The 70,957-nt window shown below is 35.2% G+C and overlaps 2 protein-coding genes and 1 long non-coding RNA gene across 3 annotated transcripts; 1 reads left to right on the top strand and 2 right to left on the bottom strand.

The window, feature by feature from the left end:
* Positions 1-3,513: 3,513 nt before the first annotated feature.
* Positions 3,514-6,284, top strand: LOC128553870 (uncharacterized). The gene is made up of 4 exons (XR_008369452.1): positions 3,514-3,831; positions 4,381-4,555; positions 4,911-5,007; positions 5,461-6,284. It is a non-coding gene; the product is annotated as an uncharacterized LOC128553870 (long non-coding RNA).
* A 1,244-nt stretch (positions 6,285-7,528) lies between these two features.
* LOC128553871 (calponin homology domain-containing protein DDB_G0272472-like) lies at positions 7,529-45,436 on the bottom strand. The gene is made up of 5 exons (XM_053535062.1): positions 45,340-45,436; positions 29,544-29,853; positions 12,274-13,631; positions 8,404-8,444; positions 7,529-7,712 (listed from the first exon to the last, which is right to left on the bottom strand). Exons 2-5 carry the CDS (start codon positions 29,842-29,844, stop codon positions 7,544-7,546), a joined length of 1,869 nt encoding a protein of 622 aa, XP_053391037.1. The 5' UTR covers positions 29,845-29,853; positions 45,340-45,436; the 3' UTR covers positions 7,529-7,543.
* Positions 45,437-46,841: 1,405 nt separating this feature from the next.
* LOC128553869 (uncharacterized) lies at positions 46,842-47,336 on the bottom strand. Its single transcript, XM_053535061.1, has one exon. The coding sequence runs from the start codon at positions 47,334-47,336 to the stop codon at positions 46,842-46,844; it is 495 nt and encodes a 164-aa protein (XP_053391036.1).
* Positions 47,337-70,957: the final 23,621 nt, after the last annotated feature.

Here is a 70,957-nt window from a genome sequence, read left to right on the forward strand (position 1 = left end):
GATCGGAAATGGTTTTCAATGTTCAGGCCCCTGTGACCTTGACCTTTGACGGAGTGACCCCAAATTCAATAGGGGTCATCTACTCTTCATGAGCAATCATCCTATGAAGTTTCAACATTCTGGGTCAAGTGGTTCTCTAGTTATTGATCGGAAATGGTTTTCAATGTTCAGGCCCCTGTGACCTTGACCTTTGATGGAGTGACCCCAAAAACAATAGGGGTCGTCTACTCCAGCAGCCCTACAACCCTATGAAGTTTGAAGGTTCTAGGTCAAATGGTTCTCCAGTTATTGCTCGGAAATGAAGTGTGACGTACGGACGGACGGACGGACGGACAGGGCAAAAACAATATGTCTCCTGGGGGAGACATAATTATCGTAAAACTGTTACTCATTACTCATTGCATAATTCTGTCAGTTCATAATCAGTGTCATCAAAATAGCTGACTGAAACTTAATCAGGGTCATCAAAAGATCGCGGTGTGCGTTCAGTATGAGTGTTGATCGAAGCTGGCTTAATCAACATGTGTACCACTTGAGGGCATGAACCTGATATTAGGAATAAACAATGTGACACCGGGGACTGTTTATTGTGTTTTATTAACATAAAATTCAACAATTTATAGACCAAAAAAGCTAGCTTTTTGGGGGGTTTATTTTTGTTTTCTGTATTTTTATTTTTCCAGGACATTTCAACACTGTATGGGACATTGGGACGAGTATGTCATTTCCAGGACAATCCCATACAATCCGGGACATATCACATGTATGATACTTGTAACTAGTATTTGGAATCGGTCAAAACTTCCAAGCTGTTTACTCTGTACAAGAAGCCTGATGGCTGATAATTCACACATATATAGCTTTAATGGCCAAAACAAGAGCTCACCATGAGACAGTGTGCTTGACTATTCAAGAGAAACAGTAGCGGTGATAACGATAAAGTAGTTGCAATAATTCGATTATTAACTTTGGTATATTGGAGTACATTTGAAGACCGGGAGAATTTCATGAAGTTTCAATTCAATATAATTATGTAAATGTTACTGAAATAGAGCTTACTTTTAACCCTATTTTCTATGTTGTAAGAGGCCATAACTGACATGAAATTCTGTCAAGAGTTATCTAACTTAGTTATGTAAGTATACTTGATGATAATGAAACCTTGTGTGAAGATATCATATAGTTGTCTGACATCAGCACCTGGGTGAACAGAATAGCTCTAAATACGAGGGTTGTCCCAGAAAACGCACTTTTTTTATTATTTCGAAAATAAGTGACGCATGAAATAATTGTTTTAACTGGTGTTATTTCAATGTATGCGCGACAGGACTATATAGCTTAAAATTTAATACCTCTCATATTATTTTAGAATTATTTAAATAATGGAGGGCAGTCAGTGCTATGGTGCACGCTCCGTTTTCCTCCTACAAAAAGAAGTGGCTTCCATTTAAACTCATGTAACTTACTCGATATACATCTCATAGGATTAGAATTTATATCATCTTTAATGGCAACGTGTGACACAAAATTATGTTGCATTTCAAGTCTTTGACATCACTTGCTTTAAAATGGTGATGTAGTTTTGAAAGTAATGGTCGCACGCACTTTCTGAAATTGGAAGGTCAGATAAGTTCGTGGCGCAGAAAGTATTAATAAAATGTTGTGTAGGTCGCACTATGACACCTTCACAAACAAAACGGGACCTGGCGGATTTATTGACTGTTATGGTAAGTGTTTATCTTCATTATAAATTTATTCGTAATTTAAGTAAACAAGAGGACCATGATGTTCCTGAATCGCTCACCTGTCCCAACATGACCCAGTTTTGAACTGAGTATGACGTCGTTTTTTTTTCTATTATTTGACATAGTGACCTAGTTCTTGAGCTCATGTGACCCAGTTTTGAATCTGACCTAGATATCATCAAGATGAACATTTAGACCAACTTTCATACAGATCCCATGAAAAATATGGCCTCTAGAGAGGTCACAAGGCTTTTTCATTATTTGACCTACTGACCTAGTTATTGATGGCACGTGACCCAGTTTCAAACTTGATCTAGATATCATCAAGGTGAACACTCTGACCAAATTTCATGAAGATCCATTCAAAAGTATGGCCTCTAGAGAGATGACAAGTTTTTCTATTTTTAGACCTAATGACCTAGTTTTTGAACGCAGCTGACCCAGTTTCGAAACTGACCTAGATATCATCAAGACGAACATTCTGACCAACTTTCATACAGATCCCATGAAAAATATGGCCTCTAGAGAGGTCACAAGGTTTTTCTATTATTTGACCTACTGACCTAGTTTTTGACGGCACATGACCCAGTTTCGAAATTGACCTAGATATCATCAAGGTGAACATTCTGACAAATTTTCATGAAGATCTTGTGAAAAATATGACCTCTAGAGAGGTCACAAGGTTTTTCTATTTTTAGACCTACTGACCTAGTTTTTAAACACAGTTGACCCAGTTTCGAACTTGGCCTAGATATCATCAAGATGAACATTCAGATCAACCTTCATACAGATCCCATGAAAAATATGGCCTCTAGAGAGGTCACAAGGTTTTTCTATTTTTAGACCTAATGACCTAGTTTTTGACCGCTGCTGACCGAGTTTCAAACTTGACCTAGATATCATCAAGATGAACATTCAGACCAACTTTCATACAGATCCCATGAAAAATATGGCCTCTAGAGAGGTCACAAGGTTTTTCTATTATTTGACCTACTGACCTAGTTTTTGACGGCACGTGACCCAGTTTCAAACTTGACCTAGATATCATCAAGGTGAACATTCTGACCAATTTTCATGAAGATCTTGTGAAAAATATGGCCTCTAGAGAGGTCACAAGGTTTTTCTATTTTTAGACCTACTGACCTAGTTTTTGACCGCACATGACCCAGTTTCGAACTTGACCTAGATATCATCAAGATGAACATTCTGACCAACTTTCATAAAGATCCCATGAAAAATGTGACCTCTAGAGAGGTCACAAGCAAAAGTTTACGCACGGACGACGGACGCTGCGCGATCACAAAAGCTCACACTGTCACTTTGTGACATGTGAGCTAAAAAAGAATGGACAGACCGCTTCGTTTGTTGATGTTTCGAAGATAAACTTGGCAGCGAAAAATGGCCGTGTTGTCATTTCGATTCGACTGTCTGCTGTCAAAATTTCAAATACTTTTAATATTTGTTAATTTCCCTGATGGCAGAATATACTTGTACAGGCACGCAGCTGCACATAATACTCGCAGAGAGGAGCGCTGCAGTATAAATAGATAGATAGATAGATAGATAGATAGATAGATAGCCAAGACAGTCGGGCATCTATATTATATTAAGTACATTCTGTATGAAATTTTCTGTCTAGAAATTGTAAATGAACAGGAAGATTGTAAGATATGTTTTAACTGTCAGAGATGTACACTGAACTGGTGAATAATTAAATGGTCATTGTGCACATACAGTAGAATCTATGACAATTGGAAAAGAAAAGTAGAATAACACAGGAACAGTGGTGTCTTAAATTGTCACTTTTTGTTGTAATAGAAACTAAAATAGACATCCTGAAAATTTATTTTAAAAAATCTACATGCAATTTACAATAAAAACTACTTTTTTCATTCTCACTACTGCCAGTACTGATAGACAGCATGCTGGTAACCTTCTAAATAAATGAAAAATTCTTTGTTTATATTTTTCAGGACAACCTCCAGCAGTAAGAGATATAAAGGTTCACTGCAGTTTTGACTACAGTATGCTCAGCAAGTATTGTACACATAATAAGCAAGTGGAGTTGCTGTGAATTCTCATGCAGGTATTCTATAAGATTTTAAAGTAAGTGTTTATATTCATATCACTGTCAGTATCCTCAAATGCATTTTTTCATTTATCAATTTTAACTAGATCTATGAAATTCCAAATATCACTAAATTAAATTCCACAGTCTTCAAAAAAAAAAATCATGACTCTATTAATAAAAGCTACAGGCCTACAGTGCACATTTTACATTGGAATTTACAGTGACACCTTAAAACAGAAAGTTGGTTAAGTGAAACTATCTAAAGGAAGTTGTGTTTTGTTAAGACTTGATTTTACTAATTTCTTTGGGGTTTTTTTTCTCTGAAGTTTTTGTAAATCCCTGAAATGGGAATGAAAATACTACATTGCTTTATAATAAAGATCTATGCAATATAATAAGCACTGTAAATTGCAATTCAATTTAATTTTGATAAATGCAAGTTGTTGTCAAGCATTATCTATAAGAAATGATGGACTGTTTTGGTCAGTCACAGTGTTGATTCATTCCATTTTTGATGAGAACTTTAATACATTTCTTATAAAGAAAACTGTTCTTGTTTTTAAGGCTCTCAGATTTTCTACCTAGTGTATGAAAAGTACAGTACTGCTTTTGGAAGAGGAGCAAACAGTGTGGTATCTATGGTCCACCGTCACTTCAAGCATCATGGCTATGGAGAAAAGAATGTTTCATTACATATGGACAATTATAGTGGACAAAATAAGAAAAGTGTTGTAATAAGGTAAGAATTCCCAATAAATAAAAAAATATATATTAAGCACACAGAATTTTATGTTGAAATATTTGATTTCACAGTTTGGAAAGTCACTGGTTTCAAGTTTATTTATATAATATGCATACTTTTATGTAAATGAAACATCATTATCTTCACTGATAAACATTGATTTATAATTTGAATAATGCATACTTGCACAACCTATTGTATTAAAAATTCAACTGTGTAGCTGGCATTTAATTGTTTTAATAATTTATTAATAATAAAGTGATGCTATGTTATATTCTAAGGACTACACTATTTCTACATAAAAGTTTTTGTCTAAAATTTCATTGTTTAAATATATGTACCCTTATTTTAGCTATGGAATGTGGCTTGTTATGATGGGTCTACATGATGACATGGAGTACAACCTGATGGAGGCCAGGCATACAGAATTCAGTCCTGAACATGTTTAGGTATATTTGGCTTAACCCTCTTTAAGCAAATATGTTCTTAAGTAATAATCAAGTATTGATAAAACTTGCTGCAGAGGTCATGTCTGTAAAGAGGCCACTTATATTAAAATACCACATTTTCTGTTGCTTTTTGTGTTGTTAAAGAGTGTCTAGCTCACTGCAAGCCAGTTCATTAGAAATAACATAATTGTAATACAGTAACTGTTTTTTTCTTTAGCAGGTTAAAGAACTATTTGTTAAAATGAGATCAAAATCAGGATCCTTACTTGATGTAGAATATGTGCGATGGTTGAAATTTTTCATGAAAAGAGGTTGTCATTACTGAAATAAAATTCTAAAATGTTATTTAATGTAATTATGTGTGGGTTGTCTTAGGGACAGTTGTTTTTCAGGATTGAAAGAAAGGATATTAGTGTTCTTTGTCTTAAATATTTAATACATTTATCATTACAGAATGTCTTCTGCATGACCTGGTATATTATTGTTGAAGGATTACAACTTCAGCCCAGAGATGGAGATTAATATTTTAGGCAGGGGTTGTCATGACAACCGTATTACCATTCCTGAGCTGGATGCCTTTCGACAGTGGTAGCGCCCCTTCGCAGCAACAGCAGCGTATGCTCAAAACCAGCAATGCCAAAGCCATTAAAACTGAGAGCTCAGTCATTTAAAACAAAGAATGAATGGAAAAAAGTGTTTAACATTTAAAGTAATACAGAAAAAGAGCTCAGCTCATTTGGTATTTTCTGAAATTTTAATTAATTTGAAAGTGTTTTTGATTTTTAAATGATGTACTAGACCCAAATTCCATACATTTGAATATGAACAAATGCTACATATAGTTTATGTTAACATTGAATTAACAAGTTTATGGTGTCAGCAGTACAATGTATTGGTTAAATATAGACACACTGTATGTATGTAAGGCTGAACACAGTATAAATGTGAAAATCCTTTAAAACACTGGAAGATTTTTCAACAATCTACTGTTTAGTACTGCATGACATAAAATCATGAGTGTAGCTCTACATACACAGTTGATTTATAATAAGCAAAGTTTAATGTATTTATTGATGATTTTCTACATTTGAAGTAATTACCTTAATATTAAATATTTTAGTGAAGATATATTTTATGCAACTATGTAAGTTGAAAAAAGCTACCCTCCAGGAAGAATATTTTGAAATGATACTTTTACTTGAAAATTTATGTAAAATATGAAGGAAATAAAATGAATTCTCTATTTTATAAAAAATGTTGTTGCCATGGAAACAGAACTTAAGTATTAGGTATATCTGCTTTCATAGCAGAGTAATATGACCTTTGAATATAATTAATATGTAAACAATTTAATGTTATATATTCATCACTGATACTTTTAATATTCAATTGACACTGTCATTGAGCAATGCATCTTACATTTGAAACTGAATGACACATTACAAATTTATATTAGATATTTATGGAATTGCTTTTAGATATTTTTGAGATGAATATAAATCAGAAAAAAACACAAATTCTTGTTCTTCAGGAGAACTAATATATATTTTATAAATTTACATTTTTTTTGCTCCAAATGTAGGCTAAAATGTTTGTTGAATTGACATTTAAAGTAATAGTTGTATTTTGTTGCTATGGAAACTTGAATTATGACATTTTTTGAATATGAAATAGCATATTTACAGCAAGAAGGCATTATCAACTGTGCTAATCATGTTAAATACTTTTAATATTGATGGCAAAATATGATATTGAAATAAATGATAAAAGTACATGATTTTAGTATTTGTCATTATTATTTAACAAAACGTGCAAGTTTGCGGTGGGAAGTTATTGTACAAAAAATGCTGTAATTTTGTTATTTTAAAACATGCAGGTCTAAAATTTTGAATTTATGTTAAGGACACATCTACAGTTCAGAATATATGAAAAACTCAGTTTCCATAAAAATGTCATTTGGGACCATTTTGTCATGGCTTGTCACAAATACTCAAATAATAAGACAGATACTTAATTTTAAACTCTATAGTCTGGTCGAGTATTCATTGAAGTAACACCAGTTGAAATAATTATTTGATGCATTGCTTACTTTCGAAATAACAAAAAGAGTTCGCAATTTTCTTGGACAACCCTCGTATTTGAAATAGTCAAGCTAAAAATCATACAGATATACTAAGATTATGTACCATGATTATACAAGCAGTTTCAGCAGTTCACATATTTTATCCAAAAAGCCAATGTTTGAAATGTTTAGCATGGCTTTTCAGCAGTATTTTAGTTATGTAACTGCAGACAACTGGATCAACCAGTGATTTCTGTGCAAGTACTAATTGTCAAATGGTCAAGGAGAACATACACTTCAACCGGGATCAAACTCATGATCCTGTCATCAGTTGATCTGTGATCTCCCTGCCAGCTGTCTGAAAAAGTAAAGATGGACAGATGCCGGATGGGTGACACATACAGCACAATCACAATAACTCACCTGTGAGCCTGCGGCTCAAATGAGCTCAGGCTACAGTATAATCAAATTAACTTACTTCTTGATTTTGCAAACTCTTGACATGTTCTCCCATTTCTCATGCTGATCTTCCATAGCCAAGATAAGCCTATGCTTCTCAGAGTTGAATTTAAAATCCTCATTTATGAGTACATGAAAAAATACATGTGTATATTTTTCTGATCGACCTCCACTTCCATTGGTTCTTAAAATAGAAAAATGTATCAAAAGTAATAAAACTAAAGCTATCTTTTTATTTTCTGATGACTAGTTTAACCCTTACCATGCTAAATTTCTACAATGAACTTGTAAATCTTCCAATTTGAATAATACCATTAACTTACCAAAGAGATACTGACTGCCTAGCAAACAGTGCAGATCATGATCAGACTGCACAGATGTGCAGGCTTATCAAGATCTACACTGGACACAAAGGCAAACTCAATTTAATGGTTTATGCCTTTATTAGCTATATAATATTATTACAGCAACTTAAGTATATATATGCAATAGTTACAAACCCAAGTTAATACAAGGTTTGCCTTGGTATTTAAATAAATTCTTTTGAATCTGCAAAGTGCTTGACAAGAAATATCTAACAGTATACCCTTTACGCAGTGAACACTGTGGAAATTCTATGAAAGAACAACCAAGAAATTTATATTAGAAGAATTTTCTATGCATCTTTATTTTTGTTTAAGCTCTTTTAATGAAGAAAACATAATATATGAGGCATGTGGCAGAGCAAATATATGAACCAGAGCCAATCTAATACTCAGTCTGGAATTTCTGACAGTTTAAAAAGCTTTTACTTTAAAATAAATGTCACCACGCATGCTTGAATAAAAAAAAAATTATGAAAATCTATTCCAACCATTTGACTTCAGTGAGCTTACCCTGGTGTAGATCCTGATTGTTTTGTCTTCTTACTTCTTTCCTGTAGCAAAAAATAGCATAATATAATATTCACTACCTGTTTCCCTGAAGTAAGAGGCAAAAAGCGCATTTCAATAAGTTTGTTGTACTTCATAACATCATTTAAATATTAAAAAGTCTCTGCCACCTTAAGGTAGTTTTGTACATTCAAATGGAAATTTTTCTACAATGAACAAAAACTTTTTCCAAACTTCAGAATATACATAGATTCGGCAAATGAAAATGATAGGGACATGTACTCCATTTTTGGCTTGACCGATCTGAAAAATTTAGACCTTGAAAAAGGTTTTATACTGGGAGTCTATGGGAAAATTCCAACCTTGATAACAGTTAATAGATTTTTTACAACAATGTAGATTTCAATGAAACTTCTCAAAGTCATAAATAATATCGTGTAATAAAATGAATAGGCGTGTGTGCTTGATTTTGAGATGTTTGATTAAAGAAATTACACATTTCAAGCTGATTTTAAGACATAATCTGAAACTATTAACAGTCAAATGTTTTAATATAACATTTTAAGTTTTGAAAGATAGTTATGTTATCGTTTTAATAAATTTAAGCACAGGTAGCGCTACCACTAATTCATAAAATAGATATTTCATGCATATTCATCAAAGTTGATGTCATGTATTAACACAACATGCAAATGATTAAGTTAAATAAATATCATTGTATAACTTAAAAATTCTGTAAATGTTGTATAATTATTACAATAAATACTGTGCAGAATATATCACTGAATGCTTAAATAAAGGTTTTACTTGTTCTTCTTGTCTCATTCTAAACATTTTAAATGTTAACAATTATATATATATATATATGTATGTTTTATGCTTTGCTTACTCAGAACCCCAAACTAGCTATAAAACATTGTGGAAGTGTAGAGAGTAAAGCACCTTTGATTTTTACAGTGTGGCCAACCTATAGGACTTTTGGATATCGTACACACAGAGAAAACATCTGAATTCAGGTAACGTTTTGCCAATAATTTATTTATTACTTGTTGGATTTTCATAAAATGAAGTGTGTTGAAGACGGCAAATGAGTGCTTTCCTCCACACAGAGCATCTGCCATCAGTTCTCATAATTTTTCTCAAACACTTCGCCCAACTGCTTTTCATGGACTGTGTAGATAAAGTACACACTTCCGCAATTGGGCGAAGTATTTGAGAAAAATACTAAGAAATAATTGCAGATGTTTTGTGTGGAAGAAAGCACTCATTTTGCTGTCTTTGACACTCCTTGTTTTATGAAAATCTGTCAAGTAATAAGGAAAATATAAGCAAAATGTTACTTAAATCGGGGCATTTTCTCCATGTGTATGATATCCAAGTCAAGTGTGTTGGCCACCCTGTTTAACTGTGGGCCAATCAGAACTCATGAATCATGAAAATATGATACAGTATGTACAAACAGGGGTGTTTTAAATTTAATACTATCCTCAGCTAATTCTAATATATTTATAATGATACAACTGCTATACAACTTTTTTAACTTTCAAGAATTCTGCTTGGTGCAAATTTTTTTTTTAAATCCATCCAAAATCAAGTAAGTTACAGACTGGACATGAAATTGGAATGGACATTCAATAAAGGGAGATAATTAAAACAAGAGGACCATGATGGTCCTGAATCGCTCACCTATCTCCACATGACCCAGTGTTCAACTGAGTATGACATCGTTATTTCTATTATTTGACATAGTGACCTAGTTTTTGAGCACATGTGACCTAGATATCATCAAGATAAAAAATTCTGACCAATTTTCATGAAGATCCATTGAAAAATATGGCCTCTAGAGAGGTCAAAAGGTTTTTCTATTAATTGACCTAATGACCTAGTTTTTGAAGGCACGTGACCCACTTTTAAACTTGACCTAGATATCATCAAGGTGAACATTCTCAACAATTTTCATGAAGATCTCGTGAAAAATATGGCCTCTAGAGAGGTCACAAGGTTTTTCTATTTTTCGACCTACTGACCTAGTTTTTGACCGCACATGACCCAGTTACGAACCTGACCTAGATATCATCAAGCTGAACATTCTCACCAATTTTCATGAAGATCCATTGAGAAATATGGCCTCTAGAGAGGTCACAAGGTTTTTTCTATTTTTAGACCTATTGACCTAGTTTTTGACCCCACGTGACCAAGTTTCCAACCTGACTTAGATATCATCAAGATGAACATTCTGACCAATATTCATGAAGATCTCATGAAAAATATGGCCTCTAGAGAGGTTACAAGGTTTTTCTATTTTTAGATCTACTGACCTAGTTTTTAACCCCACATGACCCAGTTTCGAACTTGACCTAGATATCTTCAAGGTAAACATTCTGACCAATATTCATGAAGATCCATTGAAAAATATCGCCTCCAGAGAGGTCACAAGGTTTTTCTATTTTTAGACCTACTGACCTAGTTTTTGACCGCACATGACCCAGTTTCGAACTTGACCTAGATATCATCAAGGTGAACATTCTGACCAATTTTCATGAAGATCCATTGAGAAATATGGCCACTAGAGAGGTCACAAGGTTTTTCTATTTTTAGATCTACTGACCTAGTTTTTGACCCCACATGACCCAGTTTCGAACTTGACCTAGATATCATCAAGGTGAACATTCTGACCAATATTCATGAAGATCTCATGAAAAATATGGCCTCTAGAGAGGTCACAAGGTTTTTCTATTTTTATATCTACTGACCTAGTTTTTAACCCCACGTGACCCAGTTTCGAACTTGACCTAGATATCATCAAGATGAACATTCTGACCAATTTTCATGAAGATGCATTGAGAAATATGGCCTCTAGAGAGGTCACAAGGTTTTTCTATTTTTAGACCTAATGACCTAGTTTTTGACCCTACGTGACCCAGTTTCGAACTTGACCTAGATATCATCAAGATAAACATTCTGACCAATATTCATGAAGATCTCATGAAAAATATGGCCTCTAGAGAGGTCACAAGGTTTTTCTATTTTTAGACCTACTGACCTAGTTTTTGACCCCACGTGACCCAGTTTCGAACTTGACCTAGATATCATCAAGGTGAACATTCTGACCATTTTTCATAAAGATCTTGTGAAATATATGGCCTCTAGAGAGGTCACAAGGTTTTTCTATTTTTAGACCTACTGACCTAGTTTTTGATGGCACGTGACCCAGTTTCGAACTTGACCTAGATATCATCAAGATGAACATTCTGACCAACTTTCATAAAGATCCCATGAAAAATGTGACCTCTAGAGTGGTCACAAGCAAAAGTTTACGGACGCACGGACGCACGGACGCACTGACGGACGACGGACGACGGACACCGCGCGATCACAAAAGCTCACCTTGTCACTTTGTGACAGGTGAGCTAAAAACAAAGTGTGTTTCAGTATGCCAAGTCTAGGCTTCATTCTACATAATCCGTATAAATTGAGTTATGCAATTATCAGTAAGGTAGTTCTGCATGATTGATAAATCAGAAGTGATGGCCTAACCTCAGTTTCCAGAAACATAGAATAAACTCTGGATTCTCTGTAAGCAATGAAACTCATTCAATGAACTAATAGCAACAGATGAGTAATTATTACAACAGCAACATTACTATCTTTCTAAAGTAAATTGTCTGACACATTAAATAATACAAAAAGCTGATTTAAAATCTACTCAGAATGCACGGATCCCTTTAATCGTTGGTAAATATCTCAAAAAGAAGCACATGGACCTAAACATTTTATTTCATTTTATAAATTAATGGCAAATGTATGACAAAATGAGAACAACAGAATCCCTGAAACTATCATTTTAAAAAAGTATTAAAGTGTTCAACATACTGCATTATCATTGTCTTTCTTGCTCTTCTCATTTGCTTCCTTTTCTTTTTCTTCTTTCTTTTTCAGGTTTTTCTTTTGTCTCCGTGTAAGCACTCCTTCTCTTTTGTTTAAATTACTTTCTTCATCATTGCTGTTCTTGTCTTCTTCCATTTCAACATCATCATCTTCTGCAAGTTCTTTCTCATCTTTAACATCTGCATTGTTCTTCCCACTGTCTTTAATGTTTTTCTCATTTTCAGTTTCTGGCCTATTCTGATCTTTACTGTCAGACTGGCTCTGTTCTTTTCTTCCTGAGGGAGAGGCAGTTCTATCTCTTTTATCTAATTTGAATAAACTATCTCCAACAGCAGCAGGATTTTCTACAGCATCTGACTTTTCATTGATGCCCCATCGTGAGCCTCCTCCAAACACAAACTGACTTTCTAGAGATCCTGACCCAGAACTTTTAGTATCTGTTTTACTTACAATATGACCTTTTTCTGATGTAACCTTTTCTTCATCAACAATTTTTTCAATGTTATTTTTCTCTTTACTGGCGGTACTAGCAGTGTTTTCAGTTTCTGTCTCTGTTTGCTCATGCTTTGTTTCTCTCTCCTTCCTCATTTTCTTCTTGTTCTTTTTCTGTTTCTTGATACGTTTTGTTTGACCACTGCCCATTTCTTGTGTGTCACTAGTACTCAAAGAACTCAATAAATCTTCTTCATTTTGAGACTGAGAGTCACCTTCAGATTCTGACGTGCCTGATCCTTCACTCTCAACAGCTTTCTTTGCAGAGTCATCAATTATATTTATATTTCCTTTCTGAGTACTTTCAAGTTTAACTTGTTCAAACTTTGCTGAGAGCTCCTTGTTAGGATTCGAAGGTATTATTATTAAGTTGCCACCCTGATTTTTCACACTTTTATCATCATCTACTTTAGCTTCTTCATCAATAGAGACATCAATCATTTCTATATCACTGTCTGAACTGATGTAAATAGTTTCACTTTCTGTAGTCTGTGTTTCGATTGATTCCTTCATTTTCTCTTCAGATATGGTACTTGTATTATCTTGATTAACTGGCTTATCACCTCCTTCAGTTTGAACAAGTGGCCTTTTATCTGATGCATTAGTCTGAATTGATTTCTGGTCCAAATTAAAAGGTTCCCCTTGATTCTGTTCAGATGATGTCATTGCTTCACAAGCAGATCCAGTTCCACAAGTAACTTTATTAATTGTCGCAGAGTCAGTCCCTTCGACCTCCTCAGACTTTTTGTCTATGATTACATCTGTTTCCATGCTGCTTGATTCTCCAGCAGTAGGTTCCCTTCTACTTCTTTCTATAACATCTAACTCTTTCTCTACAACCGAGGCCTGACCTGGAAATATCAATAATGAACATGTATCAACAAAGCTGACAATATGGTAAGGCTTGTAATCTGGCACAAATGTACTGCCACTGAAATACATGCAAATCTATGCATAACTGTGACAGTTCCTATTTGTAAAACGATGATGTGTAAGACTGTTTGGCAAGAAAAAAGAATCAAAGAACATGTGCAAGAAATTTCATCCAAATATTTAGTATATTACTGACTACAAGGTGGTTGGTATCTGACACAAGTAGTGTCTGTTTCTACCAAACATTCCTGTATCAGCTGTTACATATTAAACTAAATTGTATTTCTAAACTGGAATAAGGGACTGGGATATTTCTTACTCGGTTGGTCTATCGTTGTGAAATACACACTGAACTAGCTTTATGTTTTCAAATATATTCTTATATGTTAAGGATCGTGTAAAGCATTTCAGACCACTCCTTGGGCAAATTTTTAATTTGGAAGACTTGTAATATCAATAACATATTATATATTAATTGTTCCGCACTTTCTATAAACGTCACCTTGTTTGGTAACACAGCCATGTACTTAGAGTGTCCACATTGTATTTTTAAGAAAATATCAAATTTCCTTTTCAAACATATTTTTCACTAAATTTGTTTTTGTTGTGTATCAAACATACTTATCTTGGTACGCAGGGAAATGAGAAAATAGATACCTTTTATAGGTTTTAGCTCACCTGAGCACAAAGTGCTTAAAGATGAACTTTTGTGATCGCCCTGTGTCCGTCGTCCATCCATCCGTCGTCAACAATTTGACTGTTAACACTAGAGGCCACAATTTTGGCCCAATCTTAATGAAACTTGGTCAGAATGTTACCCTTAATAAAATCCTGGATGAGTTCGATATTGGGTCATCTGGGGTCAAAAACTAGGTCACCAGGTCAAATCAAAGGAAAAGCTTGTTACACTCTAGAGGTCACATTTTTGGCCCAATCTTCATGAAACTTTGTCAGAATGTTACCCTCAATAAAATCTTGGAAGATTTCGATATCGGGTCATCTGGGGTCAAAAACTAGGTCACCAGGTTAAATCAAAGGAAAAGCTTGTTAACACTCTAGAGGTCACATATTTGGCCCAATCTTAATGAAACTTGGTCAGAATGTTACCCTTAATAAACTCTTGGAAGAGTTTGATAATGGGTCATCTGGGGTCAAAAACTAGGTCACTAGATCAAATCAAAGGAAAAGCTTGTTAACACTGTAGAGGCCATATTTATGAATGTATCTTCATGAAACTTAGTCAATCTTGATGATCTCAAGGTCCAGTTTGAATCTGGGTCATGTAGGATCAAAAACTAGGTCACCAGGTCAAATAAAAGGAAAAGCTAGTTTACACTGTAGAGGCCTCATTAATGACCATATCTTAATGAAACTTGGTCAAAATGTTGATCTTGATGATCTATAGGTCAAGTTCAAATCTGGGTCAGATGGAGTTAAAAACTAGGTCACTGGGTCAAATCAAATGAAAAGCTTGTTAACACTAGAGGCTATATTTATGACTGTATCTTCATGAAACTTAGTCAGAATGTTAAACTTAATGATCTTTAGGTCAAGTTCGAATCTGGGTCATGTCAGGTCAAAAATTAGGTCACAGGGTCAATCAAAGGAAAAGCTTGTTAACACTTTAGAGGCAACATTTATGGCAATATCTTAATGAAACTTGGTCAGAATGTTAATCTTGATGATCTTTAGGTCAGTAGGTCAGGTGCGATACAGGGCCTTCATGGCCCTCCTGTTTCATTTTGACAGCTCTACTTTCACTTTCATTTTGCAATTTTTGCACTTTTTTGTTATGTTTAATAATGATTTGTAATACTTTAAAATCCTGTGGTACCTGGAGAAATATATGTTAGACACACAATAATCGTAAAAGTAATGACAAAATACTTTTCATTATAAGCTGATACTTTCTATGAAATAGAAAACAGACAGTGAAAGTATTTATGGTACAGAACAAAATGTATTCATCAATCGTGACAGTATCTTCTACTTATTATGAACAGTTTGGTGTATTCTTTATGAAAACCCAAGGCTTATGTGGCATAAAAAAAAAAAAATCATCCAAGGGAAAGTTTCAAAAGACTTTACAAGTACCTTAAAAAAATTATTCCTCGACAGAAAACAAGAAAGCTTGTAGGTAAGGCATACAATTAACGCACTTGCAATAGGTCTGCTCAGTATTTAAAGACCTGGATCACTAACCTATTTAAACCTGCATCATGTCATGCAGAACTATTCTTTCAACAGGAAATATTACTTTACTATGACAAATTATTGCTGATTCAATTAAATAAAAAAATATATACTCCATACAGAAAAATTCACACTTAATTGTAAGTATGTCTTACTTTTCAATAAACTTCTCTAAATATTGAACATCATGGACTTCTTCCCACATCTATAACTACAGTTTGACTAATTTAACTTCTTATATTCTGATCTGTTTAAAACAGCTGCACATTTACACAGATAGATAATTAGTATGTTTTGATATGCTGATATGGATAATGATAATGCACTTTGCAGGCCTATTTAATTTTCTAAAAATAAGAAACAGGATAATGAAAGTAAAAACACTCATCCTTGTAGATCTACATTCATTTTCGAAAAAAAAAAAAATTTAAAGGAAGGTTTTCAGAAAATTTGTTACTTACAACTGTTATCACTCACATGAGGGGAAAAGTCACCTGACTGTTTTTTATCAATTATCTAACATCAGGATCCATTCAGAAAGTGTTTATTGCATGAATTAGATATTAATTTCTTTAAGTTCTTTGTTCTATTTTTTTTTTACTTTAGCTCAGCAAAGTCACACACTATGGGCCAGTCATCTAATATATAAGGAGTAATGTAATAACACAATTCATTTTGTAACAAAGCCTTAAGGTATTAGATCACTAATAGTAATGTTTACAAAATGGCCTTTGCTTGGTATATTCTGAAAGGTAACCGTGTTTTGCACTATTTTGCAATTTTTAAACACCTTTTACCGTGCCGTTTTTTATAAATTTTGTATAACTTATGGTATCTCCTCAAGCTCAAGTAGAGACAAATTTCAAAGTGATAGCCACTATCCAAAACGTTTGCAGAGAACTCATTTTACCATTAATTTTAATAAAAGAAACATCAAACTATTGGTAAACAATTATAAAACACGAAACAAGAGGGCCATGATGGCCCTATATCGCTCACCTGTTATCATTGCACTTGAGGACAAGAAGGTCCTCAGAAAAAATATCCAAGTCCAAAGGACATGAACAACAAAGGAAAGAAATTTAACCAAAAAGAAAAACAAAATTCTTACAAGGTACAGATATGTCAAAATACACCTAAAAATAGGAGGTACCATCCATGTTGTATAAAAGAAAAGTGGTCTTGGTTTTTCCCTACGGCCAATCATAAAAAAGTTACTAAAAATAGGTTATTTATAGTAATGTAAAAGGGAAGTAATTCAAAAGAAAATTATTGAATTTAACAAAAGAAGGATCTGCCAAATAAATCTGTTAACATAAATGAAATTTCAGATCAGTATCTTCATTAGTTACGGAGATATACCCATTTTAATTTCAAAAATAAAGGGAGGTAATTTGACATAAAATCAGTCCATAGTTATCTACCCTGATTGCCTCGGTCCAACTAATGACAATAATGAAATTTCAAATAAGTCCTGTAAGTACTTACTGATATAAATCCATTTTGATTCCAATCAGGGGAGGTAATCAGATATAAAATAACTCTGGAAACTACGAATGGATCTGATTTGTCATGGAATCCAAGATTTATTGTTGTTGAAGATATTTTGGAAGTTTGTAATCAAATAAAACCATAAATGAAGTCTCTATATGGCTGCAAAAGCCAAAATAGCCAATTTTGGACATTTAAGGGGCCATAACTCTGGAACCAATGACGGAGTCTGTCCAGTTTAAGAAAGGAACCAAGATCTTGTGGTGATACAGGTTGTGTGCAAGTTTGGTTAAAATCAATCATAAATGAAGTTGCTATTGTGCAGACAAGGTCAAAATAGCTAATTTTGGCCCTTTCAGGGGCCATAACTCTGGAACCCATTAGGGGATCTGGCCGGTTCAACAAAGGAACTGAAATCTTATGGCAACACAAGTTTTGTGCAAGTTTGATTCAATTCAAATCATAAATGAAGCTGCTATTGTGCAGACAAGGGCAAAATAGCTAATTCTGGTCCTTTCAGGGGCCATAACTCTGGAACCCATAATGGAATCTGGCCAGTTCAAGAAAGGAACCAAGATCTTATGGTGATATAAGTTGTGTGCCAGTTTGGTAAAAATCAAATCATAAATAAAGCTGCTATTGTGCAGACAAGGTCAAAATAGCTGATTTTGGCCCTTTCAGGGGCCATAACTCTGGAACCCATAACGGGATCTGGCAAGTTCAAGAAAGGAACCGAGATCTTATGGTAATACAAGTTGTGTGTAAGTTTGGTTAAAATAAAATCATAAATGAAACCACTATCGTGCAGACAAGAAATTGTTGACGCACGGACGCACACACGACGGACGAAGGGTGATCACAAAAGCTCACCTTGTCACTATGTGACAGGTGAGCTAATAAAAATGTCAATATCATTTTTTCTATGGTGCCTCAAGTAAACGGATTTAATGAGACAGAATTCATACTTCAACATTGAAAAAACAAGAGGACCATGATGGTCCTGAATCGCTCACCTGTTCCCACATGACCCAGTTTTGAGTATGACATCGCTTTTTCTATTATTTGACACAGTGACCTAGTTTTTGAGCTCATATGACCCAGTTTTGAACTTGACCTAGATATCATCAAGATAAAAATTCTGACCAATTTTCATGAAGATCTATTGAAAAATATGGCCCCTAGAGAGGTCAAAAGATTTTTCTAATTTTAGACCTAGTTTTTGACCGCAGTTGACCCAGTTTCAAACTTGAACTAGATATCATCAAGATGAACATTCAGACCAATTTTCATACAGATCCCATGAAAAGTATGGCCTCTAGAGAGGTCACAAGGTTCTTTATTATTTGACCTACTGACCTAGTTTTTGACGGCACGTGACCTAGTTTCAAACTTGACCTAGATATCATCAAGGTGAACATTCTGACCAATTTTCATGAAGATCCATTCAAGGGTATAGCCTCTTGAGAGGTCACAAGGTTTTTCTATTTTAAGACCTACTGACCTAGTTTTTTAGCCAGTTGACCCAGTTTCAAACTTGACCTATATATCATCAAGATAAACATTCAAATCAACTTTCATACAGATCCCATGAGAAATATGACCTCTACAGAGGTCACAAGGTTTTTTCATTATTTGACCTACTGACCTACTTTTTGACGACACGTGACCCACTTTCAAACTTGACCTAGATAGTGAACAAGGTGAACATTCTCACTAATTTTCATGAAGATCTCATGAAAAATATGGCCTCTGGAGAGGTCACAAGGTTTTTCTATTTTTATACCTACTGGCCTAGTTTATGACGGCACGTGACCCAGTTTCGAAACTGACCTAGATATCAAGGTGAACATTCAGACCAATTTTCATGAAGATCTATTGAAAAATATAGCCTCTAGAGAGGTCAAAAGATTTTTCTAATTTTAGACCTACTGACCTAGTTTTTGACCACAGTTGACCCAGTTTCATATTTGACCTATATATCACCAAAATAAACATTCAGACCAACTTTTATACAGATCCCATGAAAAATATGGCCTCTCGAGAGGTCACAAGGTTTTTCTATTATTTGATCTACTTACCTAGCTTTTGAAGACACATGACCCAGTTTCGAACTTGACCTAGATATCATCAAGGTGAAGGTTCTGACCAATTTTCATGAAGATCTTGTGCATTATATGGCCTCTAGAGAGGTCACAAGGTTTTTATATTTTTAGACCTACTGACTAGTTTTTGAAGGCACGTGACCCAGTTTCGAACTTGACCTAGATATCATCAAGGTGAACATTCTGACCAACTTTCATGAAGATCTAGTGAAATATATGGCCTCTAGAGAGGTCACAAGGTTTTTCTATTTTTAGACCTACAGACCTAGTTTTTGGCGGCACGTGTCCCAGTTTCGAACTTGACCTAGATATCATCAAGAAGAACATTCTGACCAACTTTCATAAAGATCCCACAAAAAATGTGACCTCTAGAGTGGTCACAAGCAAAAGTTTATGCACGCACGGACGACAGACGACGGACGATCCCTATGTGACAGGTTAGCTAATAAGGTCAAATGCTTTCTGTTTTGAATTTTGCTTACTCCATTTAAAAATAACCTTAGTGCAGACATAAAACCTACCTAAATTTCTTCCACAGTATATAATCTAAGAGTGAAATCAAAATAGAGAACTTTCACCGCGTGTAACTCAATATTTTTAAAGATGTGTAACTCTACCCCTTCTGTTTAAATAGTAAATTCACTTTGAACACCAAGAAATCACTTACAAGATTCATCTTTTTCCATTTTTGTACAAGAAATCAATAATAAGTCTTGAAAGAAGTAAAACCTTACTAGAATCAAAGCGCTCAAAGCGCTGATGGTGGCTGCTAATCAATGTTTAAAATATTACAAAGAAAGCGACAACTGAGGAATTGTTAATATAAACCATAAGAACTTTTTTTGCATTTTTTTAATATTCAGCTTTGGTTTCAAAATTAATCCTTTTTCACTGCCAGTCATTGTTTACATATACACTGATTCAGTCTTTAACGAACAGTTTTTATCCTTTTTGATTATTTGTGACGAAAACTACAACATAAATTGCATCGAAGATGTTTTATTATGAATAAATAATAGAAGCTTTTTCTACAAATCATTCAGCTTTTAAGATTTCTTTTTAAAGCTTTTGGGCAGTGTCTGTCATGACTTATTATACACACACGTGTATCTATGCATACATATAGTATCTTATATTGTACATTTGCTGAAGGAAGATTATCCGTGAGCTGGATTATTATTTAGAAAACATGCATGATTCTCACGACATTTCACATTGCAAACAATATCGAATGAATCTTAACTGAATGTTCTTTTATTTTTGTTCACTCTCGTATTGCTAAGCATGTTTTAGTATATTTTGTTCTTGATATAACGATGAACTGTACATGTTCAAGTTATATCCATAAATTACTGTCCTGTTCATAAATCATCTCACTAAATTTGCGCTAATTAGTATTAATTGGCAGTATCAACGCCAGAGGAAATCCATATTTTATTTATCGATTTTCTATAAATACCCTAATTAACATGTAGTCATATTTTTGCATGCTTGAAACGAAAACGAGACAATGCAGTCAAAAATTCAGTAACATTCTTAGATCACTAGGGTTGCATTAATATAATATCTTACAATTTGATAGCTATGACGAACATTTAAGTTTGTTCTGACATATTTGGAAAGTGTTACAACTTGCTGGAAAAGCTATCAGAGGTACAAACTGGTATTGTCTATGGACCGGAAATGTTTGGAAACTTTTCCGTTGAAATTCCGTTTCTATTTTTAGCCGCGGATTATTGCTAGCAGAAGTCATTGTTCTTTATCAAATAAAGCCTTAAATTTCGGGAGTTATACATGTGACACTACGGTTAGGAAACATTTTTGAATTGTCAGTCTGGATTCCCAGGCTAAGTTTCTATATATATAAGCTACTTTTTCTACGTTATAAGCTACGTGACCTCTGGGGCAGTACTATGCAATAGCTAATCAATATCATCGCTCCAGTTCAGGTGATATGAGGTCATCGTTTATTCACGTGACCATAAATTTGCATATTTGTATTCATACACGTGGTTGTTTTAATTAAAACGTTGACTTCAGTTTGTATTGATTTTAGTCGCCGAATTTACATTAAAAATGGTATAAAGGCATATATTGTAGCTTTGCATATTCAGCACGTTGTGTTGATAATCGTTTACCTGGAAAGCTTGGAACTATTTTTGGTTGTGTTGTTAGGATGGTCTTAAGAACTGACAAGATTTCTCAAACTGAGTATTCTTTTCAACACCGGTGCCACCAAAAAGGAAAATAAGGAGGGGGGGGGGGGGGGGGGGGGGGGGGGAATTGGTCCCAGTAGGGCTTGAACCTACGCCTCCCTAAGAATTGCAGCAAAAGTAGGTTTCTGGTAGGAATTGAATATTCTTCAAAAAGGAGGTTCTCTATTAGTGATCTAATACCTTAAAAGTTTTTGATTATTAGCCAAGATAGGGTAACCTCAAAACAATTTATTTCCTTCGTTTTAAATCTTATTTAGGTTATTTAATATTTATACAAGGCTTAAAATAAAATATTATTTGTTTCCCCTTCAGGGTTTTTTTTTTTCTTTATAATAGGGGCCGTTTATAGGTCCCTTCCCCTCAGAAAATTCTTTAAAATCATGCAGTTTTCCCCAAAAATTGACTTTACATCAGATTTTTTATTCCCCTTTGCCCAAATACCGAGTTGTTTTTTTCCCCAAATCAGAGGCCTGGGCCCCTTCCCCTCCTGGTAAAAAAAACCCCTGCCCTCCCACGACTGATCCGAAGAAATGCACTGCAACTTAAAATATTTCATTGCAAGTTCCAGTATTTTTTTTCTTTTTTCTAAGTTCAACATTTCTAGGCTCTAATTGTTTTAAGACAAAAACAGATGTAAGTACAATAATATACTACTATAAATCATTATTGTCAAATTTTGCCCATAATTTGGGTTTACAATGTTTTACACCAAATACTGAAAAAAGTCAGGGAAAATCGGTACACTGTATGCCTGCAAACTAAAAACAACATTTGGTAGCCTTTAAACTCAAATTGTGACCTTAACCTTAAACCTACAGACCAGATTCATTTTCTCTGATCATCATTACCTACCTACAGGCCAAGTTTGAAGTCAATACTGTGAATGGTTAATAAAATATACTCCTGACACTGAAATATGATGGACAAATTTGAACTTTCGAGTTCAGTTTGTGACCTAGAGTTTTAACTTACAGCCCAGTGCTCTGCACGTCTCATTGCCAGCCACCTACGTGCCAAGTTTCAATTAGGTCAATAATGTGCATGGATATTTAGTTAAATGATCCGGACAAAAAACATGATGGACAGTTATGACCTTCAAGCTCAATTTGTGACCCTGACCTTTGACCTACAGAGGCAGTTCCATCGCTCTGCACATTGCCTCATCACCATCTACCTATATGCCAAAGTTAAAGTCAATACCTTTTAAATTAATGGTTATTAAGTAATGTTACCAACACAAATAATGACAGATGGATGGATGCATGCGCAATTACATAATACATCTGCTTTTTTCAAAATTAGCATATAAGAAGTTCAAAGTCTGTTTGATAACAATGTTTTGTGTGATTTTCAGTTTTATTTACAGACAGAAGTATATACCCAAAGCTAAAGGTCTTCAATTCATGTAGTAGGATCATTTTTCATTTTATTTAATAATTACAATTTTGTGTTAAAATGCATTTCCCTTTGTTGAATTGGAATCATTAGCTAGGGGCCTGTGAAAATATTTGAAAAAAAAAAACTTTTACAGGGAGATGTTGCTTTTATGATATAAACTAAAAAATATTATGTTTTATAGTGGTCAATCTATTAGGCTATAACTAAAATTTAAAACTTTCTGGTGAGAACTATCTGTAAAATAAGTTTAAGCAAGATATTTTAAAACATAAAGGGCCTTTTACCACCACTGGAGTTTATAGAAAGATGACTAACATGAATGGCATTGTCATATTTTACTAGACAAAATATAACCAATCATTATATTTGTCAAAATATACCGTCATTTGTTCAGTTATATTACTTTATAACTAATTTTAAATAAAAAATATTTTCCCTACTTACCTACTGGTACCAACCCTAACAAGAATGGGTTGTAGCAGTGGAAACAAAGATATTTTTAAGACTGGCCAAACTAAATACTTCCTTGTACAATAAACAAGCAGATTGTATCAGGTATCTGGTATCATAATCTGAACATCCTTTTTATGATGTATTAAGGTACAGTGCAAGCCATTGCATGTGAAACTTTTTAAGGCAGCTATGTTTTTAGCATATTGCATATTTATCATATCTATCAATAATTTCAGAAAAGAAAAGATTTTTGTATAAACTAGATGAGTGTCCCTCTTCCTGTCACATGCTTTCAAGACTGTAGGAGGAATAATTATTACGATAAATGCCAAATAAAATAAAATCCATAGTTGTCGTAAAATGGGCATAACTTTGTAAAATAAGTGAATGAAGTATTGCCATGCAATACAAAGTCCCCTACTGGAAGGCACCTAATTTTCTCTACTGCAGTATAACATAATGAACTGATATCTGTCAATGATGTATAAACAATATTGTACTACATATACAATATGTTATAACAACACACTCTGATAAAAATGTGCATATATAAAAACCCACAGTTGTCTTCATATTGAATTTTATTATAAAAATGTTATCATGTAAGTTATTTATAGTAAAAGCAAAGGGAAATTAATCTTTAAAAAAAAACAAGAGTGCCAGAATGTCACAATATACGCCCGTCACAGCAAATTTCTTTACTCTAGCTGCTGTATTGCAAATGAATTTTAATTTTGTGGTTGTTTAGTAATCATTGTAAGACTTTTGTTTTCCTAAGTCCACAAAAAAAATTCCTTACCAGGTAGAGAGACCTTAAAATACACCTAAAATTTGAAAGTAACATCTATGTTGTACCACAGAAAAGTGGTCTTGGTTTTTCCCTATGGTCAATTATAAACAAGAGCACCGCCTTGCGGGTGCTGACGCTCATCTGATTTTTTTTAGTGTAATAGAAATATTGTCCTACCCATGATTTTCTAAGTCTAAAAAGGGCCATCATTCTTGCAAAAAGCAGGATAGAGTTATGTTTCTTGATGTACAGTGTCCACTTATGATGGTGAAAAACTGTTGCAAGTTTTAAAGCAATAGCTTTGATAGTTTATGAGAAAAGTTGACTTAAACATAATACTCAACCAAGAAAATGATTTTCTAAGTCCAAAAGGGGCAATAATTATTGCAAAAAGCAGGATGGAGTTATGTTGCTTGCTGTACAGGGTCAGCTTATGATGGTGAACAAGTGTTGCAAGTTTCAAAGCAATAGCTTTGATAGTTTAAGAGAAAAAGTTGACCTAAACATAAAACTTAACCAACAAATCTGATATTTTCTAAGTCCAAAAGGGGCCATAAATCTTGCAAAAAGCAGGACGGAGTTATGTTTCTTGCTGTACAGGGTCAACTTATGATGGTGAACAAGTGTTGCAAGTTTTAAAGCAATAGCTTTGATAGTTTAGGATTAAAGCTGACCTAAACATAAAACTTAACCAAGAAAACTGATTTTCTAAGTCCAAAAGGGGCAATAAATCTTGCAAAAAGCAAGATGGAGTTATGTTTCTTGATGTACAGGGTCAGCTTATGATGGTGAACAAGTATTCCAAGTTTCAAAGCAATAGCTTTGATAGTTTAGGAGAAAAGTTGACCTAAACATAAAACTTAACCAAGAAATCTGATATTTTCTAAGTACAAAAGGGGCCATAAATCTTGCAAAAAGCAAGATGGAGTTATGTTTCTTGCTATACAGGGTCAGCTTATGATGGTGAACAAGTATTTCAAGTTTCAAAGCAATAGCTTTGATAGTTTAGGAGAAAAGCTGACCTAAACATAAAACTTAACAAGGCAACGCCGACGCCGACGCCGACACCGACGCCGACAACCGCTCAAGTGATGACAATAACTCATCATTTTTTTTTTCAAAAAATCAGATGAGCTAAAAAGCTACAATATAAGTTATTTATAGTAACAACTAAGGGAAGTTAATCTTAAAAAAAAAAAAAAAAAAAAAAAAAAAAAAAAAAAAAAAAAAAAATGCAAGTCCACACAAAAATCTTCACCAGGTAGAGATTGGTCAAAATACACCTAATAATTGGATGTAGCATGCATGTTGTACTACAGAAAAGTGGTCTCGATTTTTCCCTACGACTAGTAATGAAGAAGTTACAATATAAGCTATTTATAGTAACAACAAAGAGAAGTAATTCTAAAGAAAGGAACTGTGCATTACACTTCCTCTCATGACGGTGTATAATTGTGCCAAGTTACATCAAAATCCCTCCATGCATGAAGAAGAAATGCTCCGGACAAAGTAATTCTTGTATCTGACCTTTGGCCTCTAAGTGTGACCTTGACCTTTGACCTAGGGACCTGGTTCTTGCACATGACACTCCGCCTTGTGGTGGTGAACATTTGTGCAAAGTTATATCAAAATCCCTCTATGCATGAAGAAGAAATGCTCCGGACAAGGTTTTCATTCTTGTATCCTTTGACCTCCAAGTGTGACCTTGACCTAACACCTAGGGACCTCGTTCTTGCGCATGACACTCCGCCTCTTGGTGGTGAACATTTGTGCCCAGTTATATAAAAATCCCTCCATGCATGAAGAAGATATGCTCCGGACAAAGTTTTCTTTCTTGTATCCTTTGACCTCTAAGTGTGACCTTGACCTTAGACCTAGGGACCTGGTTCTTGCGCATGACACTCCGTCTCAAGATGATGAACAATTGTGCCAACTTTCATCAAAATCCCTCCATGCATGAAGAAGATATGCTCCGGACAAAGTCATTCTTGAATTTGACCTTTGACCTCTAAGTGTGACCTTGACCTTAGACCTAGGGACCTGGTTTTTGCTTTTGCGCATGACACTCCGTCTCATGATAATGAACAACTGTGCCAAGTTTCATCAAAATCCCTTCATGCATGTAGAAGATATGCTCTGGACAAAGTCTGTGGAAGCCGCCCGCCTGCCCGCCCGCCCGCCATGGGCGTTCCCATAATACGTCCCGTTTTTCAAATGGGCGTATAAAAAAATCTATATAATATAAGTCCACAAGAAACTCTTTACCAGGTAGAGATAGGTTAAAATACACCTAACAAGAGTGCAAGAATGTCACAATATACACACGTCACAGCAAATTTCTTTACTCTAGCACCTGTATTTGCAAATGGAATTTTAATTTTGTGGTTGTTTAGTAATAACTAAGTGTTTTGTTTTTCTAAGTCCACAAAAAAACTCCTTACCAGGTAGAGATACCTTAAAATACACCTAAAATTGGAAAGTAACATCTATGTTGTACCACAGAAAGTGGTCTTGGTTTTTCCCTATGGTCAATTATAAAAAAGTTACAATATAAGTTATTTATAGTAACAACTAAGGGAAGTTAATCTTAAAAAAAAAAAAAAAAAAAAAAAAAAAAAAAAATAAAAAAAAAAAATGTAAGTCCACACAAAAATCTTTACCAGGTAGAGACTGGTCAAAATACACCTCAAAATTGGATGTAGCATGCATGTTGTACTACAGAAAAGTGGTCTCGATTTTTCCCTACGACTAGTAATGAAAAAGTTACAATATAAGCTATTTATAGTAACAACAAAGGGAAGTAATTCTAAAGAAGGGAACTGCGCATGACACTTCGTCTCATGATGGTGTATAATTGTGTCAAGTTACATCAAAATCCCTCCATGCATGAAGAAGAAATGCTTCGGACAAAGTCATTCTTGTATCTGACCTTTGGCCTCTAAGTGTGACCTTGACCTTAGACCTAGGGACCTGGTTCTTGCGCATGACACTACGTCTTGTGGTGGTGAACATTTGTGCCAAGTTATATCAAAATCCCTCTATGCATGAAGAAGAAATGCTCCGGACAAGGTTTTCATTCTTGTATCCTTTGACCTCTAAGTGTGACCTTGACCTTAGACCTAGAGACCTGGTTCTTGCGCATGACACTCCGCCTCATGGTGGTGAACATTTGTGCCAAGTTATATCAAAATCCCTCTATGCATGAAGAAGAAATGCTCGGACAAGTTTTCATTCTTGTATCCTTTGACCTCTAAGTGTGACCTTGACCTTAGACCTAGGGACCTGGTTCTTGCGCATGACACTCCTTCTCATGATGATGAACAATTGTGCCAACTTTCATCAAAATCCCTCTATGCATGAAGAAGATAGGCTCCGGACAAAGTCATTCTTGAATTTGACCTTTGACCTCCAAGTGTGACCTTGACCTTAGACCTAGGGACCTGGTTCTTGCGCAAGACACTCTGTCTCATGATGGTGAACAACTGTCCCAAGTTTCATCAAAATCCCTTCATGCATGTAGAAGATATGCTCCGGACAAGGTCTGTGGACGCCGCCCGCCCGCCCGCCCGCCCACCAGGGGCGTTCCCATAATACGTCCCGTTTTTCAAACGGGCGTATAAAAATTGGATGTAACATGCATGCTGTACCACAGAAAAGTGGTCTCGATTTTTCTCTACCGCCAGTGATAAAAAAGTTACAATAAAATCTATTTATAGTAAAACAAAGGGATGTAATTCTAAAAACAAGGGTGCCTCATGGTGGTGAACATTTGGTCCAAGTTACATCAAAAGCCCTCCATGCAGGAAGAAGAAATGTTCCGTACAAAGTCATTCTTGAATTTGACCTTTGACCTCTAAATATGACCTTGACCTTAGACCTAGGGACCTGGTTCTTGCGCATGACATGTTGTCTCATCCAGGGGAATATTTGTGCTAACTGATATCTAAATCCTGCTTTGCATTACAAAGTTATAGACCAGACAGGAAAAAAATCCTCTTGACCTTTGATCTCAAAGTGTGACCTTGACCTTTAAGCTAGGGTACTGGGTGTTGCGCATGACATGTCGTCTCATCATGGGAAACATTTATGCCAAGTAATATTGTAATCCCTTGATGGATGACAGAGTTCTGGATCGGACAGGGAAAAAACCTTATTGACCTTTGACCTCCAATTGTGACCTTGACCTTTGAGCTAAGGGTCTGGGCTTTGTGCATGACATGTTGTCTCATCATGGGGAACATTTGTGCCAAGTAATATTAAAATCCCTTCATGGATGGCAGAGTTATGGACGGGACAGGAAAAAAACTCTGTCGACCTTTGACCCCCAATTGTGACCTTGACCTTTGAGCTAGGGGTCCTGGATTTGCCCATGACACGTCGTCTCATCATGGGGAACACTTGTGCTAAGTGATACTAAAATCCCTTAATGAATGTCAGAGTTATGGACCGGACACGAAACAGACCCTGTTCATGCTATGTTAACATTTGACTGCTAAGTGTGACCTTGACCTTTGAGCTAGGGGTCTAAAAGTTGTGCATGACACATCGTCTTATTATGAGGTACATTTGTGCCAAGTAATATTAAAATCCCTTCATAGATGGGAGAGTTATGGACCGGACAGGAAAAAAGCCTTGTTGACCTTTGACCTCCAATTGTGACCTTGACCTTTGAGCTAGGTGTCTGGGTTTTGCGCATGACACGTCGTCTCATCATGGGGAACATTTGTGCCAAGTAATATTAAAATCCCTTCATGGATGAAAGAGTTATGGACCGGACACGAAATTGCGGACGGACGGACGGACGGAATGATGGAAAAGTGCATTCCTATAGTCCCCGAAACTGGTTTTCAACCAGTAGGGGACTAAAAAGCAAAACAGAGTAATGGGACCTGTGCAATGTTAGTCAGTTTATCACAGTGAACAAGTGTGCGAAATTTACATCCATTCTTTCCAGTAATTACCGAGATACTAGCTTAGATACAAAAACAACCAAATTGGGACACCAGACACTTACGCTGATGCATGAGAGAGTACAACAAGGCTCTCGGCTCTACCTATCCTTTGAATAGTTGAGCTAAAAATGTTTGTGAACTTATAATTTGTCACATAGCTGTATTTAGCCGTGGGGACACATATTTTCTTTTTAAAGCTGATCTGAAGTGGAACATAATATGTACAGACTACAGTGCATTATGGCTTAAAATCTAAATGGTATTATATTTTTCAGCAATTTTCCTTCATACTCACTTTGTTTACTCTGTCTCTGACCACACTCTGCACAAAACAGTTTCCCTGGAAGAAGGGGTGTGTTACATTTACAGCATTTTTCTTGTAAAATGGTAAATAGTGTTTGGTCAACTCTGGTTCCACAGCTCATGCAAAATTTCTGCCCAAACACCAACTCTGACTGACAAGGTGACCCATCATCTAGTTTCCCATTACAGATGACTACCAGATCAGTTTTTATTTCCTCCACCATCTTTGACCCACATTCCTGGCAAAATTTGCCTGGACCTTCAGCACCGCAAGTGCTATTGGAGCACTTCATTCTTGCTTTCTGAAGAAAAAAAACGGAAGAGAGTTATGTTAACAGTATGATATAACACAAGTTATTCCTGATTTCATATGAACAAAAGTATTTTAATATACTGTTTTTTGGACAGCTTGACAGTGTTGCCATATCGTACTACCATGTATCTGACCTTTGACCTCTAAGTATGACCTTGATCTTAGAGCTAGGGGTCTGGTTCTTGGGCATGACACATCGTCTCACTATGAGGAACATTTGTACCAAGTAATTTCAAAATCCCTTGATGAATGGCAGAGTTATTAACCGGACAAGAAACAGACACTGTTAACCTTTGACCTCTAAGTGTGACCTTGACCTTGGAGCTAGGGGTCTGGCTCTTGCACATGACATGTCATCTCATTATGGTGAACATTTATGCCAAGTTATTTCAAAATCCCTTCAAGGATGGCAGAGTTATGGACCATACATGAAACAGACACTGTTGACCTTTCACCTCTAAGTGTGACCTTGACCTTGAAGCTAGGGCTCTGGATCTTGCGCATGGCATGTCGTCTTATTGGTGAACACTTATGCCAAGTTATTTCAAAATCCCTTCATGGATGGCAGAGTTATGGACCAGACACGAAGTGTGACGGACTGAAGGCGGGACTGAAGGACCAGACACAAAGTGTGACGGACTGAAGGAGGGACTGAAGGACGCAGCCTATTTTATGTTCCCCCCTTTTTCTTCGAAAAAGGCAGGGGACAATAATGACACTGGGTTAAAGAGCAAAAAAATTTGATTTCTAAGTATAACAGGGACATTATTTATGGATTTCTGTAAGAGTAACACATCTTAAGTCACAGGATGTGGGTGACTATGAGGAACAATGTTTTAAGTTTAAATCAAATCCATTTAGTAATAAATGTGATACAGTGAAAGTGCACCAAAATTTTTACCTGTAATTTGAAGTATTTAAGAAAATAAGGGTGATAGATTTATGGCCCTAATGTCATATGATATGGGTGATGATGTAAAACAACTGTTTGAAGTTTGAATCAAATTCATTTATTAATAACAGAGATAGAGCGAAAACGCATTCAAACTTTTAACTGAAACTGTAAGTAACAAGAGCTGTCACTATTAGTGACAAATGCCCCCGAAGCGTGCCCAAGAATGCTACAGTTGTCTGCGAAAATATGCCAGATAAATTTAGGTATGAATGATTTTGTGACCTTGACCTGAGAGGCCCAGGTCATTAGCATGACACACCTTCTGAATATGGTTATCAAATCCCTTGATAAATGGCAGAGTTATGGACCAGACAAGAAACAGACCATGTAAACATTTGACTTCAAAGTGTGACCCTGGAGCTATAGGGATCTGGGTCTTGTGCATAACAGGTCATCTCATCATAGGAAACATTTTATGTCAAGTAATTTTAAAATCCCTTCATTGATGGCAGAGTTATGGAACGGACAAGAAACAGACCATGTTAACCTTAAATCCTCTAAAGTGTGACCTTGACCTTAGAACTGGGGTTCTGGATCTTGCGCAAGACACATCGTCTCATTATGGGGACCATTTATGCCATGTAATCACAAAATCCCTTGATGAATGGCAAAGTTATGAACCAGACACGAAATAGACCTTGTTAACCTTTGACTTCTAAGTGTGACCTTGACCTGGAGCTAGAGGTCTGGGTTTTGAGCATGACAAATTGTCTGAATATGGTTAACATTTATGCCATGTTATTTCAAAATTCCTTTACGGATGGCAGAGTTACGGACCGGACACAAAACAGACCCTGTTTACCTTTGACCTCTAAGTGTGACCTTGACTTTGAAGCTAGGGGTCTGGGTCTTGCACATGACACGTCATCTCGTTATGGTGAATTTTTATGCCAAGTTATTTCAAAATCCCTTAAAATTATGGATTGCAGAGTTACAGCCCAGATAAGAATTTACATGGACAGACGCACACGCCCCCACATTTGTGTATTTGGTGGTACTTTTCCGTCCGCACGCACTGACAGACGGACAGTGCGAATTTAATATGCCCGCCTTCGGGGGGACATTAAAAATGGACAAAGCTCTAGAGAAAAAGATTTTTGAAGTGTGACAGCTGAAAAAAGACCCATATGTTCAATGAACTGGAACCATTTGAACAACTTTGAACGAGGGCTACCCAGAAATCATTAGTGTAAAGTTTCATCAAAATCCATTCAGTGGTTTTGGAGATGTTGTTTAAAGAAACTCTTGATGAAAAGTGACCACGCCCTCTGGTGGCCATGTTTTTTGACGAATCAGAAAAATTTGAACAACGTCTGTAGAAGGTCACACAAGGACAATTTGTGTGTAATTATTTTAAAATCTAACTAAAAGTTTTATACAAAAAGATTTTCTAAGTTTCTACAATATACAATTAGGGAAACGTTACCATGCCCCTGGCAGCCACGTTTTTTGAAGAATCTGAATAATTTGAACAATCTTGGTAGAGGGTCACACAAGGACCATTTTGTGTAAAATTATTTTAAAATCAGGCTGCAGATTTTCTAAGTTTTTACTATATACAAATAGGGAAAAGTGACCACACCCCTCGCAGCCATGTTTTTTGACGAATCGGAATAATTTGAACAATCTTGGTAAAGGACCATTTATGTAAAATTATTCTAAAATCAGGCTAGCAGGCCACGTTTTTTGAAGAATCAGAATAATTCGAATAATCTTGGTAGAGGGTCTCACAAGGAAAATTTGTGTAAAATTATTTTAAAATCGGGCTAGCAGTTTCACACAAAAAGATTATTTTAAATTTCCACTAAATACATATAGGGAAAAGTGACGGTTTGAAGATTTTTCTATTTTTATCTCTGGCGGCCCCTATGTGCAAACAAGTGGAACCGTTTGAAAAACTTTGGTAAAGGACCAGCCAAGGAACATCCAGGCCAAGTATCATCAAAATCCATTCAGTGATTTTCGAGGAGATGTCATTTAAACACAATTCTTGATGACGGACGGATGACTTGACGGATGGATGCACAACAAACGACTGACATAGCATGATCACAATAGCTCACCATGAGCGCTTTGTGCTCAGGTGAGATAATAAAAATCAGTTTTGACCAGTTCCTAATGACAATCACTAACTAGAGATGCTTTTATAGAAAAGCGCATGCCTCCCCATAGCATAATAGTAATAGGCAAGTAGTCAATAGAGGATAGGAGCGAAAGTCAAAGAGACATTAATTTGATGGTTGGCTGCAATAAGGATCATCTACTCGGCATGTCCAATCATCCAAACATCCCATTAAGTTTCAACGTTCTGGGTCTAGTGGTTCTAAAGTTACGGATGGGAAATGCTTTTCCCTGTTCTGGCCCCTGCAGTATTTTTATCTGGCCAATTTGGGGCCGAAAATGGGCCCCATTATCCCAATGGCAAATAATATGTTTTTTTCCCCAATTTCAAAGCTAAAATTCCCAAGGTTAAATTTACTGTTTTTTTGTTGTTTTTTTTCAACATTTTCAAACAAGACTGAAACCTTAAATATTTGAAACACAAGACAGTTTGCTAACTTAATGCATAATATGGGTGGACGGATAGCTCAGTGGTTTGCACACTGGCCTTCCAATCCTGAGGTCGGGGGTTCGATCCCAGGCAGCTACTCGGGAATTTTCAGAAACGCTTTTCAGTGTTTCCCACCCAACTAGAGGTGTACTGGTCAGGAACCCAGGCAATCCTTGCGTGTATCAGTGCTATACACTGGGCACGTTAAAGAACCAGGCTGTCTATTCGAAACGAGCTAGGCTAAGTTAGCCGGACAATCCTGTATCTGTCGTGGGGGCTTTGTCTCACTCTGTCCCTCTGGTCAGATCGCTCTGTGTCTGTACTAGCAGAGGATAAATTATACGCCCTGTGTGGCTGCATTTGAACTATGTAAAGCACCTTTAAACGTGAAATTGATCATGAAAAAGGCGCTATATAAATCTGGTATAATAATAATAATTATGATAAATTTTAGCAATTCTTTTCTTAAATGTGACATTTTAATAAAAAATATGACTTAACAATTCCCAATTTAGGCATTTTACAAAGCATTTTTCCCAACTGTAAAGGCCCTGGCCCCATTCCCAAATTAGTGGGGAAAAACACTGCCCTGTGACCTTGATCTTTGATCAAAGTGACCCCAAAAACAAATAGGGTCATCTACTCTGATAGGTCAGTTAAAACTCCTGATGTCATGATAAAGTTATGAATTGATCGGAAATGAAGTGGTGGGGAGGGTGGAGATATTCCACGCATGTGCGTGTGTTTTCGCTGCCAAGATGGGCTCAATCCACATCCAATGGTTGAAAAAATGGTGTAAGAGCTACCTTGTCTTTTTTACTATCATCGACAAATTCTGGATATTTTAAAGAAGAATTTAAATCGAAAGCTGTAGGTTATTTGGTCCCAAATGTAAAGAATTTCAAATATGAGAAATAACAGCCAAATCCCGAAAGCTATATGGTACCTGTGTTACTGACCTGCTGATGTTCACAGGTGGCAGTACCATTGTTTGGTGTAGTGATATGCCGTCAGAATGCGTTTGAGTCGCCGAAATGGCGATATCCTATGTTCCACATTGTTTGACAAATGGAAATATAGCAGACTTTACACCTTCTAATAAAGTGCTGCTTTGATAGTTGGGATTTTTTAAGGGTTGTATCAGAGGTCTTGTGAAAAAGAGGTAAATTTTATTTACCCTCACTTTGTGAAACAATGAACATAAGCTCTGTAGAGCTTTTGAGTGACCCTATTTTAACAACAGTTAAAACCAATAATACCTTCCCCACATCAATTTGCTGGTACCCATTTACAGATCGGTCAACTAAGGCAATCGTGATAAAGTGCCTTGCCCAAGGACACACCGCAATGGGCGTAGCCAGGAATTGAACCCGGGACCTTCACCTCCATAGAAAAGCGTCTTAGCCCTCTCAACCAATGCGTCCTATGTAGGGCGGGGATATAAGGGAACGCCTGAGAATGTCAGATTTTTTTTCAGGGTTGTATCAGGTGTCTAAGGGGGTTGGCAGTGGGGCGGCCAATCAATGATACTGCCACCTGTGCTGACGTTACCGTACTGGTTGGGAACCAGTAGCCGGATAGGACCAGTTTCCAGACACATGAAATAACCGCTTTATTTCGGCGTTATTCGCGCAGTTGTTTCATCTGGATCATTTGGATGTTTGTTCTTCATGTCTAGGACAAACCACTGTTTTACAAGGCTGTATAATGTTAGTTTTTAACATGATACCTCACCTGTGTTTACAAAACAACTTTCAGTCTTAAAGGGGCATGAGGATAGCACTGTGCATGCGCAGTAGTTAACATTTGTCAAGGTATCAAGTGGGGAAGAAATAACTAGAACTGACACAGGAGTGACGAATACCCCCACAATACGGTCTTGTAACAGAAGAATGGCAACCATAAGAAAGACATGGCCACGAGAAGGTGCAATTTAAATTGAACTTGACCTGTATTTTATGATGTTACACCGGTGTAGCAAAATTTATCTAAATCTGTCAAGCCTTCTGTGAGTTACTGTCCGGCAACCATGAGTTTGACAAGTTTTAAGTTGGAAAGGGGCCATAACTACATATTAAATTGGTAATTTGTAGCCAAAGTCGAACTTTACCTGTATTTTATGATGTTACACCTGTCTACCAAAAACATTTAAATCTGTCAAGAACTGTCACTGGAGTGTTTAATGACTGTAATAAAACCCTTCCAGGCACATAGAAGTTATGAAGCAAAAACCAAATATCTAACCTTTGACCTTGAATTGTGACCTTGACCTTTGACCATCAGGCATAGGTGATGTGTTCAACATGTTATCTGGTCTTGAGGAATAATAATGTAACAGTGCTCGCGCAGCCAATCAATAAAAGTCGATTAAAACGCAATTTTTGGCGACAGAAAATGGCGATTAATTAATACAAATGCTACAAAAAATATTGCAAAAAATTGTCCATAAACAGCTGGAACAGACATAGTTTTATAGACAAAAACGTGCGAAGTCGGTAGCAGGAAGTGTATTTGCCCAGAGGCATAATTACCCCCTCTAAACGGTGACTTTGACATGCTTAACTGAACACAGTCTGCTGTTTATTAAATGGCCAGTAATTATCGGCAATTAGCGTGACACCTTGTGTCAGTTTTGTTGTTCACAGTTTGATCTCGGTTGTTTCTTTAATAAATACATACTGTTATATGACTGAAATGAAGATGCATAAATGTTTGATTATTCAAAGCCTATGATAAACATGAATAATGATACATGTACCGTATTTTCCCTAAGTCTTGGGACAGCATAAATAATTTTTTTTTCACAGTCCGAAGACTTAATTCCCAAAAAATAATTATTTTGAAAAATGTCCCAAAAATATGGACACAATAATCGTCATCGGGCAGCATCCCCCACCTACCCGTGTTGAAAGCGGAAAAAAAAACTTAACGATTATCGGTAATTATTCTGTTGATAAACAAAGTAATTGGCCTTGTTTTCATCATCAATTAACACCCCCTCAAAGAGCTAAAAGAAGTGTTTCGGTATCATGACATTAGAAGTGGTGATCAAAGTGGTATAGTTTCCCCGAGATTTTCATGGCATTACATCATGCTTTCGCGCCATGTTGCACATCACTGTTTGATCATACTGCCTCGGTTCTTTAAAGTGCTGAGAAGTAGATCTAGTGCTGTAAAAATCAATAAAAAAAAAAGCTTCTTTTGAATTTGTTAAAGCGAATGTGCAATATATTACGTATAAACTGTCAGGTAAACGTGTCAAACTATAATAGCTGATATTTACCTCTGTGACCTATTTACCCTCAAGGAAATTACAAAATGGTTTGAGAAGAATATCTTATTATAAAGTGTCATGTCAAACAAGAGCACCGCCTTGCGCGTGCTGACGCTCATCTGATTTGTTTTGTATAATAGAAATATTGTCCTACCCATGATTTTCTAAGTCTAAAAAGGGCCATCATTCTTGCAAAAAGCAGGATAGAGTTATGTTTCTTGATGTACAGTGTCCACTTATGATGGTGGAAAACTGTTGCAAGTTTTAAAGCAATAGCTTTGATAGTTTATGAGAAAAGTTGACTTAAACATAATATTCAACCAAGAAAATGATTTTTCTAAGTCCAAAAGGGGCAATAATTATTGCAAAAAGCAGGATGGAGTTATGTCGCTTGCTGTACAGGGTCAGCTTATGATGGTGAACAAGAGCTGCAAGTTTTAAAGCAATAGCTTTGATATTTTAAGAGAAAAAGTTGACCTAAACATAAAACTTAACCAAGAAATCTGATATTTTCTAAGTCCAAAAGGGGCCATAAATCTTGCAAAAAGCAGGATGGAGTTATGTTTCTTGCTGTACAGGGTCAGCTTATGATGGTGAACAAGTGTTGCAAGTTTTAAAGCAATAGCTTTGATAGTTTAGGATAAAAGCTGACCTAAACATAAAACTTAACCAAGAAAACTGATTTTCTAAGTCCAAAAGGGGCAATAATTCTCGCAAAAAGCAAGATGGAGTTATGTTTCTTGATGTACAGGGTCTGCTTATGATGGTGAACAAGTATTCCAAGTTTCAAAGCAATAGCTTTGATAGTTTAGGAGAAAAGTTGACCTAAATATAAAACTTAACCAAAAATTCTGATATTTTCTAAGTACAAAAGGGGCCATAAATCTTGCAAAAAGCAAGATGGAGTTATGTTTCTTGCTATACAGGGTCAGCTTATGATGGTGGACAAGTATTCCAAGTTTCAAAGCAATAGCTTTGATAGTTTAGGAGAAAAGCTGACCTAAACATAAAACTTAACCAGGCAACGCCGACGCCGACAACCGCTCAAGTGATGACAATAACTCATCATTTTTTTCTTCAAAAAATCAGATGAGCTAATAAAACTTACATGTATCGGAAGGGGATTCAATTCCTCATTGATTTATGTAAAAATTATCAATTAATATATCCAAAATTACGCATTTTCTGGTGATTTAAACCTATGTATGTACTGTGCACGATTAAGTACAGTACGCCAATATGCGCAACCGATAAAACCAATATCGTGTGCAGTACGCCAATATACGCAAGCGATAAAACCAATAACTTTACACGACCGTGTACTGTGATTTATCCTCCATTATTTTGGTCCTTCGAAGTTTTGACATTAAAATTGCCCCGTCACAAATAAAAAAACAATCTGAACGTCAAATTATTTTGACTAATATTTAGGGGGCCAAAATTACTAAAAGGGGGACGAGATGACCAAAAGGGGATGAGTTGACCAAATTTTATCATGAGGGAGACGAAATGACTAATTTTGGGGGACGAAATTACCAAAATTATCGGGCACGAGTTGACTGGGGGACGAGTTGACTTGTAGTTCAATAACATTAAGGTACTTCCGCCATCTTGAATTTAGGGTGACCTTCATTTGAGGTGTGAAAATATAGTGAACAAAAGCTTTCACATGCAGCTGTACATAGGACAAAATAAAATATAAATGTTTTAAATAATAAAATATTATAAGTATGGAATAGTTCTGGTGAAAAGATGAAATTTAAAACGGGTATTTTATCAAGAATTTTAAAGGTTTGCTTTCGTTTTTTCATATTTGTCACATGTTTTCGCGATCGTGATTTTCGGACTTTTTTATCCTTTCTTACAAGATTTTCTAGTACAATCGAAATAAAAAGCCAACAAAAGTATGCATTTAATAATAATATGATGACTCCTGCAAAAGTAACTCTTATTTTGAAGCATTTTTTTTGTGAATAAAAACATGTGACCTTTAAATATTCAATGATTTCTTGTATACGGCTAAATTGAGCATTTCAACTCTCCCCACCCACATTGTTACAATGATAAGTGAACATTAGTGTAAGTCCATCTATTGCTAAGTGACAGTGTGTATAGTTGCTAAAAGTTGCAGGAATATGTAATAAAAACAAAGTTTAAAGTGTTTATTATGCATAATTGTAAATACCACCCCCCACCCCCCCCCCCCCCCCCCGCACCCCAGTGAAAAGTGAAAAAAATCCCCCAAATCTGCTCGTCGTGCGCTATTTTCTTCCCCCAATGACAGGCTGGGGCCCCTTCCCCCCAGTCATAAAAAAAAACCTGCCTGCGGTAACTACCAAAATTACTTAACGTAACTTTCTCACACATACGTGATTGTATATTTATAAATTATAAAAACAATCGAAATATTTGCTTAATCACGATATATGCAAACATTTCTAGACAATCTTGAAACATTTGGCCACAGTATTTCCGCATACTGGTCCAGGACAAGTTCGATGTGTATAGTGATTCCTTATTAGATTTTTTATGCGTCGTAAACTAACCAATTTGTCTATCGACTTTTTAATATACAATATGAGAATTTATGCATGTAATAAATCGCAGAAAAAATGTACAGCCAAATATGTTAGGAGGTAATATAATTTGTATACAACTGTAGATAACTACGAAACATTTTACAAAATGCAATCAGTTGAACTAACTTTTATGTATCTTGGTTCTTCGTAAAACAATGATATTTTTTCACATTTTCATAGATTTAAACTGATAATAAATGTGTATTGAAATTCCGGCATAGAAATGGACACTGACTTTACATTAGTGATTACTGCGGTGTTGACAGCGGAAGCAGCGGTCCTGTACTAAGACTGTCTACGAAACCAAGGATAACGAGTTCTTTATCTGAAAATTACGAATATTGGGATCAGTGTTCAATATACACCTGAAAATAATAGACTTGCTATTTGCCGTATGATTTGCCGAGTGCACACTTGTTTTCTATCGTCGTTAATATAAAGTAGACTAGTAAATATTCGTACATATGCATAATCTCATAAACATTTCTTTAATGTATGTTCTCTGAAATTAACAAATAACTGGCTCAACTGAGACACCATACTTTAAACATTGATTCTCCACTAAACATGTAAATTAAAATGTCAGAAAACTCAAAAATGAACTTTGGCCAAAATAACTTTTAAGTACATTATTTTGAGGTTTAATGTTTGAATAACAGTGATTGAATACTAGATTTTCTTAGCTTTCGTAGACAAAGTTGAAATTTAGGTTGAAATCAGGTCATCCTAAATACTTATTTCATTTTAAATAGATACGTTACTAATCTATTGTTTAACTAAAAGCACCTGTTTTATAACATGAGCATATGCATGTCTTATTTAGCTTGTGATTTACATTCACACAACTATTCTGCTTAAGGAATTGCTAAATCGACGAACTTGTGTACATTTTCGAAGAAATATTTTCAGTTTATCTTTGTATACCAAACAATGTTTAAGATTTAGTTCTCAAATTAATCAGTGCTTTCTTTGCTGTTTTAATATATACAAATGAAAGCTGTAAGATACAATAATACAACCAACATTTAATGTCTTGATGCTGACATAATTTAGCCTGAACAAAATTGTTAACATATCTTCAAATCACTATTTGTAATCAAAGGTCATTAAAATGGTAACGTATCTATTCAAATAATAATATCCTTTTAGAAAGATGTGAAATATTAAAACCATGAACAATGAAAACAAATTTACTTGCTAACACTATAAGAATATTCAATGTAAGTGTTTAAAAGTAGTTTTAGATTAAAAAACGGACACATACTTTCAATTTTAATGTTTCAAGTGGTGGTAACGTATCTATTGTCTATTTTTGCATAGATTTTAACTTAGCTCCAATTAATTCAAATGCTTGGTCCTTTGTGATCTGCCAATAAATGTAGAGATGCTATTTTACAAATGACGTTAGTTAATGTAACCCACAAGTCGTCAGCAAGTTTTTGCCACTTATACTTCACATCCTGCTTGATGACCATATCAGCTAAAGAAATGAGGCAAATTTCACATTTCATGACTTCACCTATAAACCATTAGTTGATGTAGATTTGTGACGTTTAACTGTTTCTTTTTTCTCATGGCAAGGCCAATGCATTTCGGCTCCGAGTTCGCCATTTTTATGAAAATTTTTGAAATTAGATTGTTTATTTTTTTATTTGCAAATTATAACATTACGACGCATAGAATGGTTATGTATTTTCTAATTATTGCCCCTAACACGGCCCTGTTTCTGAATCAAAGATACAACTGATATTAGAAATTTATCTACTGTTAAAGTTTTATAATCTATACAAAAATATAAAAGAATATCTAGTCGTATCCTGTAGTAAAGCACACTACTTAATATGAAACAGATACTTTACAATAAATGATAGATACGTTACCAATAGTGACATTGGCACAGTTTTTTTATTTGACTGTAAATTATGGTAACCAAGTTCTAATATATACATATATTTATATCATAATATTACCAGGTAAATACAATATTTTTTTTTTCATTACTGTATACAAAGCTCTAGAAAAATTATACTTACCATGTTATCCAGGTTCGAATCAGTTCAATATCCAAGTTTTAAGTAAAATAATCATAAAAATGGATTTCAAAACAATATGTAGCTTCCCTCTCGTACTGTGACAGAAAAATAATCACACAACATTATTAAAACACGTGAAAAAGTCAACCAAAGGCTCGATCAATAAAAATCGGTAACGTATCTATTGGTAACGTATCTATTATGCAAAAAAGAAAAATTAATTTATAGATCCATTTTTGTTGTCACATTTACAAAAAAGACCTTCAGTCACGTAGAAAATGTGTGAATGTTTAATGTGTATCAATATTTCTAATGGACTTGTAATGGTAAATGATACTTGGTTGGAAAGAGTAGTAACGTATCTATTCCGATTTAAATGATTATTCACATAATGTTGCCTGTTAGACAATATCATTGCTTTTGCAATTGCATGGTATAAAGTTTGATTATTACAAGGAGAAACATAACAACTTATGGTTTTTAAAACATAATATTAAAGCATATCAGGTGTATGCATGTGGTTCTCCGGCTTCTCCAAAGTTTGGTAACGTATCTATCCGATTTTCAAGGGACAAAAGTTTAGCAGCCACACTTTATGCAAAAGCCTTTTTATACAGGTAAAATGTCTTTCCACTCCATTTTTGAAACAAATAGGTAGGAAAATTGAGCTTATTGCTAGTCAAACACAAGAGTAAAGTGACATTATTTTAGCACAAATGTATGCATCCGAGCGGAGGACAAGGCAAAATCATCCATATGAAGCTCATTATGAAGTTGTAGTTCGCTCAAATGTGTCAAACACATTATGATTTGATATGATTCTACTTACTGTACAATAGTTTGACATGTATAAAAGTTTAAACATACATTGTTACAGTTGTATTAGCAAATGTACACGTGGGACTGGATTTTCACTAATTTGCATGTTTAGTGGAGAATCAATGTAAAGTAAATTCAGTTTATTCACCACGAGGTTCAAAACGCACGGGAGTCTTGTGATAGTACATGCCTTTAATTTCACATGGTTGAAGTGTAAACAAATAGTTAAATTTGCTTCGTTTTATTTCTCACGGAAAAGATCGGACAGTTTTTTTATATTGGAATAATTATAGAACATATATGCAATTTAAAGCTGAAAGTTGATTGTTTTCTACAGGACGTAAAACTGACACAAGTAAGCACTTTTACCTTTTCAGCAGTGTTCCTCAGGTGAACTTTGACATTGTTTACGAAGAGAAATCAGTTTTGTGTCATCTTGAAATGCGTTGTTCGGCTAAAACGTATAGTTCTCGGAAAAGTTCTAAAATGGTTTATTTTGGAGATTTTTGTTTTATTTATAAATTCAACACAATGTGCAATATTTCCAATTTTTGAAAATGATTGAAATTCAACTTTATTTTACTTTTAGAAAAAGTTCCGATCTTTCATTAATATTTTGCCAGCGGATGCTTACAAATTTTAAGTGAAATGGCTTTCTTGTCCAAGAGAGGTGTGTAAAGCGAAAAACTATCATTACACATTGCGTTTATTCTTTAAATGTGAAGGATCGGTAACAGATTAAGGAGATCGGACAGTGAAAAACTATGCTAAATGGATTGATCAGGTCGGCGTGACGTCACATCCGGAGCAATCGATTATGCAAATTACCTTGGAGGTGAAAGCAGGACCTCGCAATTCGTAGCGAATTAACTAGCGGTGTGGGTTGTGATGTTTTCATTCTCAAATAAAACAAATCAAGAGTCATCTTTTTTATCATCTGCAGTCCTTACGCTATGGTACAATCTATATATTTTTCAAAAAAAGTAGGGTTTTTGTGATAATTGATTTTGTGGCATTTTAAAACGGTCTGGAAAAAGTGACAGATTATGTATTGTCTGCTCTACGGATCAGATATAATTAAAACAAGTTCCCAAGCTTATTCAACATTTTCTCAGTTTGCTATATATATATTAATCTAAACTAAATATCTGAGAACAAAACATTTTTTTTTATTCAACTTCTTTGCTTGAAATCGTAGCAGTTGTTTCTTTCATCTCTTTCAAGTGTCTTGAAATTATTAAATAAATAGTAAATTAATTTTCTGATATTTTTATGTCTTTTTAAAATTTTAAATAAGCTGATTTTCTAAATGTTTTAATGCTCTGAAATAATTATATTGTTGCCATTTTCTGAAATGTACTTTGTGCGATATATTTTATTTAGTTAATGTAAAATGCTATAATGTCGAAGTACATTAAGTATGAAAGTCATTTAAATAAAGTTGAAAACTTATACTTTATTCTATATGTAATCTTACTGCAGACATTTTTTTTTTTGAAGAAGAAATGTCCTTCCAGCCAAAAAATTGTTTGGTGAATTAATTTTAAAGTTTCAAATGAACTAAATGTTCGGGCATGTGTATTGGTTAAAGTTTTTTTATGTAGTAGCTCTATTAATCCCTTTGTCAATTGACAGGCAAATAACAATAATGTGCATCTTCCAAATATCATAAGACCCTGAAGGCATACATCAAACGGATAAGACAGGAAATTACCATAAGGCCCCGAAGGGGTACATCAGAGGGATAAAACAAACAGGAAATCAATCTATTAATAAGTGATAGTCATTAGGAACTGGTCAAAACTGATTTTCATCAATATACCACATACTGATTGGTTTCCATAGTGATTTATGACTGGAATGAATGCTTTAATTTTGTGGTATGTGGAAGCAGTCAATTGTGACAGTCTAACAATTAACCAAAAAAAAATGGATATTGAAAACTACAAGATATGACTAACATCATTCTAGACAAAGCGTGCAAATTATCGTTCTCAGTTTTAAATAATTGACAAAACAGAGATCAGTATTTTTTTTAGTATTTTCGTAATTGGAAGTCATCAATTTATTGATACGTCCTGGCTTTTCGTAAAAAAGAAACTAGCATGCAGTTATTATATATATCATTTTATCTCCGCGTGTAACACAGTAGCTCTAGATGTCATATTACATTTAAAACGATTGTAACATATAAAAAACCACTTTGTGTTATAAATGCTATTGTGATCCTGATACACTTCGAGGGAGAAAAAAAATCCCTTATCCAATATTTACGTATAATGTGCTATTAAGCTTTAAATTATGACACCTCTCATTAAATTTCATACGAATGAGAATTTAGGTAAGATGTGTTGATCTGATTAAATTTGGAGTGACTGAATCACTTTTGACACCACAGTATAAGCTATCTGGCTTTAAGAACTGTTTTAATGGCAGGCTACTAAATAGAACAAGAAAAGTGAAACGAATGGAGAAACCTAATTAGATGAAATAGATTTTCTGTTTTATTTACTTAAAAAGACCTCCGATTTTTTAAATTATAATTTTCATCCAGTCTGTCACAAATACGAGACCTTGCAGCTTACACGGATCAATGATGAATATCACGTCTGAAACCTAAAAAAGAAAGGTTTCTTTCTCGGGAGTGATTTCTGGAACATCATGCTACATTATAAATTCACTGACTTATTAATATTGCCCAAAATTTTACTTTAAGCAAAGAAAAACAACCAGCACTAGTGAAACATGGAACGCTTTTCAATTACAATTTAGCGTTTGCTGTCACCTCCGCTTGTTGCTACACAACGCGACACACTGAAGTGCCCGGATATCCGACCTGATCAATATCTCTAACCACAAATAGGGAGACATACATATTTCAGTAAGGAAATCTGAGGTAAAAGAACAATCATATATTTTATGTCCTTGCATTTCGAAAGCTGTTACCAGCATTCTGATTTTTCACATGGAAATTTCTAATTTCAATTTGCGGAAGTACCTTAAACTTTCACAGGGCGCCTTTCAATATTTGGACGTTCAACATGTCGGACTATGTGAAAAGTCAAAATCGTAAAATATTGAAGTCCGACGTTTATTTATAGAACTAACTTACTAAGTTGACTTGCAATTTTGTACACACAAAAAAAACGAAAGTACAAACTAATTTATAATTTTCGCTTTTTCTATAATTAAAGTCAAAATAAATAAATTTAAACTACATAGAACAAAGCAGATAAAAAATCACTGTCTTACAACATTTTTTACCTGTTACATCAAGTTTTCGGTGACATTTTTCTTTGTATGTCTACGTGAAATATAACCCCTGCAAAAACGAAAGTAGAACTAGATGGCGCGTAGAGAATGCCATTTAGCGGTAATGACTAATTGACGGAAATATGATTAGTGCTGAAAAAAGAGTCATTTTCGCGAAAAAGTTACTGTAAGGGGCTGTAAGGTCTGAAGCACACAGCTTACTATGAATTGCAGTTGATAAGTCCTGTTTCTTGTATAAAATTAGTCTGGCTACCGACTAGATAATCTTTTTTTTTAGAAAAAAAAATTCTGTTATATATTCTGACTTCATTAATCTTGGGTCTGATTACCTAGTCTGGTTAAATCGGTTAGAGCTTGTGACCGATATCTCATGATAAACCGTTAGCTAACCGCGATCACAAGTATGGCACACTGCAATAGATTTCTCCTGTGGATAGAGATCTTAATCAGCATTTAGTTTACTTACTTACTTACTTAGTCGTTGAGGCCGGAACATCCTCTTCTGGACGCTAAGCTATTTAGATTCTTAGGCCCTTTTGGCAATTATTTTCCCATATTGGCATAATATTCAGTTTTCACTTTTTGTTGTTTTATCTCTTATTTAGTAATTCACTCACTTTTATTCTTTTTCAGTCGATTATTCACAGTACATTTATTTACACAACACAGTTAAAATTTAAAATTATTCACACTGATGGATAATTAGCTTCTTATAGCTTTCTGACCTGTAAAGCACTTATCTGTCACTTGTATCATGATAAAACACCTATCACTTCACATTTAATTTTAGTATGGGTTGTAACATTTGGCATGAAACTTATAATCGCCTGTCCAGTGTATATTTAACCTAGCCTTAAATGTATTTAGAGTTTGTGCTTCAATGACACTATTGGGAAACGAGTTCCAGCTGTCTACAACACGATGCGTAAAAGCATTTCTTCTAATATTTACTCGCGCTCTAGGTTTAAGTAGTTTCGATTGTGGCCTCTTGTATTTGTTTCTTCCCTGACAGTTAACATGTTAGTGGCTGTTATGTCAAGTTTGTGCATAAGTTTGTAAACCTCAATGACGTCTGCCCTAGATCTCCTATATTCTAGCGTTGGTATTCGTAATCGTATCAACCTATCACTGTACTCTAACCCATGGATGTCTTTCAACATTCTTGTGGCTCTTCTCTGTACGTTTTCAATTAAAATAGCTTGCTTTTTAAATCTTGGTGTCCAAAATAACTGAAGCATATTCGAGATGGGGGCGCACATGTGACTTATAAAGTTGCAAAAACATCTCTTTATTCATGAAGGTAAAGTTTTTGAATATCAATCCTAGGTTCCTATTGGCAATATTGACCTTGGAGTTTATATGTTTATCAAATGTCATCTTGTCGTCAAAAATTACTCCTAGGTCTTTTTCCTCTTTCACTTGTTTGACTTTCGCTATTTTGTTTTCATTATCCTTCATAAAGTATTCATTGCATGGTTTATTGCCGACGTGCATCATTTTGCATTAAACAACATTTGCCACTTCGAGGCCCATTCACATGCATTGAAGATATTATCTTGTAGTCTTTCTTCATCATCAAAACTTTTCATGACTGAATACAGTTTGGTGTCATCAGCAAAAAGTTTGAACGCACAGTTCACTTGTCCACTTGTAACCTTCTGCCATTTGGAAATGGAACCATTAACTTTAACCCTTTGCTGCCTATTGTCCAGAAAGTCTTTAATCCAATTATATAGATTACCCCTAATACCAATACTCCAGATTTTTTTCAACAGTCTCTTGTGCGGAACCTTATCGAAGGCCGCTTTAAAATCTAAGTAAATGATATCAACGTCATACTTCTCATCAATTGCAGTAGTCCAATCTCCAATACATTCCAATAATTGAGTAGTGCATGACCTGCCTTTCCTGAATCCATGTTGGTGATTTGACAGTTTATCACTATTTTCAATATGTTGAACTATGGCATTACGAATGATCTTTTCCATTATTCTACAACAGATTGATGTGACACTAATTGGTCGATAGTTTTCAACGTTAGTTTTATTCCCACTCTTATGTATTGCTGCGACGTTGGCATCTTTCCATTGTTTAGGCAGTTTTCCTTCACCTAAAGATTTTCTAAATATTCTTGTTAAGATTCCGCAAATTGTATCTTTACATTCATATATAATTTTAGGGTGTATCTCATCTGGTCCTTGTGATTTTACAGGTGGTCAGCACATGAGCTGAGATTCAGTTTTGTGTTACAGTTTAATCTGGCTAGTTTTAATAATAGGCAAAAACATCAGAAAAGTCTGAATGAGGGACTTTGGTGAGTTTCAAATTGTCCCCCTTAAAGGTCCATTACTAAGGGAAAGTGAGTTGGCAATTTTTTTCATAGCCAGTGCATAGACTTCTGCAAGACACTAAATAATGAAGATTGGCAGGTCAAAATTTACAGAAGGTCTTTGGAACTCAAAGAAATGTATGTGTATTATGTTGAAATTTCAATGAATCGACAGAATGACCCCCCAGGTCTTTTTAACTTTCTTCATACTTCATAGAAAAATAATTGTACATGTACTGCGATTTATTTCGAATTTCTACATACCAACTTTCATTTTCCAATAAAATGAATTAGTTTCTGTGCTTTTTAAAAGAAATTAAAATGTTCACTTTCCTTAGTATTGGACCTTTAAATTATTGGATTATGTCTAAGATAATAAAATTGTAAGTAGGTCCCATCATTTGGAATCCTCTGACTTTATCGCTGTTTGGCCTTGGTCTTCAATTATAATAATGTAAAAACTATAATGCCTAAATGAAAACATATTAAATGGTCTTCTTATTGGTTAGATTATCAACATGTATAAACTGTATAAAAGTGCATTATAATTAAGGCATATTTGGAAGGGAGGAAATGATGGGGTTTTTTCGTGATTTTTTAAGATAGTTTAGAAACAAAAACCTATATTCTAATGTTCATAAAAAAACAAACAACAAGTTTAAACAAAAGATCGTTTTTTAGCCAAAGTCTGGAGATCAGTGCTTTTACTTTGCAAAACTTGGATTCAAAGTCTTGCACATTTGTTCCTGTGATTAATTTGATACAATGGAAGAATAATTTTCTTTGTGTGGGAATGAAAGGAGTATGTGTGTGACTTTTGCAAAACAGGCACCAGTTCATCAGATTTTTAACGGCAAATTTTAACTCTGCACATAATTATGACAAATTATAGCGGTGTAAAGCCCTAAATATTCCAAGTGACCACCATGAAGCTTTTGGTTGAAATTAGCAGAAAATGGTATTAATGATTTAAAAACATTATATCTGGAAGATTTTTGACTCGAGCAAAACTTTAAAAATCAAGTTATATTTCACATTTCAAGATGTCTGCCAACTGTTTATATTTCACATTTCAAAACGTCTGCCAACTGAAACATTCTTTTTACATAACAGTTATCATAGTTACCGCTTCTTTTTAGTGGTGCAGTGGTATCAATTTACATTTTATTACAAATGCTGTTGCTAGTAGCTCAGCTGCTGCCTTGTGCACATGGGTTCAAAACATAACTCGGGTTAAAATAAAATATTTTTTATACAGAAAGAGTTAAATGAAGTAACTTCTTTACAGAATATAAGTATACCATAAAAAAGTACGTGCAATGTTGTATACGTGCATTTTATGATGTGTTTTAAATATTGAATTTCTAGTTTGTAAACTTCTTAATCTCTCAGATTTGGTCAGTTTTTAGGGGCGAAAAACACACTGAAAAACATGTTTTTGAATGTTATATACCTATTATTGATTTAAACTGGTTTGCAGGCACTTTCTGTCGCAGAAAAGTAGACATAGGAAACGACTGTCTCCTTTTTTCCAGCTGTTCTCTCTAATATTTTTTTCCTTTTCATGGGAGTTGTACATAATAAGTCCAGGAAAACCGAGAAAGAGAAATTCAAAGCAGACTATTTACAGATCATGCTTTTTTATTTTAATATTGAATAGCAGGTTTAGAATAATGGCTTTGACACAGATCAGTGACAGACAGATAAATTTTTCAGTTGTTTCATAAAACACCGGCTTAAATCATTCTTTTGGTTACCAGTTTTCAGGGTTTTTTTCCTGTCACTTGGGAGCAGTTTCACTTCTCCGCACATTATGCATAATTTCTGTTTTGTAGAAGGTGTTAGTTCTATTCTTAAAAACTCCTTCTGCGGGGTATTCTGATCCATTATATCTTTCACTCCGCATTTCCTTATTTTAGCAATTAAGACATTAATTATTATATAGAATCAATCATCTGTACAGCATCTTTTTTAATAAATCATTCAGATTCAAAAACAGAATGCATGATATATAAAAAGTATTAACAACATTATTAATCCATCATGTATAAATTATCCATTAGGTATTCTTCCTAGTTCAGTAATCTTTACCAAAGTGCTCCCTATACTCTACAAATCAAGCTTGTTAACAACAGGGGCTGTTTATAAACATGTGTGAATGGCAATAAATATCCCAAAACCACCACGCCATGTAACACAAGTTAAAGCATAGCAAAAGTTCCTTCTAGGGCACGTCTATATGAATATATAATGATCATCTTGTAAAATTTTGATTGCAATGTCTGTTTTAAATATTGGTCATCAGTGTTTGGAACCCCATGATCGGACACAAGGACAAGACCATTCTACCATTTTTAACATTCCGTACCGCCCTGTTTAATCAGGGAGTCAGTGATGCAGTGGTTAGCAGTTTTGACTACAACGACAGCGATCCGTGTTCGATTCCCGGTTGCGGCTAATATCCCGACTAGTGTTCAGTGCTGGATGATTTACTTTACTTGATACTGTTTCCAACAGTATCGGTCTAGACTGGATGCTAGGGAGGTAAATATGACGCCTGCCGTGGGCTCGGCTGGAAATAAGTTGTTCCATCCATTCCAAGTGGGGACTTTCGTCGGCTACCCATGTTAAATAGCGCCCCTGGGGGCGTAACATTTTGCACAAAGGGTGCGTTTATTTCTGTACCAAAATACAAAAAAGAAAAAAAACACTAAATTTTGAAAAAGAACTATGTTGTTTTATACTTCCAAAAATGTCAAGTAAGTATTTACTCTAGTTATTTAACATAAATTGTTAAATCCACCAACAAAGTAAATCCGTTACCACTTTCAGTTGAGTAAATACGGCAATATGACATTGACTCAGTCAATCCATTTCCACATTTAGTGTACGATTCGATGCGTGAATTTGTTGCGCATAATTAGACCAGTGTGCCCAATCACGTGATCGCGCTACGTCATTTTGTTCCCGCTACAAGCTCGAAAGTGAAAGTGAAAAGGTGAACAAATATTATAAATCAGGGCGTAAGTTTGTAATTCAATATATTGTATAAATATCACGCACATGATTCGAAACCTATTTGAAAGTGCTACCCCCGGTACTACGATTTCCCCACCCAAACCTTCTCGTTTTAACGCTATTCCTGTTCAACCACTTTCGACATGTGCGCTCAACTGCAAAAATTACGAAAAAAAGCATTTTCTTGTGGACAAAATTCATAGCATAGGTCATCGCTACTAAACATTGATTACTTTAAAGCCATAATTAACTCGGATATTTACTCGTAGACGCATATTGGACAGAAAATGCCCTTTTATGTAATGTTCCCACAAGAAGTCCATCGCAGAACATGTTCTCACAGAAAGCAACTTTGTAATACAATGCAGGTATAAAGATTAAATCTGTAAAAATTATGACGCGGCTTCAAAAAGGTCTTTTCGACTTCTATAATTTGCAGGGTGTTTTTTGTGTTATATAGGTCTTAAAGAAGGTAGAATGATGTAGCTTAAAGAGCGTGTTTTTTTTTCTTACCATGCAATCTACGTTAAATATAAGAACTTGATATATAAGGTTACAATTTGCATATAATAGTAGAATTGATGTGTAAGCCATTTATTTTTGCTAAATAATTCGTAAGTTTATGTAATGCAGTGATTATAAGTACGATTTTGCTGACAGGGCACGCTGGACTCAGAAAATGAAAGTGACCTCTCGCGTGTCAGTGACGAATCAGAATTATTTCTAGTCGGTATGTTGATAATGTTGTCGTTATCTGATGATGATGATGATGATGGTAACGTCGGTGGATTTTCTTCGATTTTGAATTCTGATGAATTTCTAGTAATTTGCTTGTCCTCCCGTTTGGCTGTAATCATTGTTCCTTTTTTAGAAACGATTTCATACGGACGCGGGTCAAATGGTGGTGTTAGTTTATTGTCCTTCTTTTGTTTTTGTTTGACAAGTACTGTGTCACCAATTTTCAGATTTGATGGTTTAGCATGACGTCTAGTATCAGCATAAGACTTCATTTTTTGCTTAGCCTTTTTGTCAGATTGTATTGCTTTCTTATGTTTGTCTCCTTGTTTTGAAGGTATTTGAACAGTCGGTATTTTGATGTTTATTGAACGTTCATAAAACAATTCAGCTGGTAAAATGTTGGTGGAAGCATGTGGCGTAGCACGGTAATTTCGTAAATATGAATACATGTCTTGTTTCCAAGATATACCCTGAGTATGGGATGCGCGTAATGCTTTACCTATCGATCGCATGAAACGTTCACATTCACCATTCGCTTGCGGCCATAATGGAGTAATTTTTCTATGTTTGAATCCCATATAATTCGCAAATTGTGCAAATTCGTGTCCATTCACTGGCGGGCCATTATCTGATTTTAGAACTTCGCAAATTCCAAATTCTGAGAATATCTTGTCTAATACAGGAATGACTGTCTTTAGGTTGAGTTAATAATTTCTACTTGAACGTAAAACCTTGAATATTCGTCTATCAGAACAAGTAGGTATTTCCCATTCGGAAAAGGTCCTGCAAAATCCAAGCAAACATGCTGAAATGTATATTCCGACATTTCACTCATATTCAATGGTTCCGACGAATTTGTTTTCGTTGCAGCAAGGCATGGTATGCAACTTTGCATTTCTTTTCGACTTGCTTATCTATTCCCGGAAAATATACTTTTTCGCGTAATAACTGTTTCGTTTTCACAATACCGTGATGTCCTTCATGAGCTATATTAATTACCTTATCTTGTAATGATTTTGGTATCACGAGCTTTGATTCATGAAGTAATACTTCACCATCTTCAAGATAAACTACTGTCAGAGCATCTTTGCATCTTGCAAATGTATCAATTACACCGTTTTGCGAATTTTTCCACTTCGAACTTTTGACATTTGATATGCCTGTTTGTAAATCACTGTCTTCGCGCGTTGCGCTTATAATTTCCTTCATTGTTACTGCCTTTGGAACACAATGAGAGCAATAAATGAGATATGTTCTTCCGCATGTTTTGATTGTTTTGACTGTTTTGAACTGGCAGCATCTGGATGTCAACTCAAATAATCGGACATGTTTGATTCTCCAGATCTGTATTTCACACGAAAATCATAAGCCTGTAGTCTCATTCTCCAACGTTCAAGTCTTGCAGGTGGTTTCGACTTAGGATTCGCGTAAATATGTTCGAGTGCTATGGCATCACTGATTAAAGCGAATGAATGTCCATACAAATAGATATGCCAATGTTCAATGGCCCAGACAATGGCTAAATTTTCTCGTTCTGTTTGGGAATAACGTTTTTCTACGTCAGTAAGTGACTTGCTAGCATAGCAGACAACTTTGCCATTCTGAAGCATAATTGCTGCAATTCCAACTGGACTGGCATCGACTATTAATTCAGTTTCGGCTTTTGGATTGAAGTAGGTCATTAAAGTATTACTGCTTATATTGTTTTTGAGAGTTTCAAATGCATCCTGTTGTTCCTTGTCCCATTTCCAGTCTACCCCTTTTTTGATCAATTGACGTAATGGTTCAGTTATTGTCGAATAATTTGGAATGAATTTCGAAACATAGTTTGTCATTGCCAGAAAACTACGTACTTCTGACACATTTGTGGGAGCTTGAGCATTTTAATAGCTTCACATTTCTTTGGATCGGCAGAGATTCCATCTTAACTAAATACATACCCAAAGAATTCAATCTTGCGCTTGTTGAACTCACACTTCTTTTTGTTAAGCGTAAAGCCTTTATCTTGGAATCGTTTCAAAACAGCATCTAAACGTTTGTCAAGTTGTGCCTGATTTTCAGCATACACGATGATGTCATCGCTGATATTTCTTACGCCATCAAGTCCTTCTAGAAAATTTCAGCAGCGCTATTTCTTCCAAAACTTAGACGTTTGTATCGCCTGATTCCAACTTGTGTTGTGAATGTCGTCACATTTCGAGATGATTCTGAGAGTTCTAGCTGATGATATCCTTGATTTAGATCTAGTTTTGAAAACACTTTTGCTCCATTTAAATCAACTATCATATCATCCAATGTAGGAATGATGTGTTTTGTTCGTTTGATTGCTGTATTGGGCAACCTCATATCAACACATAATCTAATTTCATTTGTTTTTGATTTTGGTTTTGATGTTACCACTATCGGTGAAACCCAATCTGTAGCTCCTTCTATCTGTTCAGTAATGTCCAAGTCTTCTAGACGCTTCAATTCCTTTTCGACTTGTTTCCGTTGATGGAAAGGTATTCGTCTATGCGGTTGTGACACGGGTTGTACATCCGGATCGATTATTAGGTCAATCTGCTTATCCTTGTATTTCCCAATACCAGTAAATACTGAATTGTAGTTTTTGCAAATTTCATCGACTTTACTATGTTGCAGTGTTTGAATTTCTGGAATCACTTGTAATTCTACTGATGTGAGATACGATAACAGATTACAGCTTTTGCCTTCTGTCACCAAAATTTCAGCTGTAGTGTACTTCTGTTTTGTTTCAACGGAAGTCACAAATTTTCCAAGAAGTTTGACATGAGAATCAGTGCCATATGCAAATACTTTCATGTTTGGTTTTTGAAGCTTTGGTTTCGGATTCATTTTGTTGTACGTCTCTTGATCTAGTACATTAACTGAAGAACCAGTGTCAGTTAGGATCTTGACATTGTGTCCATTAACTGAAGCACTTACGTATGGTCTCCTGGACATGGCATTTACAGTTAGTCCAAATGCATAATTGTCACTTTGGTCGCTGTCATCACTCGATGAATAGTCATTTAGATTATGAGTTTTCCTAGATTTCATTGTTTTTGAGCGGCACACACTTTCAAAATGGTTTTTCTTGTGGCAATATAAACATTCTTTACCTTGCTCTGGACATTAATGACTAGTAATTAGTGCTCCGAATAATCGTTTATTGAAAGATACATCCGAAAAGAGGACAACACAAGGGACGGGAATTCAGCGGAACATTCTGATGATGGTACAAATGAAATACGAATTACAATCCCTCCTCTGCGGTTTGATCAGTTATGCTCATGAATGGGAATACTTGAAGTATGCGCCATTTTTGCACCCGGCTTTCCGGAACACTCAATTTTGTGAGTTGTTCATGAAGAATGTTATGAAAGGTAATGCGTTGAAACTGCTAACCATGCCAGTATTGACAGTTTGTGCCGACATTGTAGGTTTTGAGAAAGTCCTGAACAAAAGCATATATAAAAATGCAGTATGTTTACTTGCATATTTGTTGAAAAATTCCATGGCACAATTCGCTTCAATTTGTTATGCGGAAATGAAAAATATCAGGTGCAAAACAGGTGTTAGAAACGGATATTTTGATTTCAGTGATTTTAGCAATCAAACGAGGCTACAAATACATGATCGAATACCTAGCAACTAACTTAGGTCTTCAGTTGGTGATCAAAATATCATGCTTACGGCATTTAAAATGGCTAATAGAAATATTGTTACGTTTTTGTTGGATGTTGCTGACAAAAACATCAGCAGATACAGGAAGAATGGTAAAAATCCATTGATTCTCTCGTTGAAGAAAACAACATTGCAGCCGTAAAGTGCCTGCTCAACAGCAAACACTTCACTGAAAATGAAATAGATTTTCAAAGTGAAGACGATCCATGCAACGAAACTGCATTACACAAAGCATGCAAGAACAATCAAGACAAAATAGTAGATCAGCTACTACTGACAAATCCAAATCTCGTACTAAGAGATGCGAATGGATATTGTCCAATTCGATAAGCAGCGTTGGCTGGAAATGTCGAAATAGTAAAACAACTTTTGGAGCACAACATGAAACAAGCTGATTACTCTGTCAATTTGTCTGACAACCTGAAACATGTCAGACTGTATTAAATTGCCGTGTCGAAGGAAGATGTTGATGTTATTGAACTGCTGAAGCGGCTGGGTATATCACCAGGCTGTACAGGTGATGACCGGAAAAATTCTCCAATAATGTTTGCCTGTATTTGGTAAAAAAATGAAACGTTTTATTAAAGAGGTTACGACCCAACTGTTTTGAGACATAACGCATGTTTAGTGTTTAACCCGTTTACAGTTGGACACTTCGCTTTCTTTTTGATTGTGTCTGACGGAAGAGAGGGGAGGGGGTGGTGGGGATGGGGAGGGGGGGGGGGGGGGGGGGGGGGGATGGAGGGACTCTGTGATGAGAATTTTTAAATCCCTCCAGAATTGAACTGTTTTGATTTCTGTCTTCTGGCCTGTTTCCTTGGTCCCTTAAGGGTGTTTCTTTTGATGCTCTGTCTTTTGCAAAGGCATTGAGTACATACGTTCTTTGCTTTTTAGCTCACCTGAGTCAAAGGCTCATGGTGCGCTTTTGTGACCGCTCAATGTCTGTCGTGGGTCGTGCGGCGTGCGGCGTGCGTCGTGCGTCCGTCAACAATTCATAAAAAAATCTTCTTCTTGAAAACCACTGGACAGAATTACACCAAATTACACAGGAATGATCCTTGGGTAGCCCCCTTTCAAATTATTCAAAGAATTGAATTCCATGCAGAATTCTGATTGTCAGGGCAACCAAAAGGAAAAATTTTAAAAATCTTTTTGTTCAAAACCGCAAGGCGTAGAGCCTTGATATTTGGCATGTGATATTATCTAATAATCCTCTATGAAGACTGTTCAAATTGTGCTCTTTGGGTGAAAAGGGGCCACGCCCATGGGTCGCAAGTTTTACATAGACTTATATAGTATAAAACTTTAAAAATCTTCTTGTCTAAAACCACAAGATCTAGGTCTGATATTTGGTATGTAGAATTGTCTTGTAGTCCTCTACCAAAATTGTTCAAATTATAACCAGGGGTGAAAAGAGGCCCTGCCCTGGGTCCCAAGTTTAACATAGACTTATATAGGGGAGGGGGAATCTTCTTGTCTGAAAGTTCAAGTCCTAGGCCTTTGATATTTGGTATGTAGCATTGCCTTGTGGATCTCTAAGAAGATTTTTCAAATTATGCCCCTGGGGTGAAAAGAGGCCCCGCCCTAAGGGTCACTTGTTATATGAGTTATATAGGAATAAATACTTCAAAAATTATCAGATCATATTTCCTAGACTGTTTAATTATAACTACCTGATGACCCCAAGCGATTAGAGGTCAGTTGACTGTGGCCTTGACCTACTGACCTACTTTCTTTTTTTTGAAGATACAGCCTTGAAATTTGGATGACATGTACAGTTTTGCACATCGATCTTAACACTAGCTTTCAGTGACCATGAATGTGACCTTCTGTCCTACTTTCTAACATTTAGCATTAAACATGTGGCTCATATTATTCAGGTGAGCGATTTAGGGTCATCATGACCTTATTGTAATAAAATTATACAGCAGCATTTTGTGTTTTACATGTCATGCCTTTTTTGTTTCCATTGCTTGTGTTAAAGATTCACCTGGCGGAGATTGCTTTTATTTACACTGTCCCGTGTCTTTGGAACATGCTGCGGGTAAGAGTGAGGTTAAATGCGCACCATGAACCGGTTTAAGCTCCCCAGTGGTGTTTTTTGCCACTGACCGTTCCAAGTTTAAATATCCTCGTATGTTTGCTTTGTATGCGAGTGTGTGTGTGTTGGTAGTGTGCGCTTCTGCATGCTGTGGGTTTCGTTTTGGGGAAGCTGAGTTCTTGGAACATGGCTTTCCCTGTTTGCTATTTTTCCTTGTGTTTTTTGTTACAAGAAAAAAGGTGTCGAATTGTCATGAAACTGGCAGATATATTAGTAAAGCACGGGTTCACACCATGTCTGATCACAAAGGAAATACATCATTGCATATTGCCATTGACAATTTGTCACATTTAAATGATCAAAAGGAATCCAAAATATATAAAGAAGTAATTTCGCTTCTTTGTACATGTACATAGTGATTACGTGTGAAATTTAAAGACCCGCCACAGAATAACTGTATTCTGTAGTGTTTCTATCATACATGATTTGCATCCAAAAAAAGAAAAAGAAAAACAATGCCTACTTTTATGACATTTGTAATGCCAATATTTGGGGATTTACTATCTCAATATGTTGTAGTGTAATGGCTAGGTTTTGTATTTAAATTTGGATATTTTTTCAGAGATTTAGGATTTTTAAAGTCAGACAAGATTGTCAGATCTTCAGTAACTAGAGAGTGTTGAACAAGGACAAATCCGTAATTATTTTAGTTTAATTACTAAGTTGACAGGAAGTTGAATAATGTGTCTGCAAAGTTTTCCTGTGTTTTTCTATATAAACTCGATGTACATTGTGACCAAGGCGAGACAGTCCAGGTGATGGGCTAGGGACATTAACCCATGTTTGGCTGACAGCTCTTAAGAGCTGAAACTTATTAATTATTATTAAAAGCTATGTTGAAATTCGTTCAAGTAACTTCTGTTAAAAGTAAAAATAAGTAACAATTTGAACAATGACAAACTCTTTGAAATTCTATCAAACAATTATCATTAGCAAGCTATTCACTATTCTTCGAAGTAAATAAAAACTGTTTGAACTGTCATTGTGTATTGTGACAATTTCAGGTACCTCGGCCACTACGTCACAATATAGCACTAAGCAAGCATAGTACGTGATGTATTTACTCCGGTTTAGATCTCACTTCGTTTCTACAGTGTAAGATATTAAATGAACGTAGTTGTGTTTTTGAAAATTTAAAATATAATGAAAAAAAGAAGAATGAAATAAAAAAAGCTAAAAAGAATTATCAAATATAGTTGGGAAAATACAATAACTCAGGAACGGCCATAAATGGTCCACTAGAGCTGTATTATCAGAACGATGTTCACATGTTCATGTGGGGTGGGGTGGGGGAGTAAGTCCCTATGTTTTAATGGATATTTGATCCTTTTATATCGAGAAGTGAAAGCGAAAGCGCTACATGTACATGTATATAAAGAAATGCATGTTTCGCTTCCATGTATAAAATGTTCTATCTGGTGATATTGTTTGAAACTACTGTATATATATTATATAAATATTGCATTCCTGAGAGGGTGATATGAAAAATGTTCACCGTGATATATGAATATTGCCAGTCGAGGTCTATTCATATTTCGAGGGGTGAACATTTTTCATATCACACTCTCAGGAATGCAATATTTATTTTATTATACCGAAAGCTTATAAGGGTCAAAGCATTTACTGGAAAATCAACATAATAATTTATTTAACATTAAAAAGTAATTACTAACCAAATAATGAAGACAGAATTAAAGAATATTTACTTGTTAGCACTCATAATTTGTTGCGACTTTGCTGTATAATAAGACTGTTTTTGATAGATTTAGTCGAGACGTTTACATATCGCTGACCCCTATATTTATTTTTATATTTCAACATTGCGACAATCAGTAGCATCGAAAAACGGCGATAACTTTCTTTTTTATAAATGAAACATATAAGTGTGAGCACTCATTTTCTTAGTTAGATAATTTCCAAACTTATTGTGGTAGTTTCGATTCAATATTTGATGAAAAACTGTTTTCCAGATATATGTATTTTGCACGTAGCATAAAAAAGAAAATTCGACCGTGTTCGCACATGCAAGAGCACCAGAAAAGGGTAATTTAATCCTAACGTATAATTATATAAGCGCCTCGTCTGAAAATTTATCGACTCAGTCTTTTAATCAATGCGATATGCGGGTGATATGAAAAAATAATATCACATGCGCAGTAAAACAAAATAACGCTGTTGCGCATGTGATATGAAATAATGGATCATATCACCTGCGCAGAAATTTAAAATAACGATTTTGCGTATGTGATATAAAATCACTGGGGAATATGATATATTATTCAAGTTAAACTAATGGGAAATTTGCATTGGACATTTATGTGAGGTATAATAAATATAACTGTTATCTGTTTGATTGATTTTGTTAAGAGAAAGAATGAAGAAACTGTGTAGTTAAAAACTTAGTCTTAAGTCTTTTTCATTTTTAACGACTGTTCACATGACTTCCGTCTCTGCCATATAAGCAGTATTCATTGTGCAGAGTACATTGCATAGAAAAGCTCCTTAACCGTTAAGGTAGTTCTGCACGTTCGGGTCAGTATTTTTTCTATAATGTAGAATTTGATTAAATATACTTTGAGAATTCGGTAAATAAAACAGAGAGGGTCGTTTGCTTGATTTTTTGCTAGACTGATTTGAAAAAAAAACCGGACCTCACACAAGTTTTCATAATGGACGTCTATGGGAAAATACTAATTTTGATAACATTTTCACAAATAGAATTTGTTTTACAATGTAGATTTTAATGAAACTTCCCATAGACGTAAATAAACATATGGTGTATAATATGGTTAAACAAGAATTTGTAACATAGTAACCAACGTCCCCGCCAAAGGACATGTTTCACAAAACATACTGCATGAATACAGCATGAACAAAAAGTAACAAGAATGCCAGGATTTCACAATATACATATTCTGTACAAGTTTTGTAGACAGTAAGCCAAAACAATGACATATCCAATTCTAACAACCAGGTTAAAAAGTTTCAAGAATGAGCTATTTATAGTAGCAACAAAGAGAAGTAAGTTTTATATTTCTTAGTCCACAAAAAAACCCCTCCTTACCAGGAAGAGATACCTCAAAATACACCTAAAATTTGAAAGTAACATCTTTATTGTACCACAGAAAAGTGGTCTTGATTTTTCCCTACGGTCAATTATAAAAAAATGTTACAATATATATACATGATTTATAGTAACAACAAAGGGAAGTTAATCTTAAAAACAATTCTAAGTCCACACAAAAATCCTTACCAGGTAGCGATAGGTCAAAATACACCTACATATTGGATGTAACATACATGTTGTACTACAGAAAAGTGGTCTCGATTTTTCCCTATGGCCAGTAATAAAAATGTTACAATATAAGCTATTTATAGTAACAACAAAGGGAAGTAATTCTAAATTAGGGACCTGGTTCTTGCGCATGACACTCCGTCTATTGATGGTGAACAATTTTCCCAAGTTACATCAAAATCCCTCCATGCATGAAGAAGAAATGTTCCGGACAAGGTCATTATTGCATGTGACCTTGACCTTAGACCTAGGTGTTTGGGTCTTGTGCGTGACACGTCTTCTTATTATGGTGAACATTTAAGCCAAGTTATTTCAAAATCCCTTCATGGATGGCAGATTAATGGACCGGACACGAAACAGACCATGTTAAACTTTGACCTCTATGTGTGACCTTGACCTTGAAGATAGGGGTCTGGGTCTTGCGCGTGACATGTTGTCTTATGATGAACATTTATGCCAAGTTATTTCAAAATCCCTTCATGGATGACAGAGTTATGGACCGGACACGAAACAGACCCTGTTAACCTTTGACCTCTAAGTGTGACCTTGACCTTGGAGCTAGGGTCTGGGTTTTGCGCATGACACGTCGTCTCATTGGTGAACATTTATGCCAAGTTATTTCAAAATCCCTTCACGGATGGCAGAGTTATGGAACGGACACGAAGTGTGACGGACAGAAGGAAGGACGGAAGGATGTAGCCTATTCTATCTTCCTCTTTTTTCTTCAAAAAAGGCGGGGAACAATAAAATGTATAGGTCCGTGTGCTTGTTTTTGAGATATTTGCCTAGGATTAAATAGATCTATACATTACAAGCTTAAGGTAGTTCTGCACGTTTGATAAACCGGAAGTGATGGCGTAACGTCATTTATCCGGAAAACATAGAATAAAGCCTGGATTCGGCTACGGAAATGAAAATCATTTTATGAATTAATGACAACTTGAGAATCAATTTATTAAAATGGTCGAATTTCAAGATGGGTTGTTGCGACATTACGAAGCGAAGTACTCCTGTGACGACGACACGCTGCCAAGCCGAAAGAAGAGAAACTGTGAGTTGCCATTTTACCTATCTTCTAGTGCAATTTTGCAAGCTAGTCTTTTCTTTTATTAAATTTTTGTTTCTATTTTTGAAGGCACTGTTACTATATTTTAAAGTCAAAATATGATATGAAAATATATGACACATTAATTAATTCAAAATCATGTCTAAAAATAGCGCGAAATATCCGGTTCACTTTAATCATGATCTTATATCTCAAAAATAAGCACACGGACCTGTACATTTTATTTCACAACATTATAGGCCATAGATTTATTTACCACTGTGAGAAGTGTCATTAAAAGCTACATTGTAGAAAATTTTCTACATGCGAAAATGTTTTGAAAGTTATGATTTTCCCATAGACTCCCATTATGAAAGATTGCGTGAGGTCCAAAATTTTCAAATCAGTCTAACAAAAAATCAAACACACGACCCTATCCTTTTTATATGCTGAATTTTGTAGGTATATTCTGAACATTTAAAAAACTTGAGTTTAAACAAATTCTACATTGCAGAAAACATTACGATCCAAACGTGCAGAACTACCTTAAAAGCTGATTTTAAGACATTATTTGGAATTATTTAACGTGTCAAACGTTTTAGTGTCATATTTTACCTTTATCTTTATAAGGACAGCAACTTTGCCGTTTTAATATATTTACTCACGGATTTCCATTTATTCATGAAATGATTTTCATTTCCGTACACCGAGTCCAGGTTTTATTCTACGTTATCCGAATCAATGACTTTACGCCATTACTTCCGGTTTATCAAATTTGCAGAACTACCTTAAGGCATGTGGGCCAGACAAGATAAAGCCCATCATTCACACTTTCAAAGTAACTACATGTATCACGAATCCTTGAAATTTACTTTCAGAAATCTATTGATGATAGATCTATTCCTTTCCAGTGGAAAAGGGTGACCATTCTATAGGCCCTATCCCTTACTTGCGTAATTTGCAAATTACAAAACATTTTACAAACCTTGGCATTCTGTACCATCTCCAACACGGTTTAAGAGAAAAGAGATTCAATGTGACCCATCTACTAGTAATTATGTTTGTAAATGACCTTGTCAAATCAGTGTACAACAAAAACAGGCGCGTGTTAGATCTCCGGCGCATTGAATGCCGAGTCTCTCTTATGTATAAAATATCAAATCAACTGGTTGCAAACCCCATAAAGATTATCTGATCACATTAACAAGGCAATCACGCTATTATCATCCGCTCTCTTACAGTTTAATATCTGCAACCACTGCATGGGACCCATGGAACCTATACGAGCTACCCATATGTTACCCAGGTAGGTTTTAGTTTTACTTTACTTTATGGTTAATGGGTCATGGTAATTTTCCAAATGTATTTGGTAAAATTATAAAACGTTTTATTAAAAGAGGTTACGACCCAACTATTTTGAGACATACCGCATGCTTAGTGTTCAACCTGTTTACAGTTGGTCACTACGCTTCCCTCTTTGATTGTGTCTGACGTAAGAGGGGGAAGACTCTATGATAAGCAGTTTTTAAATCCTACCAGGACTGAACTGTTTTGATATCTGTCTTCTGGCCTGTTTTGTCGGGCCCTTAAGGGTATTTCTCTTGTTGCTCTGTCTTCTGAAAAGGCATTGAGTACATACGTTTTTGGTTCTAAAGGTTTGCTTTTTATATATTTATACACGAGCATTTTTGTGTTTTACATACCATGCCTTTTTGTTTCCATTACCTGTGTTAGAGATTCACCTGGAGAGGATTACTTTTATTTACCCTGTCCCGTGTTTTTGGAACATGGTGGGGGTAAGAGTGAGGTTTGGTGCGCACCATAAACCGGTTTAAGCTCCCCAGTGGTGTTTTTACCACTGACCGTTCCAAGGCGGTGCCCCACTGTGTTCCTTTGTTTGTTCGTTTTGTCCTCATGTGTTGGCTTTGTGTATGTGTGTGTGTGTGTGTCTGTGTGTGTGTGTGTGTGTGTGTGTTTGGCTTTGTGTATGTGTGTGTGTGTTTGTGGTGTGCACGTCTGCGTGCTGTGGGTTTCGTTTTGGGAAGGCTGCGTTTTTGGTACGTGGCATTCCCTGCTTGATATTTGTCTTTGTTTTTTATGTACTTTATGGGAACAATGTAGGTCCCTTATGAGATCCAGATCATATACCCCATGCGGGACCTTTCTATGTCCCATATCCTTTACATTATAGATCGTTTAGGGCCGTTCTGGGATTGTCTGGGTCTTAATTTTGATTGATATTGTCAACAAGCTCTGTATTATTGGCAGCTGCTCATGTAGTTCTTTCGGGATCAAGATGGGCTCTGTTTTGTTCTCCAGATATGCACCCCAAGACACTTAGTCAAAGCTTCTTTGTAAATGCATTCTGTAAAGTAGAAAAAGTAATGTCAGTCTTAGTACAAGTCTATAAAAATATTACTATTTGCAAAATATCATAATATATTTGCAAACATTTTTCATGTTTCTAAGAAAATAAATGACAAATCTACAAATTAAGAAAGAAAGATTCCTACAAAACACTAAAAAAGGTATCAAAATGCCATGGAAATATTAAGAAGTGCTTTTTACACTTTGGACATATGTGGTATACACCCCAAGATCAAGCCCAGATATAACCCGTATGGCCCCATTTAGGCTTGCCCACAAGTGTCGTGAAAACGCATGAAAAACAATTTTTCAGTATTTATCAGGGTTATTTCCTAAACAAAAACCTATTCATTTAGCTATTTATAATGATTACAATTCTTACCTGTTTAAGAACTCTGCAAGGTTCTCCCAGAAAAGATAAATTTAGCAAAAAGAAATTGCAAGTATGTGGCCATGCGGTTATTATCCCATTCACAATTGTGCCAAATTCAAATTATCTTTTTTGTGTGTTAAATTTAGTGTATGCAGTAACAGGTTAAAGGTCCATTACTAAGAGAAAGCGAGTTGGCAATTTTTTTCATAGCCAGTGCATAGACTTCTGCAAGACACTAAATAATGAAGATTGGCAGGTCAAAATTTACAGAAGGTCTTTGGATCTCAAAGAAATGTATGTGTATGATGTTGAAATTTCAATGAATCGACAGAATGACCCCCCAGGTCTTTTTAACTTTCTTCATACTTCATAGAAAAATAATTGTACATATACTGCTATATATTTTAAATTTCTACATACCAACTTTCATTTTCCAATAAAATGAAATAGTTTCTGTGCTTTTTAAAAGAAATTAAAATGTTCACTTTCCTTAGTATTGGACCTTTAAGATATCAGTGTTATATCATTACAATGTTTTTCAACTTACACAAAATGAATAAAAAATAATAGATCACATACACTGCCCGAACAGTCACGCTAGGAAATATGCGACCCATATGGAGCCCTTCGGGAGAAATATTTTTCGAGACCAAAGAAATGTATAAATATTCGTAAAAACGTACAAAAATGCTTGTTTATAATAGTGAAATACTTATAAGCTGTAAATAAATACACTGGTATATCACATCGCTGATACATTGTATATGGGTCCGATATGGGCAGATACTTACAATATGGGACCCAGATTAGAGCCTTCTGGGAAACATGTTTAATTTGAAACCAAATAAATGTATTAACATTCAAGAAAATATACAGAAACAATTTTTATACTAGTGACAACACTTATAAGCTTAAAATAAAAACATTGGTATATCACGTAACTGAGATATTGCATATGGGTCCCATATGGGTCCTAGGTGGGCAAATACTTACAATATGGGACCCATATGGTACATATGCCCAGATACAGCCCATATGGCCCCCATATACCATATTGGCGTGTTTACTGGGTGACTAATACAAATACTCCCTTTAAAGGACTATAGTCCTATAATAGAATAATCTTCCGCCTGACATTCCCTTCCTTCCAACCCTTGAGCAGTTCAATGCCGCTATTTGAAACATTGAACATACTTCGAATTCACAATAACCTTGCTCTTCAGCTTTAAATCACTAACACATTTTCCTTTCCCTTTATTTGGCCCGATTTTCTTCTATTTTCTACTAACAATACAATACAATGCAAATTTTATTTAAAGTCGGTGCATATATAAACAGAGAATGTAACAGGCTGAAAATACTCCAGCCCTGACCGGGAATCGAACCCGGAACCTCTCACACCTAAGGTGGACACTCTACCACGTCGCTATAAAAGCTAGCTCAATAGCAAGGAAGTATAAGTTCACCCTTATACTCTACCCTACTATATACACTCCCTCCATTTTCGAATTCGTCCTCGAATTCCAGGAGTTTGAACCTCTGTGGGACGTTCCAGTGTGTAAATTCATATCTACTCGTGAGTTATTTACGTTGGGCGCCAAATGTAACATTCTGAAAATACTTCAGCCCTGACCGGGAACATCTCACACCTAAGGCGGACACTCTACCACGTCGCTATAAAAGCTAGCTCAATAGCATGGAAGTATAAGTGCACCCTTATACTCTACCCTACTATAAAAACATTAGCAATATATAGCTATTTACCGACATAAATAAACAATCTTTGTGGCTTGACACGCACGAATGTGCCAACATCCCTGTAAAGGATTAGACAGTAATGGAAGATGGACAGATAGTATGATCGAGTAGAAATATAACCAACAGTTCAAAGGCCCTCCAACCGGCGTCGAGTCAAGTCAAAGTCAAGTAAATTTTATTTACAAAGTCGGTGGCACATTAACAATATAACATAAGCTTTTAGAACTTTTTAAACCGACTTAAAGACATTTGATACCTGTACATAGGATAAGAAACATAATGTGTTACAATCTAAAAGGCTTAAAATCATAGCATAGGCACATTAAAATACAAGCAGAAACAGAGCAGTTGTAACTATGGTTAAAGCATATAAAGAGCACATGAAATAACTATAACGCCCATGAGAGTGCAGAGTAAGCATAAGCTTAGAAAGCACTTAGCACATTTCAACAAAGGTGTTGAACTAAGCTGGCAAGCAAATAAAAATAAGCAGTAATAAAAAGTACGAACTGATTAATGTTATAGGTATAATTTTTCTAGAAATCACAAAAATAAAGATATTTGATATAATTCATTTGTTTTCTTAATTTATAATGGAAATATGAAGAAATGATTAAATGATAATGATTAAATAATTTGCAATTGCATAAACTTGACAAGCGCTTTCCGTTCATTCGAAAACTTTTCCGTGGAAAAGGCCCTTTCTGCAATTAGGTTGGATGAAAGCCGTCTACTTTACTTTCGGTTTTGCTTTTTTTCTGGAAAGGAAAAAAAGAAAGAGGTAACGTTGTTGTTTTGAAACAATTCACTGATTATAAACTATTTGTTTTAATGTAAATTCTTGATGTCCTTGTGCAGCTTGAGCTGTGTCAGTGTGTCACACATCAAATTTGAGAAACTTATGTAGATCTAAAGACTAAACGCACTTTCGTTTTCAAAAGAAAAATAAAATCTAGAAATTAAAATTACTGATTATATATGATGTTTTTGGTAATCATAAATTAAACTGACACTATTTTTATTCCCTGATCATATGTACATTGTCAAAGATCCATTTCTGTTCTACTGATTTTTTTAGTTTCTTTTTCATAAGGCTAAAAAAAAATATGTGTGGTTCAGGTAACATTGGTAAAAAAAAAATAGGGTAGGTAGGTAGGCTTTTTTTTTTTTTTTTTTTTTTTCCTTCGACGCCAGTTGGTACAGACACAGTTGGTCACAATTCTGTGAGATATGCACATGGAAAGCATCTCAACAATATATGCAATTCTAACTGGCATTCTGTTATAAATAGGCTACTACATGGTGCCAGGATGGTCTAGTGGTTAAGACATAATCCGTTCTCTGGATTAAAACCAAAGTTCAAATCCTTGTCCAGGCAAACAGGCCTCATACAAAAATGCTACTTAATCTGCAGTTGAGTTCTGCACTGATTTCAATGCTTTATCCAATAAACCAAAAAGAACTTTCAAAGGGATATTCCAGTGAAGTCTGATCAAAATTGGCAACATGGTCTTAATATATGTGACCAAATGGCTGGACTTGGGCGCTGACTGTAAGTGTTTGTGTGGGGAAATCAGCTCTTCATTGCTCCAGCCCAAGACCCTGGATGGTCGGTGTGTGATACTGTGTACCATGCGAACACTCGGATGCACAGAGTTCTCCAAAATACAAGTCAGTTGTCAAGCACTATTGATTACTAATTGCTAACTACATATAAATCCATATTCAGGAACAAACTCCAAGTTGTTTTTTCCAATTTTAATTTGTATCAATCAATTTCTCCAAGTAAACAAGTTCCAATATATATAATCATCGAAATAAACCAGATAGTAATTTAGGCAACACCAAAAGTTCAAGTAAATTTCAATATGTCTTTCTTGACTTAGCAACTTAGCAATTCTCACAATACTTAATACTGACTTGGTCAAAAACTTAACTATATAAATAGAAAAAGTACAAGTGGCCCTTAACAACAATTAAACCAATGAATTTTTAGAATAATAACATGTCAAATCTTGATATAAACAAAAACATAAAAGTAAACTATGACAACTAAGCTGAGTAAAATTATAACATTGTTACAAATTTATCTGTGTTATGGTAAATAATATTTATCATTTAACTGATTGGTGTGAAAAACAATTACATTCAATGTATTACAATCCTAGTCATGACTTGTATAACTTAAGATATTTGAAATGACTTGATTTAATTCTTTGCATATTAAACAAGAAATGATATATTTATATATATAGTGTATTTATAGTTTAAATTTTTTTTTCTTCTGGCTTTGATATATAAACCCAAGCAAAATTAAAATATTAATAGAGAATTTTTATTCAAACAATCTGTCTGATTTGATAGTCTACTTCATGGCTGGAATAAACTGTAGCATGGTTACAAACAAGAGTGTACAGCATGACAGTTAAATTGAAAAGGGCACCTGACTTTCTCAGCCATACATTTTCCATATCCAGTTCAGACCAATTTTATAGTAGATCTACTGTCATACTAAAAATAAAAAATTGCCACTAACTCAGTGAATATTTCACATCCAATCAGGGGCTCCCCATCTCATCCAAGCAGAATTGAACAAAGACACATCCGAGTGTTAAAACCGACATTGAAATATATCAAATAAAACTGTCCATGTGCTTTAATATAAATACATTTATACATAAAAAATGTTGCAAATTTAATCGTTCGTACCTCGAACGTGTTTTTGTCATGCAATTCCCGGCTTGCAAAACACACGAAACCGCCAGTTTTCGAGTTGTCTGATTGATTATGAATTTCCATAAATACATCTCCGACGAGGGACGAGTGAAGAATTGCCTTCATAAAGCGTTTCTGGTCGCCGTGAACACATTTTTCCACTGTCACGGCGAGAACACTAGCCGCTGCCATGTTGAAATCGTAATCGATAAGACGCTTGCATTGATTCGTATATTTTCGTACTCAATATTTTTCGTACCAGGTTAAAAACCACAAAAAACTATAAAAAAGTGTTAGGGTCGGCGATGAAAAAATAGGGTCGGTCGGGTTACCTGAACCACACATATATTTTTTTTTTAGCCTAATTTGACAACTGATATACATGTATGTAGAGGATGATATTGGGACAGGGTGTAATTCGTCCAGAACCAGGATTTTATGGTTTTTTTACAGACATTCTGTAAATATAAGGACAATCCACGAATTTAAAGATTTGTTTAAATTACAATTTAAATTATAACCACAAGTTTCACTAATACTGTATTACATGCATAAAGATGAAACTGATAAGAGAATTTCAGACAAGTTAATTCCCTCACAAAGTGGTCAAAAAGATGTGAAAATGTGGCAAACATTACATACATTTTTCAAATGTGAATTGTGATTCTTAGAGGATGACAGGAATATATTCTTATTCGTTGTAAGTCAGAAAATTTATGTTTAATATCTGTACTCATATGGCTGAATGGACTGTGGCCTTGACATGCCGGCCTACTTTTTCTTGTTTTTTAAGATACAGACTTGAAATTTGGATGACATGTACAGTTTTGCACACCAATCATAAAACTGAATTGCATTGACCATGAATGTGACCTTCTGACTTTCTTAATAGTTTAGCATCAGTTTGACATTTGAAACATGTTGCTCATATTACTTAGGTGAGCGATTCAGGGTCATCATGACCCTCTTGTTTTCATGAACTGTTTGATGGATCTTAAACTTTTAACTGTTGAAGCAAGCAACTAAACTCAGGTGAGCGATATGGTGGCCATCATGGCCCTCTTGACAGTCTTGTATAGGGAAAAACTTCGAAAATCTTCTTGTCCAAAACCACAGGGCCTAGGGCTTTCAAGATATTTGGTATGTAGCATCATCTAATGAGCCTCTACCAAAATTAGAAAATCTTCTTGTGCAAAACCACATGGCCTAGGGCTTTGATATTTAGTATGTAGCATCGTATTGTAGTCCTTTACCAAAATTTTTCAAATTATCTCCCTTGGGTAAAAAATGACCCCCGTCCTCTGAAACCAATGGATGGATGTTGATGAAACTTGGCCTGGATATTCCTTGGGTGGTCCTCTTTCAAAGTTGTTCAAACTGTTCTGCTCCATTGCACATAGAAAAATCTTCTAACAACATCTCCTATTAAAACCCTGGTCTGATTTCAAAATAATTTCACACAAATGGTCTTTATGTAACCCTTAGTTTGTTCAAATTTTTACAATTCATCAAAAACTGCATGGCTGTCAGGGGTCGTGGTCACTATTCCCTATAATATAGTGGAAACTTTAAAGATCCTCATGTTTAATATTGTCATATCACATGATTTCCCCAATGTCTTACCTACCTCAAACCCCCGCCCCCCCCCCCCCCCCCCCCCTCCCAAAAAAAAAAAAAGAAACACACACCCACATTCACATTACCTGCCTATATTTATTTAGTGTTTGAGCAACTAAACTCAGGTGAGCGATATAGGGCCATCATTGCCCTCTTGTTATTATTTGTTAATAGTTTTGTAATAATATACAGTGAGTTTATAACTACATCATTATCAGAAAAGTGTATAAGAAGTCCTAATTTAAAACTAGAACATCAAATTTTCAGAAAATAAAACTATTAAAGATTTTTCTTGAAAATGACACATGTATAACTATTATTAGTTTGCTTTATCATAATCAGGGATTGAACTGATTACAAAACTGAGTTAGATCAATGAATTCATAGAACATTGAGTGTATGAGTGTAAGACTTGTGTATATATATTGTTTAGGGTTTGAACAGGGATGTTTGTGAACTTTGGCTTTACAAAATTCAGATATTAATTAAGGTATGTAAATTAAAGCCACTATAAAGGTCTGGAATAAGATTAACACGCAAAAATGGTCAAATACGTATCTAAATAGTAT

The sequence above is a fragment of the Mercenaria mercenaria genome, unplaced genomic scaffold (genome assembly GCF_021730395.1).
Source record: "Mercenaria mercenaria strain notata unplaced genomic scaffold, MADL_Memer_1 contig_4415, whole genome shotgun sequence".
NCBI lineage: Eukaryota > Metazoa > Mollusca > Bivalvia > Venerida > Veneridae > Mercenaria > Mercenaria mercenaria.

Bases quoted from the DNA above. Each gene is read 5' to 3' on its own strand.
- LOC128553869 (XM_053535061.1), bottom strand. From the start codon at position 47,336: ATGGAAAAGATCATTCGTAATGCCATAGTTCAACATATTGAAAATAGT.
- LOC128553871 (XM_053535062.1), bottom strand. From the start codon at position 29,844: ATGAAGTGCTCCAATAGCACTTGCGGTGCTGAAGGTCCAGGCAAATTT. The intron at 13,632-29,543 runs GTGAGTATGAAG...TGATATTTCCAG, and splicing joins TCAGAGACAGAGTAAACAAA to GTCAGGCCTCGGTTGTAGAG. The intron at 7,713-8,403 runs GTAAGCTCACTG...TTCTATTTTAAG, and splicing joins CAATCAGGATCTACACCAGG to AACCAATGGAAGTGGAGGTC.